Raw genomic sequence first — 60948 nt, forward strand, 5'->3', positions numbered from 1 at the left:
ATGAAAGCCTCCTGGGCTTTGCTGAGCTTGACTCAACAAGTCCTTCAGATGATAAATTTAATTCTGCAGTTCCTGATGAAGATCCTAAAAGATGCCTGCTTGGGGCATCAGCTGAAGGCGATGCTGAGATATTATAGGTAAAAAGTCTCGTTGGGTGGTCAAACTTGCAACTTGGGCCAAATTTGCATATGCCATAACGTGAATAGAAGACACACAAAGGCTCTCCCTGTAAGAAATGGGACAGTGCCTCTGTCAGCTTGTACTAATTCAATCACAACTCACAAGACCAACTTAATCCAATTACCAGAAACATAATTTTTTTATACATTTATGTACATAACCAAAGGAAAAGAAGACCATATACAAGTGTACTCAACAGAATTCACATGTATTTTAAGAAATAAGAAATAATATCAAAGTCACATTCACACATTTCCATATTTTTAAGAATGACATGATTAATTGAGAACTACAGGGAGAAACTCTATCGCAGTAGGTCATAATTTGATCATCTAGATAATATAACAAGGAATAACTTCAAAGTTCAAACTACTCATATTGATCAGGATTTCATATCTCATATCAAGATAATTACCTAAAACAAACCCTTCCAACTTAAGTTCACTTCAAATCATAGTTAAACTTAGAACTACAATTCTTCTAATGTCTACATTCAAGGGTTCAAGCATCAGCATAATACCAAATGCAAATTTTGGTAATAGATGGTGCTACGTGCTATAGTTTAAGCTCCATCTATAAATGGATAAAATTTGAATCTGAAAGTATACAAGTTTTTGAAAGTAAAGGAGCAATATCAACAGAGTACATATTGCTCCTTTGCTTTTACTTTTTTAAATAGTCTTAATATTTATAAATATTAATACATATATCTATTTTGGATTTACTTCAACATTCTTTAGTATTTTTTATTTCAACATAAGAAATAATAAAAAAGAGTAATAATGAAAGGATAGAAATTGAAGTATAGGTAATTTTGATATAGTATTTTTATAAAGCCCTTTGTAGAATGTTATCTGTAGAACTAGGACATGCCACTTCCTAATAGCAAGGCCATTTTAGGAGAGAAAAGGAAGGCATGCAAATTCAAACAAGAGATAATGTAAGAATAATTGAGCAATAAATCATATGAATCATGGGAGAAATTAAAGAGACTAATTCTTGCTCAAATCCTCACAATTATAAATTCAGAAATAATAACATTTAAGCCTATGAAAAATCAACTTGGTATATAGATCGAACTTCATAGCAAGAACTGAACTCACAGGTCGTAAAGGAAGGCCCATGGGACTCAAGACACAATCAGGAGCAGGAATTAGCCTCTCACGTGGGTGGTGAAACCGACAGACAGCACCAAACTTACAATCTCCTGTCTTCATGTAGAATTGGCATTCAGGCTGACCAGGTCTCTCAGGAAATATGTTATCCCTCTGCAATGCATAAAACCCTACAGGAACTGTGGCAGAACGGAATTGAGAATATGCCCCATGTGATCCTGCACTGGCTAGTTCACCTTGGTGAGAAGTTCCATGTGTTTGATTATTTCCCATTGTTTGCTGTGAACTGTCTGACGTAGAGATTGCCCCTATTTGACTCTGCAGAATAAATATTCCATTAGGATGTTGAGATGTATCAGCAATGGCAGGCTCTGGCAAAACAGGAGGGTGCCTATATGCCATGTTGCATTATTACTAAGAGTTAAAAGATTGATCACCAAAGTATTCTGTTGAAAGACAAATACCGTAAAATTTCAAATCAATGCAGGTGAAACTTCAATTTTACAGAGGCAAATTGACTCTAGAGACAGGTATGCGGGATGGGAATACATCTTAGTGGCACTACAATGTTAAGAATCTAGTCTACAGCCAGGATGCAATGAAAAAACTTAACTCCAATTGAGGCATAAATGATGGAAACAAATGGCCTTCTACACATGTTAACGTAATCCTGATATAGTGAGCCTTAGAATTAGCCACAACATAAAATAACACTGTTTTTATTTCTTGTTTGTGACCTCTAAGAAGAATGGGTGAGCAAGCTTACACTGTAGGCACTCCACCCAGGCACTGAAACCACTCCCTGAGGTAGAATTAAGGGTGTATAACTCGAAGGACCTTGCCACCGAGGACTAGGAATATAAGATGCTCTCGACCAATTTGTAATTCCTCCAGTATATGACTGCTGACCTGGTGTAGTTGGGGAATGGACAGTAGGGTAAACAGGAGAACCCCGTAATGAAAGCATCATATTACTTGGTTGAGGATGGTGGAATTTGCAAGTGTTCCCAAACTTGCATTGTCCTGTTCTCAAATAATAAGTGCATTCAGGTTCATTCTGCAGAAGCAGGAAAAAATAAAAATATGAGCATTAATAATTTAATATCAACCAGAAAGCAAACAAAATATCTACAAAAAGGTTCAGGCATTCAACGGTCAGAGAGTACATATCTGCATGCAAGAATGCAAAATTTTGGAAAATATAAATATGACAAACAGGAGCAATAACTGAATTTATGCAGGTCTGACAAGTTAATGGTTACCAAATGAGCAAAGATACAATAATGAGCCGCCAGTTTATAAACTACCATTATAGTCATACTTATAAATGAATGAGAGGGGATCATTAAAAACTAACAAGGCGGAGTGGATAGCCTAAAATATTTAAGGCAGCTCTTCCTGCAACCCCAGCCTGATCTCTAGGATGATGAAATTTGCATGTGACTCCAAATTTGCAAGTTCCTGTCTTCAGATAGTACTGGAAAACAGAAAAAAATATATCTCTTTGTTATGGTAACTATATAAATAAAGAATGCATGTCAAGTAACAAATTAGTGCTTTGCAGTACAAGGTTGATGTTAACACCTATGCTATTACTCATAAAGATCACAAATTACAAATTCAAATAAGAAAATCTGACCAAAACAAGCATTTATAGTTTGACATGAAGTCATTTCCTATTTTATTGTAGCTAGATCCCATGATGCTATCAGTGCTTAAATCAAGAATTATTACAAGCCAGTAAGGGTTGTGTACAATATATATGTGTACACACACACAGAGAGAGAGAGAGAGAGAGAGAGAGAACAATCAGTTCTTAAGACAGATAAGGATAAGATTTTATTTTTAATTCACCTTAACTTTTCAATTGTTTAACAGGTATTTTAGTAACATGAGAACCAAATTGAACTAAGTCTAAATAGACCTAAACCAATTAACTCAAAATTTAGGCAACATAAATTCTTTAAACTTTCCACCCAAAGTATAATATTTTTAAGATAAATATAATATACAACTCCAGAAAAAAGAGGACATAAAACAAATAGCATGCAACACAGCTTGACAGTTTGTCCTTGTCTCTCTACCTCCACTTATCACAACTTCCAAATTTACTGACATTTTAGGCTTGCCTTATTGGCCATGAGAACTCATGATAGTGTTGACTCCAAATCCAACAATTACCCCCACAAAGATTGCTATGATTTGGAATATTTGCTGAACTCCACCTTAAGAAAAGCAGATTCCCATATCATACACATAAATAAGCAATATGCACAACTTAAGAAACTAGTACATGCCTGACATTCTGGTTGCCCTATTCTTTCTGGGAACTCGCCTATCATCCTTGCAGTGGCAATAGCCTGATAATATTCACAATAAAACTTATCAGGTATTTATATTCTCAACATAATGGAGTGAGATCAAAATAAAAATCACCAATATTGCAGCAAGATTCAACATTATGTAGCCCAGCTACATGAAATTTACTCACATAAAAAGAGCATATATGTGTAGATTGAGATGTGAACATGCATAAAAAATGTTCTATACATCTTCAAAGGAAAAAAAAGTGTCCTATACACCCAGAGCTAATTAGGTTGTTGCATCAAGGAAGGAAGAAAAAACAGTGATATTCTCCCTAGTGTCTATGCGCGGCTTTCCTATCTACCAACCATTACAATAAATAGAAATGCATGTGTTTTGAATAGGAATAAAGTGAAAAAGAACGTGTTAAACAGAAAATGTTGACAACAGGCAAATACTTTCAACTTGTGTTGCTTCTATAGCCAGGGCAGATTTTAATATTTATGGTACCAAGAGGAATGATTCAAAATGAATCCATCTGAGAGCAAGAAGAGTTGTGTATCTAATCCAAACACATATATTATAAATATGTACAAATACATCGCAACTTGGTACCAGCTTCCGGTTAGGAGGATGATTAAATCGACAAGTTGCACCAAATCTACAAAGGCCTGTTCTGATATAATATGAACAATCTGGCTCCCCTGGGCGCTCTGGATACGGTCCAGATTCCATTGTTTCACTTGGCCTCAATTTCATCATCCACATTGAACCTGAAATAACATTGATGTAATCTAAACCTACATATGCGTGAGACAGTAACACAAGTGTAATATCATCATCGATGCATACAATGTCCGATACTCTATTTTTAATTTTATTTCCCTAAATGTAATAAAAAATTTGGCTCATGAACCTACAAAATTCTAAACCTACAATCAGCAAAATAACACATGTCCGTGCAAGTTCCGTACGGGAAAGCTTAAATAATGGTAAATAGTAATTATTTTACTTTTAAAAAAATACTGAAACAATAACGGAAAAAGAAAAAGGAGTTTTCAAACAAAATAACGCTTGATCGAAATTGAATTGATTCTCAATTTCTCATAGTAGTTTAAATTAGGAAAGGCAATTGATCTAAATTGAACAAGTAACATATCCTAGTCCAGAGGCACAGCATTGGAAGATGAAGAGAATCATTTAGTTATATATGTTCGTTTATTCATTTCCTATTCATTTCCTCTGAAGATGCTAAATGAATTCCCGGTTAAATCAATTAAAGGCATGTGAAGGAAATAAGAGAAAAGGGGAATAGTAGCAGCAAGCAAGTGATGATCGTGGATTGCGAAAATTAAAATACGAAAAAAGAAAAGATAAAAGGAACCTTGAGGTTGAGTTAGGGGTGGTTGGGATATGGGAATTGCGGCGTGGAATTCCATGAGATTGAGGACTAGGAACGATGAGGTTGAGATTCTCCATTCATAAGCTATCAATCGCCTTCAATTCTCATTTCCCACCTTCTTCTCTTCTCTCCCCATTGCTCAAAAGAGAAGAAGAAAAAACAGAAACTTCTCTTCTCCACAAACCAGACCTCACCACAACCCTCATCTCTTCTTTTTCTCTCTCTCCTCCTTCCCCACGTGCCATCACTCTCCCCTTTCTTTTTTAATCCATTATTATATTATTGTTTATTTTTTTACTTTTCTCCCTCGCGTCATTGCATATTCATAAATAAATTAACCAATATTTATTTTTTTAATTGATAAATTTAAATGCACACGTCTCACTCTCGCACGCGCTGCTTTTTCCCATCGCATTTATCGCTGCCGCCTAACTCAAACCACAGACTCTCTCCCCTTCCCCTGTTTCTCTCTGCCTTTTTAATGTAACATCCCTGCTCTTTCTATTCCCGTATCATACCAATTTTATTCTTTTTCGTTTTTTTATAAAAGAATTTTATTATTAAATTTTTTTACTTACAAAAATTCTTTATTTATTAAATCGTTAATTAATATTTTCAAGATAATAATTAAAAAACTGTTTTTATATAATTTTTTAAATACTAAAAAACGTTGACATATTTTAAAGTAAATTAATGGTGCCCATTTTATATTTTATATTTTTTATATATAAAAAAACTACACAAACTTATTTAGAATCCATAATAAACCATCTAACTCAAATCCTCATCGACGGTTGAAATTAGACTTTGTTGGATCAAAGTGTCGAGTTGGTGCCTCATCTACCATTTTTGTTTCACATTCAGTGAATACTAGAGGCTTGGAAGTAAGATGATATTTGACAAGCTACTGATTATAGGTATCTTTATTTTTTATTAGATAAAATTTTGAGAGACACAGCATTGCTGTTTATTTGCGACATATCCATGGTGACGATGACAATTGTGAAATAGTATAAATGAGAATTGGAAAACGAATTCGATGACGAATGCTGAGCTGAGCAAAGTGGAAACAGCAAAACATTAAAACCATCGTTGACGCTACGTGTTGGTAATCCCAATAAAGTTTCATTTCAATACCGAAACGGATTAACCATAGGCAAAAAAATATATATATATTAATCGGATAAGTTGGATCGGGTCATTTTGGATATAATATTCAGATTTAAGTAGATTAATTTAGTTAAATACGGTTGACATTTTTTAACCAGTTACATTCGATTCAGCTGAAAAAATTACTATAAAAATCTATAAATTTTTTAGAAATAAAATGATAAATGAAAAATATATTAAATAACATGATGTTCAATGTATTGATTTTATCCTAGTATTTTCCCTTTTACAATAACGCTTAAAGCATGATACAATAAGTAATAATCCTTTACATATTAATTCTATCGAAGCAAACAATTAGAACGAAAAAAGTAACAAAGTCACGAATCTATTTTAAGTATTATAAAATAACTTATAACTTTTTTTATTTTTTATATATATATATTAGAATTTTATATCCTTTATTCCTGTTCAATAGTTATTGCTGCTTCAACTCTCATGACTTTGCTCTCAAACTTAATTGCACCGCTCACTCTTTATTTTTTAAGATATTGTCACCAACCCCCTTTGTCCCTTAACCCTCGAAATGCATGGTATTCCATCGACATTATCATCCATGACAAAATACTAATTTAAACCAGCAGTTTCAATTATGACTATCGCAAACTCTAAACCTTCAATCCCTCAACACAATTAATTTGATTGACTTAAACTTCCTCACAACCTCACCAATAGTTGTTGGTACACTTTTGACCATATTCTTCTCGATGACAGAATCATTATCATTGGTGGGTGTTCCTCCTCCACCTATGAGTACATCCCTAAGAGCGACATATTCTTTACTCTTATCCTAACAAAAACTCTCACTAGTAAATTGCTACCTTTCAAATCCACTCGATTACTTGTACAAGTTTTCAAACTAAAAATAGAGTTATTCGATGACTTAATTGTCTGAATGAGCCTAGAAATTAAGATTGTTGATCGGTTCTAAATTTTACTAACCGAAGCCGACCAAACCTGTCCATTGTCCACCTCAACAAACAATATGTTAGCTAATTTCTTTTTTTGATTTTTTCTTATGTACTCAAATGTTAGGAAAATTGCATAATAATAAAAATAATAATTTAATTTAAATATATTAATATGTTATTATTTAATTATGAATTAATGCATAAGTAAAAATTATTAATTTTATAATAATTAATATAAAAATATATGTACAATATTAATAAAATTAATTTTATTGTCAATATATCAAATTAAACTCATAAATTTTTATAAAAATTAGAGTATCTAATGTATTGAGAATTATATATATATAAACAAGTTTCATTTTTAATTTCAAATACTTTCATTTATTTATTTTTCTTCTTTTAAGCAAATAAAAGCTTAAATAATAATCCCCTTTAAAGATTTTATAAAATAACTCTTGCAAATCCTAAAGCCAACACTATTTTGTCTTTTTATTTTTTGGTCAACCACAGTTTTGTCTCGTTAACAGAACATTCCAATGCTTCTCTTAATGAACAAAACTTTATTTTATCTCTAAATTTAATTTTTTTTTGTTTTGTGACCTAACATACTTTTCCGTTCATTCGTCACATTCAATTCATTTTTTTCCATAATTCAACTACTTACTACTTGAAATTATAACTTTAAATATGCACCAGAGGCAATGAATTAAAATAAAAAAGAATGAAAACACACACACACACACACATATATATATATATATATATATATTAATAAATATATTTTTAATCATTAAATTCAGAGCATATCACAAAACATGTACAAAACAATAGTTAAATTAATTAAAAAGCAAAGGGATAATTTGGAAAACAAGTTAAGAAAATCGGAAAGAAAAAATTATGCATGAAAACGTTGACTATAAAATGTGGAAATCGGAAAGCAACATTCTTTTTTTTTTTTTTTTTTTGGAAAAAAATGAAAAGTGGCAAATCTATGCTTTGCTAAATCGGAAAGCAAACAACTGTATACAATGCATCGTTTTCTACAAATTTTTGTGAAATTAAAAAAAGATTCATACCCATTACTTGTCCCGAAAGGTGAAGAACAAAGTTTGAGAGAGGCATGTCAGGATTGGAGTGATATTGTGATATTTATATAATATCTACTATTTCAAAATTAATTTTCTAAGCTTATAAGATCCCTTTTATTTTAACAACTAAAAGAACCCAACTTTCATTAAAATTTATTATCTTTATTTCTCAAAATCAACTTTAAATTAGGATCTTATTGATCAATACAGACATTGGTTAACGAATTGAAAGCAATTTTTTAATTAAAAATTGTATTAAAGATTATAAAAGAATATGTATTTAGTATTTTTTGGACAAAAAAAATTACTTTAAATTTCTTAACCAATGCTTGGAATACTAGTTAAAATTTTTAAAAAATTAATGTCAACAAAATTTAAATTAAGAAAATACCAAGATGATATTATTACAGTAGGAAAATTATGTACTACTTTTATAAATAGGCTTTACAAGACCTAAAAATAAAAATAAAATATTCACTTCATTAAACAATGTTATATTCGTGCTTTTCTAAATTATAAGGAGAGAGACCAATGATAATCGATGATAGTCATAATTATGCGATGATTAGTGCACAAAGCAAAGAGGAAACAAAAGGAGCAAAAACAATGGATGATAAAATTTGGAAGCATTGGTTTTAAACTTTCAAAAAGTGAGAGGCAAAAGTTCATATAATGAGGACGACTTGCTGTTTTTGCGTGGAGTTGAGATTGACACAATACATATAAATAAAACTGTCGGCACTTAAAAATAAAGCAAATGAATTGGATTCCCTTTCTTTCTTTTTTGGGCCCTTTCGCCCGTTGTATTACGGATAATATAATGATGACTTTTTGTAATTGTTTAGATATTAATTAACATGACAATAACAATATTACTAATTCTTATGGACAGTTGATTAAGTTTTGCTAATTAACTTTAAATGAAAAGAATAATACAATCCTAAAATATTTTTTATTATAAAAGGCCGCAATCTCAAAACATTAATTTTTTATTATGTCAACATTTATTATGAAAATTAGAACGGCACGTCAACTATATTTTTATGAAAAATGCTAAATATTATCCTTGGTAAAAATTAAAGAATTTAAAATTCTTTTTACAAAATATTGATGTATTTTTATTATATTTTGAATATATTTTTACTATAATTTTTAATTAATATTCTTAAGAGTGTGATTAATGATACCTTTATTCATAAATTTTAATTTTTGTACATCTTTTAATTTATTTATTATATTCTTCTTTTACTTTTATCACATCTCTTTTTTTTTCTTATAGTTTCTTTCTTTTATCGTTTTAAGTTAGAGTTGATACCATAAGTAATATTATTTTTTGTACTTAATTTTTAAAAAAAATTATATATACATTATAAAAATATTCTCCAAAAAAAAAAAACTAAAATAACATATAACTTTGAACATAAAAAAAAGTATTTTCTATTATTTTTTCTTACCATAAGTTTTTTTTTTCTAATAAATGGGGTTTAAAAGTCCAAAAATAACAATTAGAAAACAGATCTAGGGACCCAAGTCCCTAAAGAATCCAAATTCATAAAATGAACTAAAGACGAAGGAGCCTCATTCATAATTAAAACCCAACTTAGCCAACCAATCAACACTTTGATTGGCTTCCCTCAATATATGGCTAAATCTAATAAACCTAATATCTTGTAATAAACTTATAATCTCACTAATAAGAGGGAAACAAAATGATTACAGTTCTGAGGGTTAACTATTAAGGATATAACTTCTTTTGAGTCACATTATACCCAAATAAATTGAGTTTCTTTAAAAATGACAAGATGAAGGCCTCAATACACCGCCCACAGCTCTGTAGAAATCTGCCGCCAGTCTACCACAATTGTCCCTAATAAAACCTCCATAACTAGCTACTCCAGCTGCAAGAGAAACAATTTCATCCATATTTAGTTTTAGCTGTTGGCTCAGAGGGAGGAGCCATTTGGTGAGGCACCCAGTACCCTGCCAAACAGACCTAAAATTCTGGTTCACTCTACCACAAAAGAGAAGATAACCAAATCAACTTGAACTTTAAACAACAAAGACTCATTAATAAGGGGAGAGTTCTGAAAAATGTCCTTATTTCTATTATCCATAGGTTCCATACAAAACATAGCTATAATGAGGGATCATCTGGATCCAAATCTAGCTAGTAAACTAGTAGTCCCTTAAGACATGAATTACAGTTTCATCAGCATCCTTACACTTAAAACAAGAAGGAGAGTTAGTCATTCCACGATTATATCTTTCAACATTAGTAAAAAAATTTCCATGAGAAATTTTCCATAAGAAAAAATTTAATTTGGGAGGGCCCTCCCATCTCCAAACCAAGTTAAAAAGGTTGCAAGGCAGAGCTTGATCTTGATTAGAACAGGAGATGAGGTTGAAAGCAGATTTAACAGAGAAAATACCATTTCCAGTGAGTCTCTAAAAAAATTGATCCTGCCCCTTGCAAGGGAGGGCAGATCAATTTTACTGATTAAATCACAAATATAGATAGGGATAAGGATCTTAATTCTAGACTAGTTCCATTGATTATTCTGAGAAAACATGGTCACAAGTTCACTACAGTATTAAGAACAAGCTAGAGTGCTAACTGAGAAAGATTATGTTGGGGAAGAAGTCATATATCCTCCAAAAATCTAATAGTCATACCATCATCCAAAATCCAGGCAAGCCCATTATAAAGATTCTTCCAGACCGAGATAATACTTCTCCAAAGATAGGAACAATTCTGGTATGACACAGAACTAGGATTCTTACCAAGAGAGAAATTATACTTGCTGTAAATGACCTAGGCCCATAAATCGTTTGGAGATGTTAAAAGCCTCCAACAAAGTTTCATAATATAAGACCTGATCACTAGATAGGACTCCATAAAGCCCAGACCTCTGTCTTTTTTAGGCTTGCAAATTTTCCCCCAGCCTATTAAATGGCATTTTCTGCCACCCAAAGAACCCTAAATGAACCTTTTGCATATAATATCTATGTCCTTACAAACTGACAAAGAGAGGAGCATAGACTGCATGAAATAAGCCGGAATGCTCATGATAGAAGATTGAGCAAGAGTGACCCTACCAGCCTTAGATAAGGAATTCATTTTTTAGAGGGAGAGTTTCTTCCTAATTTTCTCAACTAGAAAAGCAAAATCTTGTTTACTAGGGTAAAGGTGACTAATAGGAATACCTAAGTATTTATCAAATTTGGGAGAAAAGTTGATCCTTAACCTACTACTGATGTCCCGGGATAAGATTAGATCATAATTTTTATAGAAAATAACATAAGATTTCTCCTTATTGATAGACAGGCCAGAGGCAAAACAAAATTCACTAAGAATAGAGTTAACCACTTCGGTATTATATATATAAGCTTTAGAAATTAAGACAATGTCATCAGCAAAAAATAAATGAGAGATTTTAGGCCCTTTATGAGTAAAAGAGAAAGGAGTCCAGTCCCCATTATTCATTTTGTCTTGAATAAGGTGGGCTAATCTCTCTATGCAAAGAAAAAAAATATAGGGGGAAATGAGATCCCCTATCTAATTCCCCTATTAGGTTTAAATTTTTCAGTTTTACTATTATTCCAAAGGATGGACATGGAGGGGAGGTAAATACATTGATAAATGAGATCATTTAAGGCAAGGGAGAACCTAATATTTTGAATGATGTCTTTGATAAAACTCCATCTGAGTTTGTTATAGGCCTTTGCTAAATCTAACTTAATCATCATATAGCCATTTTTATTCTTTAGTTTATTGAAAAAATGAACTAGCTCCTGAAGGATTAAGGTGTTATCTATGTCTTGTCTTCCAAGGATGAAGCTTGATTGGTTAACAGAAATTAAGTGGCGCAGAGATCCCTTGATTCTGTTAGCTAATATCTTTGTAATGATTTGATACCTAAAATTGCATAATGAAATAGGACGAATATATTTAAGATGATCATGATTATCAATTTTAGGAATAAGGGTTATAACAGTGTCATTTACCTCAACAATCCTAAAGGAGTTATTAAAGATTTTATAACTAACATTGCATAATAAAATAGGATGAAAATATTTAAGATGATCATGATTATCAGTTTTAGAAATAAGGGGTTATGACAGTGTCATTTACCTCAACAATCCTAGAGGAGTTATTAAAGATATTTGTCACAAACTCTAAAATAAAAGGGGCTAAAAACTCCCATTGAATTTTATAAAACAAAGCATGAATGCCATCGAGACTAGGAGATTTAAGGTTTCCTATGCTGAATAAAGAGGATTTTTTTTCTTCCATTGACAGATGAGTATTTAGGATAGCCAGCTCAGAGTCCTTAAGAGGAGGGAAAGAAAAAATAGTAATAACAGGAGGGCTATTAAGGTATGGGTCAGAATAAATGCTTTTAAAAAAGAGTTTGCAAATTTAGGGGGTCAAATTCCTAGTTGTTAAAATCATCTCTAAGGGCTTCAATAACATTTCTTTGTCTGCGAATTAAAACTGCCTTATGGTAGAAACTATTTTTATTTGTAATGGTGGAACCAAATTAATTATTCTTGATCTAAAGTTTTTTTATATTCTACCCACAGATTTTCCATAAGGATACTTAGGAAAGGGTTATCCTTCAAGGCCAACTTATTTGAAATTCCCCTAATTCTATTTAGAACTCGCTTCTTCCTATTAAAAATATTACCAAAAGTATTCAAGTTCCATTTAGATTAGTTTTTCTAGAAACTAGTAATGTTTTCAGACCAAGGTCAAGAAGGAATCTAGGAGTTTTTAGCTTGATTAGGGAAATCTTTATGAGAAATCTAGGGAGCCAAAAACTTAAAAGGTTTATTATAAGGCACAAAAATATTATTATCTCTAACTTTGAGCTAGAGCTCATCATGGTCAGATTTTAGGAGAGGGAGATGTATAACAAAACTGTTAGGGAACAACATTCTCCAAGAGTCATTAACCATAACTCTATCAATTCTTTTCCTACTATTACCTTTATGCCAAGTAAAGGGATTTCCTTTGAAACTCAAATCATGTAACCCACAAGCATTTAGACAATTAGCCAATTGTTGAATGAGGCTTAAACTAGCAGGTCTGCTCCCAGATTTTTCATGCTAATAGAGGACAGAATTGAAGTCCCTAGCTAAGCACCAAGGCTTATTCACATTAGAGCTGAATTTTGACAACAACTGCCAACACTCAGCTCTCTTACTCTCCTGGGGACTAGCATAAATGGAGGATAAGATCCAGTCCCATTGACCATTACTAATATTAAGGTGAATAGTATAACTTTTTTTAGCTATGGTGTTGACTTTAACTTTTTTGGTGTTCCAACAACACCAAATTCCCTAACAAAACCCCTAGCATCAACCTTCACTAACCCATTAAAATTTATTTTTTGAATAAACTCATTAGCCTTATTAGAGCTAATTCTAGGTTCAAATAGAGTAATAAAATCAAGATTATATATTCTAATCAAGTTATTTACTATTCTATGAAAAGTCTTACTTTCTGCCCTTTACAATTCTAAAAAAGACAGTTCATAATCCTACTGGTTAATATTTGTGACATCTTAAAGATGCTGAGACATCTTAAAGTTACTCATATTTAACTCATCTTTTGTTCTAATAGACTATAATTTATTTATTGATTCAAGGGCTATTAATACTGAATCATCAGGGGGTCTATCAGTGGGAACTTGTTTCTAGAAATCATGATTCTTTCATAAGAGATCAGAATTCCAACCTATGAGGTCTTGTATAGAGTTTCTTGATTTTGAATTTTTCTAAATAATATTTGAAAAGTGTTTCGTAAGGAGAAAAGTATCCCTTCTCCCTTGATCTTCAGTAGTCTCATTATATTCCATCATATCACATTGAGGCTCGATTCTTTCTAAGCTTAACATAACATCTTTTTCCTTGCCTGATTTCTCAGGTTTAGAAGGTCTATCCTTAATAGGTTTTTTAAAGGATTCATTTAGTTTAGAGCCTCTTGGAGGATTATGATTCATTTTATTGCTACTCTAGTTCTTAGTTACTGACTTATGATTGACTAGAGAATCCTTATTGCTCAAGTTATCTGAGTCTCCTAGTTGGTTTTGAATCTGGTCAAAGGTCCCAAGGATATCAAATCTTGATCCTAATTGAGGTTCTTTTTTCCTACCAAGGTGCCTAGGAGTACCTGCTATGTGAGGGAAACTGATTCTCTTCTTGAAGGTTTTTTTTATTAGCATCCATAGACCAAATTGATCCTTTTTTAAAACAAAGGTGTGCTCTTGATTAGTTATTAACATATCCTTAACTACCTTAGGGTTTTTAGTCACTACCTTTTCATTCTTAGTAGCTTTATCACTTTTATTTACATTCTGCTCTGTCTCTCCCCTATTAGAATCTAAACCCTCAGCACATTGATCTTGCCTATGCCCATATTTCCTACACCTGAAGCATATAAGATATAGACCTTCATATTCCACTCTAAATTCATGGTCTAGGACTGTAAAGGCTGGCACAAGCTTCCTCCTTAAGTCTATTTCTATACAGATCTTAGCAAATTTTTCTCTAAGTACCCGGAAAGTGTAGGAATTAACTTTTAGTATAGAACCTAGACAATTTCCTACTTGCCATAAAAACTTATTATTATAAAGTTCCAAAGTAGGTCATGTATACGCACCCAAACTGCAATCTTTCTCAGGTTTTGGTCTTTAGGCCTAAAGAGAGGTTGCCATCTTTAAACTAAAAGGTAGTGATCCAGGATTAGTCAGGGTCCTTCAAATAGAGTATGCTTATAGTCTTCTAGGCTTTCAAACTTGACTAGAAAAAAGTCGTTATTGAGATCAAGAATTTTTTAGGCTCCCTTCTTCCCCTAAATATTACCTAGTTTTTGATTTAGATAACTAAAGCTAGCTATTTTACCTAAAAGCCTCACAATCAAAGTTAGCTTCCAGGGAGAGCACCAGTTTTCATAATCATCTAGAGAAATTTTAATATTAGGGCATAACTCCCTAGGACTATCAAGAATATCATTCCTCTCATCAAATTCAGGAGAGATAATAAACTCATCCAATATAGATTTTAGTATTTCCTCATTGTTCAGAGTTAAATCTAGGTCATTTGACTATAAAACTTTATCTTTATAAGTACAGGAATTTAAAAATCTGGAAGTAGAAAACACCTAATTTGCTTTAACATCATCATAGTGCATATCCTCTTGCATATCCAAGATCTCAAACTCAACTGAGTTCTCTATGCCTCTCTTGATCTTTTTCTTGTTATGGTCCAACAGATCTAACTTTTTTGTAGATCGCTTTTTAGTTTTGTATTGGAGCAGTGGAAAAAAAAATTACACACATTTTCTTGCAGACGCTTCAAAGAAGAGATTCACACGCTAAAAACTCCCAATCCTAGCTGGGTGACTAGAGAGAGAAGCCCCAACGGCGCCTTTCTTACTGTCTTGAAAGGAAAAGAACCTAGGGTTCTTGGAGTCTTTTAGAAAACCCGTGATCTTTACTTATTTGTTTACTTACCATTAGTCTTTAAAGTATTGTTGTTAGCAACAATTCATTAGACCTCCAAAAGATGATTGATTTATATTATTTTTTTGAACAACATAAGTAGAGCAATGGTAGTTCTTATTTATTTCAAAGTAAATAATTGACTAACAACTACCTGACTGTGTCATCTAACTTCACTTTTTCTTTGGTTGGCTACATATGAATCTCTATACGTCCTTACATGTCTGATTGGTAGGGGAAATTTGTAGATATAATAGCAAATTTTGCTTTTTGGGTACATATTATAAAGTAATGTATTGGGTAATTATTATTGTGATGTAATTCACATTGTTGGAATTAGTTAGAGTGAGTTAGTTGTTGCAAGTGGGTTATTATATGTGTTTGTTTTGTCTTATAAAATATAATACGATCGTTGGTTGTGTATAATTCATTTGATCATCAGTATTAATTTTTATCAGTCTTATTTCTTTTTATCTTAAGTTTATAGAATCTTGTTGTAACAATGGGTGGCTCGAATGATAAATTTTTAACTAATTTACTTATCTTGGATGGAAAGATGACAATTATATTTGAACTTCTAGAAGTTTTCAAGATTATGAAAGGGATACAAAATTTGAAAGAAACCTCAGCTGAGACTCAAAATTTACCCAATCATAAAAACAAGAACAAGGCTTATAACGAGACTCATAAACTTAAAAAGGCAAGACTTCAAACTTTGCACAAGCAATGAGTTAATACAAATAAATGATCAATAAAGTATAGTTGAATATTTTTATTTGTGTCAACCATCTCTAATCTCATGAATACTTGGTGAGAAGTTAAATTATCAGTTGATCATTGAAATAGTTTTGAGAACCTTGATTTCTCATTTTGATGACATAGTTGTAGCTATCGAGGAATCCAAGGATATAAAGAAAATGAAGCTGAAAGAACTACAAGGCTCACTAAAGACTCAATGAGAGAAATAGTGGGAGGTTTCAAAATAGGTCTTACATGCATAAACTGGTAGAAAGAATGATAACGATGGTAACAAGAATAAGAAAAGTAAAGAGAAATGAAAAAAAAGAAAAAAATTAGAATCATGGATCTAACCAAGAAGGTACTGATACAACGTCAGATGATTCCAATAATTAAAATTTTAGATAAGTTTAATAGTATATAGAGTGGAACTTGAGGTAAAAGTGGAAGGAAAAGATTTGGCAAGAAGAATGTGTGGTGTTACAAGCCTACCAAAGATGGCATTCATTTTGCATTTGAATGCAAACATGGAAAAGGTGTAAAAGAAAATGATGATGAAGTTCACCTAGCTTGTGAGGACGACTCAAATTATGATAATGTTCTTTTGATGGTGACTACTACATTAGAAAGTAGTAGCAGTGAAAATGATTACTAGTACCTTGACACTGGGTGTTCTAAATGGTTGGTAAATCTAAATGATTAGTTGGTAAATCTAAATCTATATTGAAATATTTGGTAGGTAAATCATATGATTAGTAAATCTAAATGAAAATGTGAAGAATAAAGTAAAGTTTGTTGCTAATAACACACTATAAGTAAAAAGAATGGGTAGAGTGATGATCTTAAAAAAGGATGGAAAGTCATCCTTTATATTTGATGTTCTTTATGTCCCAACTTAAAAAAGGAAAAATAATTTACTCAGTCTTAGTGCAATTATTAGAAAATGGGTGCATTTGATGACTATGAATCAACCAAGTGAGAGTATTTGATAGGAAAGCAAGATTAATCTTGCAGACTCTTTTTTTCATAGAACAAAACTTTTAAAATTGCAATGCAAGTTGGAAAGTACAAAAAAATGTTTGCCTCAAGTACACAACTTGATCAAGTAGGTGATGAATGTTACAACAAAGTTAATAGCAACTTTGGAGGGGGAACATTATGTCACTATAAAGTTAATAGTAGTTTTGAAGATGGTATATTCAGATGTATGTGGTCCTTTTGAAGTAAGGTGTAGTTCAGTTATGAGGGAGAGAAAAATAAAAAGGTGATACTATGTTAAAAAGTCACATTAGCAGGCCTTAAAGAACTAGGCAACTGCTATAAAGATTGCATGATTATGAAGTAATTTTTTATAAGGAAATCATTGCTGAAAATGAACCAATAAATCTTAAGCAAGCTGTTAATAATCCAAGGTGGATGGATGCTATTAAAGAAGAGTTAAAGGCTATTGAGAAGAATCAAACATGAGAGCTAATTTCACTTTCTCAATAAAGAAGGCCTATTGATTTGAAATGGATCTATAAAGAAAAAGAGAAACCTAATGGTAAGGTTGTGAAATATAAGGCTAGGCTAGTTGTTAAAAGGTTCTTACAAAAGGGAAAAGTAAACTATACTTATGTTTTTGTCCCACTAGCCAAATTTGAAACTATAAGACTAGTAGTTGCAATGGCAAGTTACAAAAGATAGTTTATACATCAAATAGATATGAAATCAACCATCTTAGTGGCCTTCTTGATGAAGAAACATATATTTGTTAGCCACCAGATTTTGAGATTATTAGGTATAAAGAAAAGGTTTACATATTAAAGAAGGTCTTTTATAGTCTAAAGTTGTCTCCACATGTCTAGAATACAAAGATTGACAATTTTTTTACTCAACAAAATTTTATTGTGTTATAAAACATGACATGTATGTGATATTACTATCTAATCATGATCTATTGATTGTTTGTCTCTATGTTAATGATTTGTTAGTGATTAAATGTAAAGAATTTAAATTAGACGAGTTCAAATGTACAATGATGCTTGAATTTGAAATTTTAGACCTTAGAAAATTATCCTACTTTCTTATATTGGACTTTAGTTATATCAAAAATAGATTTTTTATGCACTAACAAAAATATTTCACTGATATATTAAAGAGATTCAAGATGTTGGATTGTAATTAAATAACGACATCGGTTAAAGTAGGAGCCAAATTTGAAAAGGAATGACATGAGAGAACTATTAATGCCAATATCTATAAGCAAATAATTGAATCTCTTAGATTCCTATGTGGTAGTAGACCAAATATAGCTTTTGGTGTTGGTTTAAACCCTAAACCAAATAAATGATAGGAACAATACAACTAAACATGCTTTCATATTCTATAAAGTTTTAATTTTAGTGTTTCAAAAAGTAAAGTAGTCACTTTTCATCATGTGAAGCAAAATACATTACAACATCTTTAGGAGCTTGCTAGGTCAAGAGAAAAGAAACTAGTAAAGTTACTAATTGACAACAAGTAAGTTGTTTAGGTGTCGTGGGGTTTCATTTCTTAAGAGATCAAGTGAGTTAGAAGAAATTAGAATTATTATATTGTAGAACTAAAAATCAAGTAGCCATATTTAGATAGAAGCTATAAAGAATGACAAGTTAGAGGAGGTTCATGATAATTAAGAAATTATGTCTTTAATTTATTTGAATAAAAAAAAAGTGTTATGATATAATTCAAATTGTTACTATATATTAGTTAGTTGTAAGTGAGTTATCAGATGTGTTCACTTTGTCCTATGAATGTAATACAATTGTTAGTGATGTGTAATTCACTGATGATCAATATTAGTTTTTTAAGTTTTCTTTGACTGTGTTTTACTACAAGTCAATTTTAACCAATATTAATCATGTGTAAGTGAATACACAATAATTTTAATAGGATATAACAAAATAGTTTTTTAGGATAAATATATAATATTATTTAACATTTAAATGTAATATTTTACTTATTTTTTATTTTAAAAACATTGACATATACAATTTAATTTTAAATACGTTAATTTTATATTTTTATCTTTTAATTTATAATTATTAATCTTATATTATGTAAAAATAAATTCACACAGTTCTTCAACAATGAAAATAATCAATAGGAATGAAATAAAAAAAAATATGTTGAAAGAAATTTGCATATGATAAGAACTAAACAAAAGCAATAAAGATCCACAAAAATTTGATTTTTTCCTTATATATATATATATATATTTTTAAAAAGGAAAGAATTTATACAAGATTAACAAACATAAATAGAGCTTTAGATTGCTTTTAAAAACCTCTTATAAACATTATTTTCAATTATAACACACATCTTTCAAAATGACATATGTTTAGTATTAGAAAATACAAAGTATATTTCTTACTTTTCAAAAAATATTTTGTACATATGAAATGAGTCATCTTTTGATGTCATTATCTCCTTTAATTTTGAAATTTTGAAGCACCTAGATGTTAACGAAGTCAAATAATATTTAATTATGAGATAAAATTGGTTTCAACTTTTAAATAGTAAGTATTAAATTTTGTGTTACCATTTTACTTGTTCTTGATTAATGTAAAATGAATTGGATATGACATTTTCGGTTTTGAGTTCGCTTCACAAGTTTACAAATATTTAATTCACAAAATTGGATAGCACAATTAATGTAAGGTGTTTTGTGTATAAGATAAATTATAGTGCAATGTGTTAATAATAACAGGGATGGTCACTAGAACTTTGAAGGGGAGTTGTAAAGAAGGTTTCATTTGCTAGAGGTTTAGTTGAGGTATGTGGTATGCAAACCTCTTGCTTGGAGCCTGGACTTCATAGAGAAAAAGAGTGATTGAGAAGGAGAAATATGAGATTTTAGGTAGACTTGGAGGATGAAAAAAAATACACTACTTCCTTCTAATTTAATAAATTGTTCATAATTTCAAAAGATTAAGAAGCAAATGTACGTGAGGTGGGTGAATTGTTTAAGAAGAGTTAGAGATTGAGGCTATCTTAGAGATGTTTCAATTTGTTTGAATTCACACAAAAGAAAAATTAAGAGAAATTCATTGCAACTAATGACAACTCTTAATGTGTTTTGCAATAAGGAGAAAGAAATAACATCACATTTATTTTGTAAAGTTGACCACCCTAATTGGATTGAATGTAGCAAGTAAATTGAAAAAAAATAATTTATTTTGCAAATCCTATTTCCTACATGAAAAAAAAAATCAAAATAACTTTGAATAGTCATATGGTTTGTAGTTATTATGTCCTTGTGAATACATGGGAATATAATTATCTGTAATAATGCAGCTCTTAATTTTGATATGTTATTTGAAAAATCATAAATTAGGTTAAAGGCTAAAGCTAATTTTGTTAAATTTTTATTTTCTTTTTATGAATGGACCTTAAATTCATTATTTGTTAACATGTCTTCAAGATTGATATTGCTATTTTAAAAGTGGGGATATACATGATATGTTTGAGTATTTGACTTTCATCCTATGTGAGAAAGATCTTAAATGAGCAAGCTCACTTGGTCTCATTGGTTGAAGCCAATACTAAAAACTTGCAAATTACAGACGAATTTTTGAAAGGTTACCAATAAATTTTATAACTTGTTTGTAATTTCATCATTAGTACAACAATACAGACATATTTTTCTATTTGTAACTTACAGACGACTTTTTCTGCCTATAATTTACAGAAAATTTTTTCTATCTGTAACTTATAAACGACATTTTCTATATGTAACTTATATTTTGTGTTTTGTTTTTCTTTTGTTTACTTGTATAATTATTCTTTGCTATTCCTAATTATCATAATAATTTGTAAACATGAAGAAAATATAAAATCAAAATTTATAATTCAAAAATTATATTAAAAATATTAAATTAAAATATAATTATAATTCAAGAAGTAAACATCCAAAGTAATCTTCACAAATACATAATGTGATCATTATCGTGAGCGACATCATCATTAGTAAAGGAAGACGAGGGGATTGATGAATGTCGCATCGACCAAAATACTAGTGGTCCTGGAGCTCGTGGAAGAGGAGGAAGAGGTATGGAGGTACTCACTCTCATAAGCTTAAAGCATGGTGCATTTGCATATGTTGCTATTGCACCTCCCTCTACATCATGATTGCCACCTTTTTCACTATTTTTTTTCTATTTTCTTGACTCACTTCTTCTTTTATGTACTCTACTTGATCTTTCATATTTCCTCATTTTGCTTTTGGTTTTCCATGATCGTAGACACCCCACCCAACCTATTTAGGATTTTAAAGACTTATTGTCATTAGTATCTAAATTTTTTTTTATTCTCCCTTTTTTAACCATCCACTTAATTTATCCATTTTTTCATATCGATTATGGAGCTCTTAATTATAATTTCAAGCCAATAATCTCATCCACCTTTTTCCCTATATTTTTCTTTGCATTCATCACGCTAAGGAAATGTTTATATAAAAGTAATTTTTTTTATTTAATCAAACGTGTTTTAGTGGCCTATAACAAGCTAGTAATGCAGATAGCTTAAATAACAAAGAAGATCAAGTTACAATCTTAAAAATATGTTAATAAATAAATCATAAACATATACATCATAATCCTAAAATCGTTCTAGAGCGTATCTCCTTGTAACTCTACAACATGTTTTTTTTACAATTTTCACAAATATAAATAATCTCACAGCAAATAATACAAACAATTCGGGGAAGAACCTTTATGTCCATTCCTCAGTCATGCAATCTCTAGTCCTACAACTTTATATTATAAATCGTTAGTCTCTATTCTACATCAATAATTAAAAAATAAAATAAAATGATTAAAAGTTAGAGTATCGTATTAGAAACATAATAGTGCAATTTGTTTTCAAAATAGACGCTACAACCAACATTTGTGGGCAAAGAATTAAATATGGTATAAAGAGAGAGAGATGAGAGAAAGACAGAGAAAAATGAAGAAGTGAGAAACAAGAAGGAGGAGACGCGTTTTTTATATGTACCACACGTTACAGACAAATTTTTCCATCTATAACTACTTTAATGAAACGCAACGTTACAAGGCAACAATTACAAACAGAAAAATTTGTCTATAATGTGCTTTATGAAACACAACATTTCATTAAAGTAGTTACAGATGGAAAATTCATCAATAACGAGCTATATGAAAGGGCATACTTATGTTTTAATATTACAGACAAATTTTTCTATTTATAACTCCTGCCTAATATTTCCTACCTTGGTTTCAAATTATAGACAAAAAAATATGTCTGTATATTTTGTTTATAATGTTACAAGTCAAATGGAGAGACATTTGTAGGCAAATTTTACAGACATGTTTTTTTTTTTTTTCTGTCTGTATTATAGGTAGATTTACAAACGAAAAAATATGTCTGTAACAAATGGAAAAATGGGTCTATAATTTCTATATATAATGTTTTGTGCCAAATGGCTGGTCGTTTATAGATGGATTTTATGAACATATTCTCTTTTGTTTGTTTTATAGACAAATTTACATATTGACTTACTCAAGAATTAAAAAAAATTATTTTTTTTATTTACCATCTATAAATCCATCTATAATATAGATAGGAAAAAGCCGTCTATAATTTGCATGTTTCTAGTAGGGAGCGAAGATGAATTTTTAAGGTTGAAAGAGAGAAAAGGTCATTGGAGAGAGAATAACAATCATTGCGAAGAGAAATCTATTTTTATATAATCTTAGAGTAGTCTCGGTAAATCTGCATTTGTAAAGTCATTCACTATTAGATTAGACTAAGAATTTGACAACAGTTTTGCAATGTGTAATTCTTTGTTTTGAATGATTGGATCATTCAAACAAGGTATGTGGTGAGATTGATAGAGCTCTCACATTAGCTCTATTTTTTTTATTTTATGTTTTTCGTATTTTCATCTTGATTCTCATATTGTAAGCTTTGTTGATGGGTTTGATTAGCTGGTTGTAAGCACAATTTGTACACTTATTTGTGACTCTTTTTTTACCCTTGTTTAATTATTTTTTTTGATATAGACAACTCTTGGTTTTTACCTCTTATATTAAAGAGTATTTTGTTGTTATTCCTCATATATTCTTACAAGTTAGAAGATCTGATTCTATTGCGTTATTGGTTACTACATTTGTTTTGTTGTGTTGGTATTCCTTCCATCATAGTGGCACTAAAGCTCTTTGATTTAAGAGTGTTATGCTTGCCTAAATGATGGGGGTAAATGCAAACAAGATGGTTAGTTTGAATAACACTAATAATCACTTATAGAATAAAAAAAATACTTGTTATTTGTGAATAAAATGCATCCTTCTATCTTCACCACTTAGAAGCCAGATTCTATGTTTAATGAACAATAGGACTTTGAGGATTAACAAGTATGTAGTTTTGTTCAACATTTTGTGGATGATAATGTTTATAACCACATTGCAAGTAAGACACATCCCTAAAATTTGTACAAAAAATTGAATCTTTGTATGCCTCTAAGTCTGGAAACAACAAATTATATATATTGAGTTCCATTGTCAATTTAAAGTATAAGGAAGAGACTTTTATTTCAAATCACTTGAATGACTTCTAAGAGTTTATTGATCATATGTTAAGAATGTCCATTAAGTTTGATGATGAGATTTTGGAACTGTTGTTGAATTCTCTACCCTAATCTTAGAGATATTTACGGTCTTTATTACAAACTCAGCCCCAAATGGTAGCAAATGGTAAATGATAATGTTCTTAAGGAGGGGATGAGAAGGAAGACATATAGTTATTCATCTCAATTTGAGTTGTTTGTCACTAAAAATAGGGAAAGTCAGAAAAAAGAATCAAAAGGTAATAAAGATAAGAGTTTAAGTAAGTTCAAGTCCATATACAAGAATATGGACTGACCTATAAAAAATAAGACACATACAAAAGACTTGTTTTAATAGAAAAAGGAGAACAAAGGCAGGACAAAGAAGAAGGATCGTGATGATGATGATTGTGTCACTACTACTACTAGTACATGAGACGATCTTGTTGTCCTTTGTGACTTTGAGTTAGTAATCTTGTATTAGATGAGAGCATGCAAATAATTGATAGTGGTGCTACACTGTATGTTATACCAAAGAAGGAATTCTTCACATCTTACACTTTAGGTGGTCTTAAAGTGTTGAAGATGGGTAATAATGGTGGTTATGATAACCACTTTGGTTTTGGAAAAAAGAAGTTCATCAAAGGTAACTTGTTTATAGCTAGAGTTCTAAATTGTATTGGACAAAAGCTTTGGTTGCTAAGAACAATGTGAACGTCATGGATATAAAAACATATTTGTGGCAACCAAGATTAGGTCACATTAATGTAAAATGGTTTATTTGTTTAGTCAAATGAGATGTACTTTTGAGATTAAAGATTACAAAATTAGAAAAATGTTTTCATTGAATGACTGGTAAATAGACTAAAGTATCCTTTAAAAAGTATCTTTCCTCAAGGAAGTTAGAATTGCTTAAATTTAAGCATTATGATGTTTGTGACCTGTTAAAGGTAAAGTCATTTAGTGGTACACTTAACTTTTTTTTTTATATACCTTTATTAATGATTGTTCCAGGAAGCTTCGTGCTATGCATTGAAAACAAAAAACCAAATGCTTGAGAAGTTTAAGCAGTTTTAGGCTTTGGTTGAGAGACAATTAGACGATAAGTTTAAATCTATCCATGCTAACAATCATAATAAGTACTGTGAACTCTTTGATGTTTGTTTCAATTAGCAAGGTATAAGACATCAAAAGATTCCTTATGAAACTCTTCAACTAAATGATTTAATAGAGAAGATGAATAAGACTTTGATTGAGAGGGTTAGGTATATGTTTTTTAAAAGTAAAGTTTCCTAAGTATTCTAGGTGAAGCACTATACACAGCGGTACATGTTATTAATCTTAGTCCTGCAGTTGCTTTTAAATATTAAGGTATTAGACAAAATTTATTTTGGCAAAAATGTTAAGTACGATCATTTGCGACTCTTAGGTTGCAAGACTTTTATGCATAGCCTAAAGGATGAAAGATCTAAGTTTGATGTGAAAACTAGGCAATGCATTTTCATTGGCTAAGGTCATGATAATATGATTGCAAGTTATATAATCCTCTTGAGAAGAAACTTGTTAAAAGTCATGATGTAGAGTTCATGAAAAGAAAAACCATTGAAGACATTGATTAGATGGAGAAGACTACATCCAAGAAAGTGTGATCCAATTCATATGTCGATACATGATATAAATATTGTTAAGAATAATGTCCATAATGATGAGCAACACAATTATGTTGATGATCAACAACTAGGAGATGATTTAGAAGTTCACATTGATGATATTGAAGAGGAACATGAGATGTCACAAGATGAGAATCTTTGTTATAAGTGGTTTGATGTATGCAATAATGTCTATACTCCTTTTGCAACTCATATGAAGTTGAGTTTCAAATATATTTATTCAAATGAAGTTGAGAAATCATATATAAAGCAGGTTTCTTATGCATCTGTTATAGGTGGTTTAATGTATGCAATGATGTGTATAAAACTAGATACAATACATGTTGTTAGTACATATAATAGATTTATGTCAAATTTAGGTATAGAGTATTAGAAAGCTATAAAATAGATTTTGAGGTATCTTTGTAGTATTATTGGTTTAAGATTTTGTTTTAGAGGTGATAATTCTACCATTGCAGGCTATACTGATTTTGATATGGATGAAGATATTGATTTCAGAAAATCTACTTATTGTTACTTGATCAAGTATATAACAATCTAATTTGCAAAAGTGTTATTGTCCACTATTGAGGCAAAATTTGTCATCATTATAAAAACATACAAGGAGTTGCTTTGGATGAAGATATTCTTGCAAGAACTTGGTTTTGTTTAGGATAAATACTTGTTATTTTGTGATAGTCAAAGTGTTATTCATCTTGGTAAGAAATTAAATTTTCATTCTAGGTCCAAACATATTGATGTGAAGTATTGTTGGATATCTAATGTATTGGATGCTAAGTATTCATGGACAAGTGTAACTATTGAAAAGTAATAAAGGGATTTTCAAATCGAGTTCTTAGAGTATCGTCTCACATATATTATTTTCAATTATCATGAATATTGTGATTTAATTGTTTGAACCTAAATAATACCTAATAAACTAAAATAAAAGTGAGAAAGAGTTAAATAAGAAGATAACTAAAAATTCAACAAAATAACATAATTTTTAACACAAAAATTATTTAAGATGAATCTAGGGCTTTTTGTTTCACCTTCATACCTCTTTATATTCAATTTTAGTTTAATCTTAATTCCAGATTTCCTATTATCGCTAATCACTCATATTAAAACTACTTTCACCCAATGGTAGTATAATATTAGCATACTATAGTACCCTACTCATATCCTACCTATTGTTATCCCTACTCTTTATACAGAATATAGAATCTAAGAAAATATAATAATTTGGCCTCCACAAGATATGCTCTATCTTCAATAAAGATATGACTTATCAATAGAAAATATATAATTTTTTGTTATTAAATTCAAAGTTCAAATTCTTTCTTTGCAGACCTCCTAAAAATCTCTTAATCAATTAGGCAAGAAGCGAAACATGGTCGTACATATCCTCCAGCATGGTTCTACATGGTTACAAAGCACTCACAGGTTGACTGTTAAGTAAAGTCGTGTTTCCTGTTATGTATGACTCTGCTTTCTATCAAATTTATTTCAATCACAAGAAAATGTTTTCGTAGATGATTAATTTGTGATAAATTACAACAATTAATGAATAAATCACTGAAAAATCTTCATCAAATAAGGACCAAACATATAAAAATTTGCCATAAAACACCCTATATAAACTTATCACTAGCTAGGTTGTTAGAATTGGGAAATGTTCAAACTAATGATAATGGTGCTAATATGATGAATAAGGCATTACCAAGATGAAAGTTTCAACACGTGATACAACATGCATCCAGGAGGAGAATGGGCCAAGTGAAGCTAACAATCCAAGTGTTAAAGCGAGACCCAAGAGAAGTATTATGAGGCCCGCAGACTGGGACGATTACGTGCACTGATAAAGTGTTATGGTTGTTTTGTTAGAATATTTCTGTTAGAACTGTTTCGTTGGCGGTTACCGTGATATACGAGTAAACCGTTAGTGCATGCAATAAATATAGGCATTGTAATGAACTATTGAAAATAAGAATCTTATACATTGAATTTCTATTTTCTTCCTGGAGGCCTGGTACCTCGAATACCAGATTTGTTAACTCTAACACCTATTAAAAATCCTCATCAAATAAGGACCAAACATATAAAAATTTTCCATAAAACACCCTATATAAACTTATCACTAGCTAGGTTGTTAGAAATGAAAAAAGTTCAAACTAATGATAATGGTGCTAATATGATGAATAAGGCATTACCAAGATGAAAATTTTAAACTTGTTGTGAGATTATTGAGTTGGTGGTTATCTTTGCATAGTTGTGAGGGGAACATCTAGATATATTAGATATTAAGTTCCCATCCTATGAAGAGAAAGGTCCCAAAATAAGCAAACTCATTTTATCTCACTTGTAGAAGTGGAGATAAGTCTTTGGGGTTGAAAGAGAGAGAGGTCATTAGAGAAAGAAAATAACTACTGTTGTGAAAAAAGAAAAGAGAAAGTCATTTTCACATAACCTTAAAGCAACCTTGGTAATTTGTATTTACAAAATCATTTCTATTGTATCGAGATGAAAATTTGATAACAATTTTATAATATGTGGTTCTTCATTTTAAACAATAGATCATTTAAACAAAGTTTGTGGTGTGATTAATATAGCTCGTACAATAGTTCTATTTTTTTGAGTATTTTTATCTTAGTTTTTATTTAAAAGTTTTGTTGCTAAATTTGATTAAATGATTGTAAGTACAATTTATATACTTATTTGTGACTTATAAATTTATTTGATTATAGTGAAATTATTTTTTATGTTTAGACAATTTATAGTTTTTATCTTTTATATTGAAGAGGTTTTCTATATTAATTAAATAACTTAGTACTTATTTTTATTATTTTTAGTTGTTGTAATATTTGTTATTATTTTTTATAGATTCTTATCAGTTGAAAATTTTGATTTTGTTAAGTTATTTATTATTGTATTTGTATTATTGTGTTGATATTATCCTCTTCGTAATGTGATACATTTAATAAAATTTTTAATTTGATAACTTTGATATAAATATACACGCTTAAAATACAAATTAATTTTTCTCGTGTTAATTTGATGGGAGTTTCAAATTACAAATGTGTGAGAGTATTTTTAAAGGGATATTAATGGGTTGTTTATCGTGATTTTTACAAAATATGTCACCTATAGATACAAATTTTTATTTAGTAGGGCAGCACAGTGAAAAGGTGGATCTTAATATTGAAAACTTTGACAAAAGAAAAAACCTTCATATACCATAGATAAAGTTAGCCTTGAAGTATATGTGGAGAGACTCATAAGTGATGGATTGTAAGAAAAATTGATTGTGATCCCAAAATAGAGTTTGAGTTCAAACTTTTGAAATTATGTCTTTAAAAAGAGTTTTATTTAACTCACTTCAATTAGAAGATTAATCATAATCATATAAAAAAATTGTGTAAATAACGTTATGTTTTTAAAAAAATTGTTTCCATTCACGCAATATTTCAGATTAACGTAAAGAGTAAAATCATCATCATTTTGTTAAGTGTATAAATAACGTTATAGTTCTCGTACCTTTAAATAATTATATAATAGTATACTGAATATCAATTTGTGTAAATTATAAAATTAGAATAAAAGTATCAATTTTAGCCTATTAACTTCCCAAACCTTCAGCTCATTAACACGCCTATCACATATATAACGAGTAACGTGCTTGAAGGTTGTCTTGAGCGAACCCATTTAGAGATTTTCTATCTACAAATGTTGGCTTGTTAATTTATAGCTACTTTGAATTCAAGAAACATTGGTTTTCGTCCTCATCGTCACAAGGTGGACCAGAAAGTTCGCTTATGGTGTACTATACTTCTAGTTAGAGTCCAAAACAAGTAAACAGAAAGGTACATACATAATAATAAGGGTTATTTTTGTTTTACATAAAAGACAAGTATAAATATAAGCCAGCAAAAAGACAGATATATATACGGATAAAAATAGAAAGAAAGAAAAAATGTTGATGACTTTTTGTACAAGAGAGGTCGGTAAGTGAAGGAAACGACACTTATGGCACCAAAACTAAGAATAGATATGATTGTGATCCTGGTCCAGCTAGCCCATTGAGTTTGGTACTTAGGTTTGTCTGTGGTCACTCACTACTCAACTAACTTGTATAAGGTGATCTTCATTAGGGATACCTATAAATGTGGAGAATCGATTTCATAATGTATACATCCAAGCATACACTTCCGATACAGTATATGTTTTTAATGTTTATCTCTCAACAAATTCAACTATGTTTTTCATAACTACTCAGCTATAACCCATAGAATATCCTACAACTATATATTGTATTTGTTAAATTTAAATTCAAGAATTTGTATTTGCTCGTTTAATTCCAATTGCAATAGATCTTAATTCCGCGCAATCGATACCAAAGAAATGAGAGACAGAATGGAAAGGCTTGTCATTCTTCCTTTCTCTTTTGGTTGTGTCTCTGAGGCCACCGTTGCAGTGGGCACTACGCAACCAAGAAGATCAAGACCAGACACTAATTCACAAGCTGCTACAACAAGTCAGTCTCTTAATTTGATACCATCTTCTTTTTAATTAATTTCTTCTGTTTTATATATGATATTTATGTGTACGTGTGAGGGTCAAGGCTTGATTGATTTAGTTAATAGTTACTTCATCTCAATCAGATCTGTTATTAATTATATAATAAATTTAGAAGGCCCTAAGGATATTTCGGAAAGCATGTCTGGTGAAAGCATGAGGAACTTGCTGAAGTTTCATGAGGATGTCCCAAAATCCAACACACACCCCAGCTTCAATAGGTTGTTAAAGGGTTTCAAGAACCTTCCTCAATTGTTTGGTGAGTACAAATACATAACATGTTTAATTTGATTAACCCATTCACCCACTGTGCGTAACAGTGTGTGATTTGCAATACTTTGTAGTGGATAAAGAAAAAGTGGAAATGGAGATGGAAATAGGGTGCCCAACAAATGTGCAGCACGTGACACATATTGGTTGGGATGGCACAGGAACAGGAACAGGAACTGCAACATCCTCCGAGTCCATTATGGGATGGAAGGATGCTGTACCTCCTCCGCCTCACCTTTTACAACAGTTCAACTTGGAACCAAAACCTGGAACATTATCATCATCATCTCCCATGAAGCAGACTCCTAATTAAAGTTTTATACATACATATATGTAACTTAGAATACGCATTAAGCAGGATTTCGTTGTAGAGGATATACAAATATATATATATATATGTTTGAGTCGCCACTGAATTTGTGATATGGGTAACCATTTTGGTTTGAAGTTAATCATAATAGTACATCCATGCTGAGGCTAGCATTCACATATTTGTATGTATATATTCATTGATTTTGACTGAATAAAAAATAAGTGAATAAATAAATAATATTATTTTATTTGTTCATTTTTATGACCACAAAATAAGGTTAATAGAACAGTAGTTTTAAATTCTCTCTTTTACAATACTCCTTTATACATATACGCATGTCCACACACCTTCGCGTGTAGATAAAGTTTTTATTTTTAACCCAAAATATAATTAAATGTTAGTTTTATAAATATAATAAATTTATTAATTGTTGAAACAGGATCATATATGAAATAAAATATTTAATCGGTTGATAAGTAGAATTATAGAAGTAGAAAATATTCTTCTTACAAAATAATCTTTATTTCAAAATTCACTTTAAGTCAACATATATCAAGTGCGCCTTGTTTAATTTTGTTAAAAAAAATTATTTGTATTTATTTGTTTATGTTTAAAAAATTAATATATTGAGTATACTTTTTAATATAAGTGTAGTCTTTCAAAGTAAATTAATAAATATAAAACTAATAATAAATAAAATATTTAGTTTAAGTATATAATATAAAAGACAAAATTCAGGTATAAATCTTTAATTGCAGTTGATGTTGTTTATTATTTAAAATTAGAATATTATTTTAATAATATATAACAATATTAAATGTAAACATTTTAATAAAATAAAACTTTATTTTGATTAATAAATTACGCTAACATCAACTTAAAAAAACGTATATATAAAATTTATCTTTTTTAAGCTAATAATATAAAAAAATTAATTCTTTTTATTATGATACTAGTAGATTTGAGAGGACATTGGTTGTAATTTTTGTAATATATAATTAAAGAATATTTATATTTTTTAAATAAATTACTAACTCTATTATCTCTTATTATAAAATTAACAATTATAATTATTTTAAATGTGAGAAGACATATTTAACTAGAAATTACCGAAAAAAAGTGTAGAAGTCCAAGTAAAACAGGTCTTCAATTGTAACGTATTCAGGTAGACAAATATATTTCAACAGACTTTGTCTACGTAAATTCCATAGACTAAATCAACTATCGGTTGATACTTCTGACGTTTTGATTACTTATCATAAGGCGATATGCATATCTTAAATAATTATTAATAATATTAATTATGATAAAACAATTTATTTAATGAAATTATTTTGTTAAAAATGTTAAAGTATGGTTATAAATTAAGTAAAAAAATTATTTAAAATGAATAATTTCCTAATTTTTTAAAATGATAAACATTTTTAAATGGATATAGCATATTATGCTTTTATTTATTTTTATAATTATTATTTAAAAGACATTATTAATTAAGAATTCATTAAATCAACAAAAAAAATTAACACATTTTTACTGTAGTTTTAACAATAATTTTTACTATTAATTTTTAAAATAAAAATTAAGAAATATTAGTACATAATTATTCATTTATTTTTAATCATTACTTTTTAAGACAATAGTTAAGAAAATCGTTATTTTACTACAAATAAAGGTGTTTTGAGGATAAATTTTCGTTTGCGCACGAATTGAGGTACCGATACTATAGAAGTGAATGCTATCTTTCCTTTTCTCTCTTTTCTTTCTCATTTCAATGCCTCACTTTTTATGTTTATAATTCTTTTATTATTAAATAAATTTAAATTTTCTTAAATTGTTGAATAATATATACTTATATTAATATACATATATATATATATATATATATATATATAATTGTTATCAACTTTAGTTAATAAAATTTGTAACCAATTAAGATAAAATATTGTTTGATAAAAAAAAACATCTTTTTCATATTAATCTATGCACTATAATTGAGAATTTACTATTAGAGAAGTGAAATATACTTCATGAATATTTCGTCATGTTTTTATTTTAGAAATAAAATTAACGAATTATAATATGTGAATTATATTATTTTTTTATTAAATAATTTTAATTTTATTCACATTTTTTTAATTAATTTTTTATAAATTTTAGAGGTTAAAATTTTTATTTACTTTTTTCTTATTATTTTATATATATTTTTATATTTTTAATACCTATTTTAATATTTTAAAATTATGTTTATTTTTTTCAGATTTATAATTTACTTTAAAAAGTTTATTTAAATTTATGGATTTTAATATATATTAATTATTGGTATTTAATTAAAAATATACTATATGATAAAATTATTATTTAAAATATTTAACTTTATTATAACTTTATTACTTTAATTCATAATATATATAGTTATAAAATTAGGTAAAAATAATTTATAAAGAAATTTATCTTTTAAAATAATTTTATTATATAATTATTTATCAAAATTTATATTATAAGTAAGAGTTTATTATTTTAAAAAAATAGAGTATTCGTGAAACTATTTTTCTTCACATCTCACCACGTTATATTTGAAGAGTATAATTGATTAAAAATAATATGTAAATTATAATTTTTTTTATATTTTTAGTAATTTTGTCATAAATTTTAAAAATTAAAGTTATTACTTACTTTTATTATAATCTTTTATATATATATATATATATATATATATATATTACTAATTTAATATTTTAGATTTTTAAATTTATAATTTACTTGAAATATTCCTATCTCTTAAATTTACGATTATTAGTTAAAAATTGATATAATAAAAATATGGTTTAAAATTTATTTAATTTATTAAAAATTTCTTATTTTAATGTTAGTTATAGAATTAGTTAAAATTCTTTCGTAAAAAATTTATCTTTTAAAATAATATAATTATTTATTTAACTTTTATATTATAAATGAGTGTTTACTATTTGAAAATTGAAACATTCATAAAATTTATTTTCTTTACAGTTCACATATATATTTTAAAATTAAATTTAACTAAAAATAATATATAAATTAAACTTTCTTTAGTTATAATGATTTTACTTTATTTTTTTTATTTTATAATAAATTTTAAAAATTAAAGTTATTAATATTTTTTTATAACTATATATATACACGTGTAAATACCTATTTTAATATTTTTAAAATAATATTAAATTTTCTATTTTTTTAAATTTATTGTTTACTTTAAAAATTCTTATTTCTTAATTGTATAATTATTAATATATTAATTATTTATATTTATTTTAAAATACTTTTATGGTATACAATAAAAGTATTATTTTAAAATTATTTAATTTTATTAAATTTTTATTATTTTAGTGTATAATATTTGTAGTTATATAATTAAGTTAAGATATCATAGATCAACTTTCAGGGAATTGTTTTAATCTAACATGTTAAATTTGAATTATAGTAAATATGGTTGTATTAAATAGTTAAAAAATTTGAATTCAGTTAAAATAATTGAAATAAAGTTATCATTTTAAAATAGTTTTATTATATAATTTTTATATTAAAATATAAGATTTTATTTTGAAATTATTAAATTATTTGTATATTACTAATAATATATATATATATATATATATATTATTTCTTTATCTTCTATTATTTAATATTCTTCCCTATATGATTGCGAGGCCGTTGTTCTTTTTCTTTTTTTGGTTCAACTAATTGCTCAATACCACTCCTACCACTCTTCACTCTTCTCACCTTAAACCCACATGAGAAGAGACTGAGAGCTTGTTAGAATTTTTCTTATTCCATTATGTAATTTTCATTTGATATGACTATTATGAAATTATCATTTCCATTCGATCTTGAATTACATTATTCCCATAACACAATACATGATTTTCATACAATTAAAGGTTTAAAGAGCACTAACCTGAATCTATTGTTACTCAATATTACCTCTCTCTATGATGTCGTTAAGCCCTTTGTAATTTTCTCTAACTCTTCCTTCTTTTTTTAGCTCCTCTCGAATGGTTAAGAGAAAGTTTTTTTCTTGCGTTTACCGTGAACACTTTTAAAAACTATGAAAATAATGCTCTCAATAATGAAAGCTGTAACTTCTCTTTTGTTAACCGTTCTTTTATTTTTTTTGAAGGGAGAAGGGGATTTCCTTATAATTGTATTTATAATTATACCCTCAATAATTCTATATTTTATATTTAACCACCATCACATTAAATCATTAATTAGAGTCATACTATAAGTTACATAGGTCACTATAATAAGATTATTAAAATAATCTAACAATCTACTACTTGCCCTATGTGACGACATGAAGATTCAATGAAATGTAAGTGCGCATATTATTGATAATATCAAGTCATCATCTTTTAATGATTTGAATTGATCTGATCATGGCAGTCACAAGTCATTTAGCGACATGATTCCTTCCAACTATCACTGAGCCAACTCAAATTAAGATAGTTTTAATCATTCATACTACATACTGCAACTTTGATGTGTTTTTAATACTCAACCTGTTATCAAACTCAAACTATAGATGTACATTAATACAATTCAGATAACAAGTAAACAAGCAAAAACCATACTTTTATTAAATTCCTAAAATGTCTACAATAATATAAGCAAAACAATTTATAAACATATATATGAATCATACAATCATGCTAACAATGACTTATCTATAATGCCATTCTTTCAACATGGACAGAAAACGTTTTAAGGGGTAATCCTTTAGTTAGCGAATCCGCTATCATTAAATCAGTACCAATATGCTCAATAGACACTTTCTGTTTTCACACTTCTTTTTTCACTGATAAGTATTTTAAGTCCATATGTTTTGCTCCCTTGGAATACTTATCACGGTACATTCTTAGAGGCTTTTCTATACTATCAACAATACCAAGTCCTAAGACAAAGTTCTCCAGCCAAAAAGCATGAATAGTGGCCTCAAAGCATGCCACAAATTCTACTTCCATGGTAGACGTAGTAATAATGGACTCCTTTCCACTCTTCCATGAAATCGCACCTCCAGCCAATAAGAAGATGTAGCCAAAGATTGATTTTCTTGAGTCTACACATCCAGCATATTCTGAATCCGAGTAGCCAACCACTTCCAGGTGACTAGATTTCCTATAAGTAAGCATCTAATCCTTGGTTCCTTGGAAATACCTAAGGACTTTCTTTACAGCTTTCTAATGGTTCATTTCGGGATTACTTTGATATCAGCCTAACATTCCAACAGCAAAACTGATATCAGGCCAAGTGCATGTCTAAGCATACATTAAACTCCTGACCACTGATGCATAGGGAATATATTCCTTTGTTTTTTGTTCCAACTCATTATTGGGACATTGCATTTTACTAAACTTGTCTCCCTTTTGAATTGGAACCAACTCTGATAAGCACTTTTCCATTTTGAATCTCTCTAAGACTTTATTAATGTTGCCTTTCTGAGACAATCTCAGTAACCCTTATGATCTATTACGGAATATTTCTATTCCAATCACATAAGAGGCCTCACCCATATTTTTCATCTCAAAGTTCTTAGAGAGAAACTCATTTACATCATGCAACAACCCAACATCATTAGTAGCAAGAAGAATGTCATTAACATACAAGACTAAAATGATGAACTTGCTCCCACTGACCTTCATGTAGATGCACCGGTCAATGATGTTCTCTACAAAATCATATGACGTGATGATATCATTGAACTTAAGATACCATTGTCTGGAAGCCTGTGTTATCCCATACATTGATTTCTTTAACTTACACACCAAACTTTCTTTGCCTGTGGTCAAGAAGCCATCTGATCGATCCATATAAACTTCCTCTTCCAAGTCACCATTCAGAAAAACAATCTTTACATCTATTTGATGAAGCTCTAAGTCATAATGAACCACCAAAGCTATAACAATTCTTAAAGAGTCCTTCTTTGAAATTAGAAAAAATGTCTCTTTATAGTCTATGTCATCCTTTTGAGTATATCCTTTAGCAACAAGTCTAGCCTTATATCTCTCAACGTTGCCTTTTGAGTCACTTTTGGTCTTAAAGACCCATTTGCAATCGACTAGTTTTGAACCTTCAGGCAACTCGACTAGATCCTATACCTTGTTGTCACTCATTGATTTTAACTCTTATTTCATTGCATTCAACCACTTTTCAGAATTGTTACATTCTATGGCTTGCTTAAATGAGACTGAATCTTCATCAATACTCAAGTCACATTTATGCTTAAGTGAGTAAACCACATAATTATTTGAAATAGTAGGTCTTTTTTGCCTTACAGACCTCCTTAATGTTATCTTTTGTGGTTCACCTTCCTCTTACTCGTTTGTGACTTTCGCATTGTCAGCTGGTTCATCATCTATATGTTGTTCTTGTGGGTTTGGAACATTAACTTGTTGTCTTTTTATGTTGTGTGACCGTGATACAACAAAAGGAATAATAACTTGAAAAAAGACACCAACTGCCAGAGTTTTCGCATGTGTCTCTTTAATTTTCACCTTTCGTATTTCACCACTCCCACTAAACTAACCATTTTCAATGAACCTTGCATTTCCAGACTCAACTATTCTTATACTATGATTAGGACAGTAGAATCTGTACCCCTTTAATTTCTTAGGAGCCAATGAAATAACCATTAATAGTTCTAGCATCAAGCTTTTTTTCTTGTGGATTGTACACTTTTACTTCTGCTAGACAATCCCAGACATGAAGATATCTTAAACTAGGTTTCTTTCCTGTCCACAGTTCATAAAGAGTCTTTGGAATTACCTTACTAGGAACTCTATTAAGCAGATACGCAATGGTCTTTAATGCGTACATTCACAGAGACATAGGTACAGAACTGTAACTCAACATACTCCTAACCATTTCAATGATAATACAATTCTGCCTTTCAGTCACACTATTTTGTTGTGGTGTACCAGACACAGTATACTATGCAGGCACAATATACTATGCACATATACCTCGACTTTCTAGAAGTTTCGCAAATGGACCTCGACATTGTCCACTTTCATCAAATTTTCTATAATATTCATTACCTCTATCTGACCTCACAACCTTTACCTTTCTATCTAATTGTCTTTTACCTCATCAATGAACACCTGTAAGATATCTACTGATTGAGATTTTTCATGCAACACATACAGATAGCAATAACGTGAGTAGTCATCAATAAAGGTAATGAAATATCTTTCACCACCATAAGATGGGATGTCAAATGGACCACAAATATTAGTGTGTATCAATTCTAAGAGTTGGCTGCTTCTTGTGGCTGGATTTTTTTATGTGTATTTAGTTTGTTTTACTTTAATACAATCCACACATACATCATAGTTAGCAAAATCTAACTGAGGTAAAATTTCACTTTTCATTAACCTCATCATCCTTTCTTTGGATATGTGACCTAACCTTGGATGCCATAAGAAAGCAGAGCATTCATTACGCACATTCAAATTACTACTAACAGTATTATCAACATAAAATAGAGATTCAACAAATTTAACATTAAGATTAAAATGATATAAATCATCAATTAATGTACCAGATTTAAAATGGTATGAGTGTTTATACAAAGAAAAAGTACAATTTCCAATCTTAAAATTAAAACTAAATTCGTCTAACTTTGCAACAGAAACCAAATTTCTAGCACATTCAAGAACATAAAGACACTTTTTTAGATCTATGCAGCAACCAGTATGCAAGACCAATCTGTAAGTCTCTCTTCCTTCTATCTGTGCCTTCATTATGTTCTCCATGTATAAGAACTTTTCAGTTTCGCTTATGGAGAAATCCTTGCATTACATGTGACACATGAGTAGTTGCACCAGAATCTAACCACCAGGTGTTTTTAAGTACCTTAATAGGATTTGATTCAAAGCATACTGAAACATAATATATACCTTTCCTTTTGAACTAAATATTTCTCTTCGGACAATCTTTCTTGAAGTGGCCAGTCTTCTTACAGAAGAAGCATCTCTGGCCCTTTTGGATTCGGCCTTCACAAACATTTAATAAGGCCTTATCCTTTTTGTCCTTCTTGTCATTTTTACCTGATTTAGCCTTATTACTACTAGCCCCTTCATGAAATGTGAGATGGACGAAGTGTTTATTCACCTTCTTCAGCCTCCCTTCCTCCTGAACTAGCATAGCTTTAATTTCTTGTATGTTCCATTTATCCTTAATAGTGTTGTAATTCACCTGGAACTGACCAAACTCCGGAGGGAGTGAGTTCAAAATGAACTGTACTAGAAAGAATTCCTTCACCTCCATGCCCATTGATTTCAACTTTGTTGCTTGATTGATCATGTTAGTCACATGGTTATGAATAGGTCGTGACCAATCAAACTTCTCAGTAGTCAACTCAGTCAACAGGATACCTGAAACGGACTTGTCAGTAATGTCCGATTGTGCATACTCTTTTATCTTTGTCATAAATTTCTTAACATTTTCAGTCTTTGGCATTGATGGCTTCACATTTTCAGCCATAGTCATCTTCAGCAAGCTCAAGTTCAGCCTGTTCGACCTTTCCCAAGCTTCACAAATAGTCTTTTCCTCTTCAGTACTAGTCTCTATGATGGCTGCAGGCTCTTGTTTCATAATGATTGCTAGGTCCAACTCCATAACACCTAGCTGGAATCAAACTTGTTCAGCCCAATCATCATAATTGAGCCCATTGAACTTGACTACGCCATTGCTCATGCCATATTACTCATAGGAACTGAAATATTTAACACATGCTTAAACATTTATGCTTTGAATAAACTTGATGAATTTAGACAACTAACTAACATTAATTATGTATCTAAGTTTACCTTTGGGTAATGCCTAAATACACAATTTATCTATAATGATGCTAAAAAAGTAACTTTAATTGACAACCAGTCACTCAAACTAATATACAAGTCATATTTGGATATATAAACATATTATGAAGTATTTTCATGTTTTCTTAGTGTCATTAATTATATGTAATGGGTGATCTCCTAGCGTTATAATTAATGAACTAAATTTTTCACCATTTATGTTACCATACAACATCAAACAATTTTGAACAATTTACAACACACAATTAAATGCTTAAACAAACTTTTAAAGTTAGACCACTTTGGCGACTAACAAGCTACCCTTAAAATTAAGTACTAAATTGTGAGGTTTCCATTATGATCATACAATTTAGAATTAATTAACTTGAGAATTTAATTACTTTGTTGAGTAAAATCCACTTTGATATAATTCTAAAGTGATCTATAACTTTTATGAATTATGTTCCTTATTCTGCTGTGAAATGATACTAACTGTTAGAATTTTCATTTGATATGACTATTATGAAATTATCATTTCCATTCGATTTTGAATTACGTTGTTCCTACAACACAATACATAATTCTCACACAATTAAGAGTTTAGAGAGCACTAACCTGAATCCATTGTTACTCGATATTACCTCTTTCTTTGATGTCATTGAGACCTTTGTAATTTTTTCCAACTCTTCCTTCCTCTAGTTCCTCTTGGATAGTTGAGAGAAAGTTTATTTTTTACGTTTATCATGAGTACTCTTAAAAACAGTGAAAATGATACTCTCAATAATGAAAGCTATAACTTCTCTTTTGGTAACCGCTCTTTTATTTTTTGAAGGAAAAATGACAGATTTTCTTATAATTATATTTATAATTACATTTTTAATAACTTTATATTTTATATTTAACTATGATTATATTAAATTATTAATTAGAGTTATGCTATAAGTTACATATATTACTATAATAATATTATTAAAATAATCTAACAGAGCCGCCCCAAAAGTAGCAGTGGACTCAATTCTTACTAGAGAAGCCTCCATGCAAACCCCCCATTTCCATGTCACTTGGATTTCAACTTTTCAAGGTTCCAATTAGTGGATCACCTCTTTACCTGTTTTTACTCAATCACTATATGCGTTGACTCATACCCCACAGTCCGTCCAATATTGGTTTCTTAATTTCTCTTTTTCTTTTTTCTGATAAATGGATGACACGTTACATTTATTAAAAAGTATCTTAATAGTTAATGTTATGAATACGTGATCTATGAACCGTAATCTGTGACTTAATTAAAATTTTAAATGCATCGATGTAGACCGAAAGATATAACAATTGCACAGATTATATCAACCATTACCAAGGACGGTGCTTTTCTTTGGAAAAATATAGGATAATAATAATAATACAATCCTTAAAGCACATATTGACCACAGTCAAAATCGATCGGTGATGACAGAGGTCATCTAAGACTTGATCCACTGATTTGCTAGCTAAAACTGTTCTTTTTCTAGATTTGACACGTTTTGAATTTAGAATAATTTGCACGTGTTTACCGCATGATCTTGACCGTATCCATATGCAATGGAACTCATGAGTTTTGACTACGTTGTTCTTGGTTGAAAAGAAAACGAGTATACAACTATTGGCACATATTTATATAATTAAAAATATCATTATAGGAAACATCCAAGTTGTAAGAAAAAGATCGATGGAGAAAGGAGGCTCTCGAGTGGTCGACAAGTCCAAATTCAACTCTTTTTATTTTTTTAAATATTGAAGGAGGCTATTTTAATAATGAATATTGGACTCTTTCAACAGTTTATATTTATAGAAAAAGACTACATAAGCAATAGTAAACAAGCCACGTCAACGATTCATATAATAAAAACTATAAATGTAATTCTGCATAATTTTAGAAATAACAATAACCAAAAAGCTGAAAATTTTTGTAAGCCGCATGTAGACATCGTTTTCAAAATTTCCAACTTGATTTGGTCTACAATGACAATCCAAAAACGTGTAACCATTTATCAATATATAAGGAGAAGCCTTAGAGCTTGGCAGTTAAAATTATTCAAAAGTTTCAACAAAAGGTTTGGTGACGATGGTTGGAGTGGTGATATCGATGGAAGAGGAAGAGGAAGTTCTGGTTGCTCCAAACAACTTTTCAATGGTTGATGAGGGCATTTATCGCTCAAGCTTGCCACAACCTTCCAATTTCGCTTTCCTCAAAACTCTCAATCTTCGATCGATCATGTAAGTTACGCTTTCTCTTTTTGAGTTCTCTCATCATTCTGTTATCAGTACATGAACACTCACGAGGTTCCATATTGGTGAGTGCAGATACTTGTGCCCCGAACCCTATTCACCACAAAATTTAGAGTTCCTTCGATCACACAATATTCAGCTCTTTCACTTTGGTATTGAAGGCAAGACGGTAATTAACATCTATCTCATATATTACATCTATTTTTATTCATTTATTAAAAAAATTTACAAAGACCAAAGTGTTTAATTATTTTTTAAAAATTAATAATTAAATTTATTATTTATTAATATTTTTAAAATTTTGAACTATTCAAATAATATAAATATTTTATATGAACAATGAATATTAGTAAAATAATAATAATATTTAGAGCTTATTTATAAGATTTTTTTAAAATTGTTTCTTGCTATAATTTACTAAAATAAGTTATTTTTAATTTATTTAAAAAATATATATATACTAAAATTTATGAAGCAGGTCACTACTTAAGAAGACCAACTTATTTAACAATTAATTAATTAATTGATTATGTATCTAAATGCACGCTTAATATTATTTTGAATTTTTATTAGAAGAAATAAATAGAACATTTCTTCTGTATAGATAAATAAAAACAAAAATAATATTAATTGATTGTTCGTTTTTGGATTAAAAAAAATTAAGAGAAGAAAATAGTGCCTTAATTTAAGATAGAAAAAAGTCCAGGTATTTAGAACTTCCAATATTTATGTTATCTAGAAAATTGAGTGAAAATTTAAAGTTGTGATATGTTGGATGTAAATTCTGTCATCAATTCACTTAACTAATCCTAAGCGATTAATTTAATTGTTTGCTTGCAGAATAGACTTTTCTCAGTATTATATGATATATTTTTTATGAAATCGTTCTATTCTATTATTGTACACTAGATTTCATTATAAAGTTAAAAGACATTGACTTGATGTTAATGACTAATTAGTCTTTTTGTATTTGCAGGATCTTTCTGTCTCAGCCGTCAAGGATACTATCTTGGAGGCTCTCAAAGTTTTAATTGGTACTTATTTATTATATCACTCTTATTCAAGTGTTAGTTGTCTCTTGTTTGTCATATATCTTTTTAACTTGCATCATTTTTTGCGGTTTCAGATGTGAGAAATCACCCAGTTTTGATCCACTGCAATCGGGGAAAGGTATATATGCATGTGTTTGTGTGTACATATAAACACACGCATTTATGTCCCAAATTATTTCTTATTGGTTTTATTTTCTTATAAATTAATTCTGACATCTGATTTTTTTTTTCTCTATGCAGCATCGAACTGGTTGCGTTGTTGGTTGCTTGAGAAAATTGCAGAATTGGTGTTTATCTTCTGTGTTCGAGGAGTATGAGCGATTTGCTGGTGCTAAATCAAGGGTCACAGATTTAAGGTTCATAGAAACGTTTAACATCTTAAGCCTAAGGCAGTGTCTTAACAGCATCATATACCGGTACCTAGGTCGTGCTTCAAAGAAGCCGCGGTTGCTTTATAAAGATGAGAATTTACGCAAACCCCAATTGACATTAGTTTAGCTTTTCGGTGCAGTTGTTCGTACATGGTCTGTCCTTGATTTTAGTTATGCTAATCAGCATTAGGTCTATTGTTATTCATACCCATTTTTTACAATATTGTTTTTTTTCTCTCTTTATTATTCGTTATCAAGTTGTCTATTCTCAATGTACATTACCATAAACTTAATAATATCCAATATTGTGTCCTTGCTTTCTTTCCATGCGTTTTTTCAAGTAGGATATGTTTGGATTAACAGAATCAAAATTACAGTTTAAAATTTTAAGTTCCATTTTAATTTTATCATAGTTGGAATTGATTTAGAATTGTAAATTTTATACTCGAGTTATCCCAAGAATTAAAGTGTGAAAATAGAATTTTAAATTTACTTTTAATTTTATTATTTAGGTGTAAATTTCAAATTTTGAAAGTAATATTGATTATAAATGTCACATTAAAAATTCCTTTAATATATTAATATTTAGATACCTAATGTATTAATAACATTATTATTATGACATAATACTTTCTTTTTGTATTAAAAATTAATTAGATATATAATAGTAACATTATTACTGTGACAGTACTTTTCGTTTTTGTATTTTAATTGCAATCTAGTATTTTGATTTTAACAATAGTGACCTTCTCGTTCATCTATCCATACTATATTAGTCATTCTCACGAATTCACGTCAATGACTTATGTCCCGTGCCTATGAAATAAAAATAAAGGATGAGGAATAATGCTTTGCTTCGTTAGAACTGGGTTCCAGACGGTTCGTACTTGAGATGATAAATTGGGTGGATCCATAGTGCTTTGCTCCGTAACCAAGGGTATGTTTGGTAAAGGGTTTTTAGAAGGGAATGGAAAGAAAGGTTTATTTTTATATTTTAAATAAACATATTTAAAATTAATAATTTTTAAAAATAAAATATATAAATTAATATAATAATAAAAATTTAATATATTAATAATATATTTACCATTTAAATAATTATAATTTTTTAATATAAAATTAAAAAATAAGTCTTCCTTTTCTTTTTTTTCCCAAAAACTCTCTTCAAAACATACCTAAAGTAAGAATGGGATGTGGGTATAATATGAATCTTCTTTTTCTTTAAAAATTGGATATAATATTTAGGAGTGTCCATGATCTAGTTTGGTTTAAATTTGGGAGAAAAACAAATACACAAATTTAAAATAAGTTTTAATTTAAGATAAAAAAAATTCAAAAAAGTTCACTGCATGTGAAGGTGTATTTAAAAAAAAAAAATTAACGCAAGTCAATAGATTAATCAAGTATATCATCAAGTCTACAGGTTGGCACAATGTCAATCTATTATCCAAATCAAACTGCATTGGATTTGATGGATTTATATCATATCAGACCCGCTAAGTGTTAATTTTGATTATTTTTCAGTTTGAATCAATTTGGATTATCGATTTCATTAGTTTATCCGATCTGATGGACATTCTTAATAATATTTGTATTTTTTAAAAATTAAATATATTAATAAGTTTAAAATATAGTTTATATTGTAATAATTTTAATGATTGAATAAGAAAATAAATTAAAAAAATAGAAAAAATGAAGACAATTTAAACTTGTTTTTTTTTTAAATACCATATAGTACACAAGTGTAGTATAACTGTTAAAAAATTGTGCTTATGATCATAAGCATGACGCCATGTCAATAATCTCTTTGTTTGTGTATAGAGTGTTAAATGGATAAGATCAACTTGCTTGTTCGAGTGTTAAAGATCTTATTCAGGGTTTTAAAATTAATCTTTTTATTAATTGAAAAATTTATTTTATGCTTGTTTTACATTAAATTTTGAAAATAAATATATTTTCTAAAAATATTGACAAAAAAATTATCATTTCTCAAAAATAAGTTAAATTAAATGCATAAAATTAAAGTATAATGAAAATTAATGTTTATATTAAATTTTCAAGATATAAAAATTCAATAATGTAAAATTATATTAATATGAATGAAATAGTAAGTAATGTTTTATAAATAGTAATGATTAATGATTATATATTCCATATATGTTTAAATTTAATGTAGCTCATAAGAATATATTTAAAATAATATAATTTAAAATTAGGAAACAAAGCATTATATAAATATAATATAAATTTTTAAAATATGTTTATAGAATTAAATTTATTCTAAATAATAATAAAAATAAACCTTTTTTATTATATATGTTTAAATATTAAATTTATAATAATTACCTTTCTGTTTAGGAATAAGGTTTTAATAATTTATGTAATATAAAAAAGCATACATCTAATAAATATATTGTAATTAATGAATATTATATTTAAAAATATTGTTTAAGTTAAATACATATTATATTTAATAAGCATAACATTTAATAATAAAGTGCAGTAAATTTTTCATGTATTCGATAGATCAATAGATAGATAGACGTGGGCTGATAGGTTAACATTTGTAATCTAACTTGCAAAAAATGACAGATTAAAAAATTGACTGAGCAAGTGAACCCCATTTTACTATCTTGTGTGAGCATTATTGTTTGATATCTTATCCACGAGAAAGTTTATTGGCTATAAATTTACATTAGTTGATGAATCTAGACTAAATTATAAGACCTTTTAGGTCGAAGTTGGGGAGCCGTAAATTGGTGTAGATTAATAATAAGAGCATTACAATCAATAAACTAGCTGCGGCATGCATGTTAGAACAATTCACACTTAAAACCTGCGTTTTAGTCTCACTAGGGAGATTATTGCTCAATATTCACAAAATCAGTTTCAACAAACATCTAATATATAAATCAAATTATAAATAATTTTTCATACAAAACTTAAAACATACAAATTTTATATAAAAAAAAATTAAAACCACGTCAAATATACAAACCAGACCTTTAATTTAGTAAACATATTATATAGCATGCATGCAGTTTGTATAAGCCTGCTTCTTCATACCATGGTTCTACTCATCTCAGAAAAACTAAAACAACAACGACGGAACAAAATACTCTTATTTAAATTAATACTAAATGAAAGCCAACAGAATTTGTTCATGTGCTGAAACCGATATTTAAAGAAAAGGTAAATTCAACGATATTTTTTGCATAGTACGAACTGACAATGACGCTGAGGGTGTAAAGAAGCATTTGCATGACGAATCGAGGATCAACCTAGCGGGTATGCATATGCATGCACATACCCTAAATCAACATCATCATTCTCTTTGCTCCAGTTTAAGCCTCAGGAACCCAGTACCAGTCTCTTTCATCTGTTGTTGCCCTGAAAGGAAACCCTGGATTAGACCCATTAAAATTAAGTCTAGGCTGAGAAGAAGAAGAAGAAGGAACATCAAGTAGTGATGACATTGGACGTTCAGGAAACAGTGAGGGAATAGATTCAGCATGAGGGGTAGCAAAAGGGTTAAGACTAAGTCCATAGGAGCTATAAGGAATGATGTTACTATTATTCAAGGAAGAAGAGGACATTTGGTGGGTGGAGGAAGACCCAATATTCATGTCATTGTTGAAGCTTTCAAAACCGGTCCTCAGAAACTCATTGTTAAATCCAGGGTTTGTGTGAAAACTAGGTGCCCCAGTTTGCCCTTGAGCTTTAGGTTTCGAGACACCGATATTTCCAGGTAATGCAATAGTCACCAGAGCATTACCGCCAACACCACCACCATCATTATTATCAACTTGCTGATTTTTGTTTTTAGGAGGTGGCAATCCATGATTGTGTCTTCCCTCATAAGTAGTAGTTACATATTTCAAATTGCGTGAATCCCTTTCCACGTGCTTCCTTACGGAGCATCCAGCAGTTGTGCATTTGTAGTAGCTCCTAGAAAAGAAACCACGCAAACTCGTTATATGCAAAACAGCATGATTGTTATAAATGTGGAAACCAATGTCAATAAACAATATAGAGAAAGAGGATGCGTTTGATGCATGCATGTTCAATGCTAGTGGAACAATTTAGAGAGAGAAGGAGAAGAAAACGTGGAGGAGAATTGTTGAGGGAAGGATTTGGGAAAGAGGGGAATTGAGAGTAGAAAGAAACGATTAAATATTTTTTTACGTCCGGGATAAAATTTGACTTCCTATTTTTTAATTTTCAGTTAATAAGTTTCCTCTGGTAATTCATTTTTAAACTAAATTTGGAACAATTAATACATAGAATGAAGGTTTTGTTAAATGCAAGGGATATTATAAAGTAAAACAACACTATACAGATAACTGAGTTATAATATTAATTTTATTATCCTTTATTTGGTGGTCGTTGCTACACAAACAATTTTGAGTGAGAGAAGAAGAGGGGGGAAAAAGGGAGAAGGGTTAAGAGAGAAGTACTTTAAGAAGAGAGTTTTTAATAAAGGAAAGAATACGTTGGGTATATTTTATTGTAAGGACAAAAAATTGTTTTCTAACTTATTAATTAACAAATTTTAAAAACAAAATAAATATTTTATACTTTTCAATTTTTTAACAGAAACACATTTTATTTGAATAATTAAAAATTGACACAGTATATAGTTACTTTTTTACATACAAACATTACAAAATACACCCAAAAGGTTATTTATGAAGTCAAGAGACTTTATTATTAAAACATACACAAAATATTAGGTCAAATTGAGATAACATGAAGTATAATTTAAATTTATCCTCAAAATACACTACATACAATTTTTAAAATTTAAAACCGTTAAAATAGGTTAGTAAAACAAGATAAATCATGAAAACCCAAAATAAGCTGTAAAAGAAAGTGATAAATGGATGCAAATAGTGAAATAACCATGAGTAAAATCAAACTGTGCAAGAAGCATTGCTACGAGCAACTAGACAAAAATAACACACTTCATCACGTTACATTGGAGGTAGAAATATATCATCCATGAGCACTGTAAGAAAAGAGATATCACAATACCTAGGGTTTGGATTTCCCTTGATAACCTTCTGTCCATACTTGCGCCAGCGATAACCATCAGCCAGTACGGTCGCTTCGCTCTCAATTTGCACTACAACTCTTGGCTCACGGATTCCCCTAGAAGTATTTTCCTCCGTTCTCTTTCTCTTCCTGAAATGCAAAATCAATACTGAAAGTAATTAACAAAATATAAATTATCTTAATTTGTTATCAAATTATGAGATTAAAAGCACTACAAAACCTTCTTCCAGACTCAGCTCCATCATCAACAGCATCCTCTTGAGGTGACAAGTTTTCTTGAGTGGCTTCCTCTTCGTTACCAATATTGTTTGAGACTGTATGAGGAAGATCTGGATTCACCTCCAAGTCAAACGAATGTGTTTCCTCAGAACAACAAATTGGCGCTTCAGCATCACCCATTTTAGCATTAAGATCAATATTAAGCTTGACCCTTTTCGCATCATTGGACGAATGCACTTGTTCACTATCTTTCCTAGCATGCCCTTCGGATTGGTCTTCAAATTCTCCCATCTGCATGCCACAAGCAGATTGGTCTTCAAATTCTCCCATCTGCATGCCACAAGCATCAGCAAAAACCAGATCGATTCATATATACTAAATTACACGTGCATTTTTATGAGAAATATTGGTTTGTTCGGAAGGTTTCACATGTTTACTAATATGAGAAAAATAATAAATAATATTAGACTGAAGCCTGATCGGGTATTTGTTTAAATTTTCAGCAAATCGCATTTTAAATTTTTCAAGTTGCAAGTTGAAATGCTGAAACGATAAGAAAAAATTTCCTATTCAGACCACCCACTACTGAAATAGTGACATAAAGTAGAGACAAAAATAATCTTGTATAGTAGAAAAAAAATAGCAACAATATTTCTTTATTAGACACAGAATTTAATAAATAAAAGAAAAAAATTATTTTATGTATTAGAACCAAAAATTCTTTTTGCAATATTAAAACTCTTTAGTCAATTGACTTGGAACTTACCATTGACATTGCTTATTATAAAATTTGAGAGGCTTTTTAGCAAAAGTTTGAGAGACTTGTGTTATATAACAACGCATTACACTCATACAAATTCTTTTTAATGATTTCAGTACTCTCTGACCCTTAATCATTATTGAAAATGATAAACTGTTTAAATTTAACAGTAATTATGAATGATAAGTTTTAAATATGTAAGTATAAAATTAAAAAACAATTATCGACTATACGCATAAATAGAGATACAATGAAACTGAAAAATTTAGAGATGAGTTTTTCACTTAGTTCAAAGACAACAATTGAGACGAAATATTTGTTCAGAGAGAAGACGTTGAATCAGAAATGTCATTAAATTTAGAGGCAAAATTATAAATTTGTCTTTAGAGATAAAATTTATGTAGAAGAGAGACAAAAAAAATTTATCCGTTGGAGACAAAATTAAGCCCAGACAAAAACTAATAAATAGAAATGAAAATTTATATATCTAATCTATAATCTATATATCTATGTAAAATTGACTGTACCTAATCATTACTGAGTGTATTAAATTTTGAAACATAAAAAGTTATTTTTATATATGTAACTTCATCTGCTTATTACTCTATAAATTAAAATTCAGAATATATAAAGTCATTTGCAATAATTACACTTACTTATTACTTTGTACATTAAAAATCAAAATGTATAACTTACGAATTAAAATTATATTTTATTCACACTTATTATTTTTAAATTATATTTAAAGAATGTTTATTAATATTAACGGTTATATTATATTACAAATGACAACATAAAAATTTATATTATAAATTAGCTTAAATTATTGTTATTAAAATTAATTATAATATTTTTATAATTTATGAATTAAAATTATTACTGTATTTTAATATAATTTATATTTTATTATATACTTCAAACACTAAAATATATTTTAAATTAAAAAAATTAAACTAATTAGTTTATATTATATGTTGTTAAATTAAATTTATAATAAAAGATAAAATTACATATTTAAATTATTTTATTAATTAGTTTAACATAATCTATATTTTAATATGTACTTAAAATATTAAAATATAATTTAAATAAAAAACATTTATAAAATTATTTATTTATATTATATATTGTTAAATTAAATTTCTAATCAAAATATAATTTTACATATTTAAATTATTTTATTAAATATTTTAATATAATCTATTTTTTAATATTTATTAACAATAATAAATTGTAATTTGAATTAAAAATACTACATTTATCAAATTATTAGTTTATAATATATATTGTTAAATTAAATTTCTAATGAAAAGACAAGTTTACAAATTTAAATTATTTTATTAATTGTGTTAATATAATATATAGTTTAATATATATTTCAAAAATTAAAACTTACTTTAAAAAAAAAATTATACTTACATAATTATTAGTTTATATTATATATTGTTAAGATCAAATAAGATAATTTAAAGTTACTTTCATAATTTAAAAATTATAATCATAATTAATTTATACTTATTATTTTTAAATTGTATTTAAGAAAAATTTATTAGAATTGATAATAATATAATGTTAAAAATAATAATAACAAAACTACTATAAATAATATTTAATAAAAAATTATTATAAATTATTATAAATAATTTAAACAAATTTTAAAATTTTCTAAGTTAAATGTTAAAAATAGAAAAAAGAATATTAATTAAATTATACAAAAATATTTTTGAAAAAATTTAATAAAACTCTCGAGTTATCTTTTAATTATAAATAAAAATATATCTTTGTTTTTAACTTTTATTGAATATTTGAATGTTAATTATTCTTTTATATTATATATTATTAAATTAAATTTCTAATGAAAAAACAAGTAAACTATAATACAAATAAAAAGAGAACTTTTATTATATTCATTTTTTATTATCTGAATTTTCATATATTAATAAGTAGAATTTTATCTCTACTTATATAAGTCATACAACTTTTGAAAACTGCTCACGGTTCTTTCTATTATCATCTTTTTTTTTTATATTTTGCAATCATGTTAGCTGTTAAAATTTATCTACCCACGTAAGTATATGTATTTTTGAGTTTGATATTTTTAGTTTATTTCACTAAATTGTGTTATATATTTCAATTTAATTTTTTGAGCAAGCATAAAGCTGTATTTTTTTAAATTATATTATGTATTGAATTTTATTTTTAACAGATTAATTTGTATCAAATCTATCATTATTATTTATGTTTTTGCAGGAGAACAACAAGTTGCAATAAAAATAAATAAACTTTTCTTAACGATCTGAATTCAATAACAGATGATTGTATCAAACTTATATCTCCAACTGTGGAAACACCAAACCAAAAAGAAGGAGAAAATTAATGTATAAATTATAAATTTGTAATGTATTGTTTAAATTTCTTAGATCATATAGTAATTTATATTTGATATTTTCTTTTAAGTCGTAACTTGATGAAGATGAAGCAGAAAATGGTGAATAAAAGGTAACAATGGAAGATTTAGAAGATTAAATCATTTTTATTGTAATATTGTATAAATATTTTTAACATTATGCAGACTTTAAAAGTAAAATATCATCAAACATTTAAGTTTTTTATAAAATAATTTTGTTATCTTATTATATATATATATATATATATATATATATATATATTAATATTATGTATTAACTTTGTTCTTAATATAAAATTTGTTTAAATTTTATATGTGACTCATAAATTTTATATTATATCAACATATGTAATTTTAATTGATATAAAGATTAATTTGTATATTAAATAAAATTATTATTTTCTTTTAATTTCTACCTAAATCTTAAATAAAAAAATTTTAACTACTATTTTTTCTCCACTTCTATTATTTTATTTTTTTAAAATAATTTAATAGAAATTGACTTATCATAATTATGTATAACCTATTAATGTAGATAATATTTTATTTATTATTTATATTATAATAATTACAATAACAAATTTAATTTTTTTAAATTAAAAAATTAACAATATTTTTACTTAATAATTTTGTTGCAATTTTTTTTTATAAAATGTTATAATGATGATGATATTATATTGTAATTTTTTTAATGTTATAATATATAGATAACAATACTTTCTAATAAAAAAATTCTATGAGTTTATGGACTTAAATTTAGTTCTCAGGATATAAATCAAAATATGAGTATTATACATAAAAATATTAATTCAATACAAATATATTTATTAATATAATTATTTATTATGTTATATTTTTAAAATTATATATTTTTATTTAAAAAAAAATTTAAATTATGTTCACTAAATATTTTATATATATATATAAAACTATGTGATATATCAAATATTAGATTACAAAGATAGACATATAGATATCACAAAAAAAATTATAGCTAAAAACAATCATCAAATCTCAAATATACCATATTTATATATAAAATATATAAAAAATATTATATATGAAAAAGTATTTCATAATCTTCTTTAAGGTAATTATATTTAATATAATAAAATTTTTACTATATTTATATATTTATATTTAAATTATATATTTTATATTTTAAAATAAATAAATTTAATAAAAATAAAATAAACCTGTGCAACGCACAAGCATATTTACTAGTTAAAGATAAAATTAAATTCTCATCATTAATTTATAATAAGTAATATAACGACAAATAATTTTTTGTCTCTAACAGTATTTTTGAATATGTTTATGATACAAATTTGATAAATTAGAGACGGAATTCGTCTATCTCTATTTATAATTTTGAGTGAGAAACATTATTATTTTTATTATTATTAATCAACTATTATATTTTTATATTCACAATTATATATATATATATTATCTTTTTATTGGTTTTTTTTCTATCACATCATCTATAAAAAAAAATTCTCTTTTCTCCACAACTTTCACAATCATTTGAAACCTTCAAATGATAATTTTCTTTTGTCAATCCACTGTTGAAAGGTAAATACCAAAGCTGACATTTATTCATAGTATATAGCATAAACAGCAAATTTGCGTTATGAATTACGAGTAAGCAAAAAGGAACATTTTTTAAATGTTAGCGAACACATTTTTAACATATTTTTAGATATATTTCCTGTGATTATTACAGTTTTTAAAAAGCTAAAATACTTATTTAATAAATTATATATTTTCAAAATAATATGTATTTTAACTTTTAAAAATCTGATCTACTATAGAAGTGTAAAAAATATATTAAAAAATGCACCGTGTACCTCAGAGTCTGGAACCATATTGATATCAATACGAGGAGGAGAAGCCTCAAGTCTTGTATCCATTAAGGGTTCATTTAAATCGAAACCCTTTTCTTCCTTAGTCTTCCTTTGGGGAGAGAAACCATGAAAGACTCCTTCAGAATTTGATACCATAATTTCACTGTTGTTGTTGTCTTTGTTCTTGTTTTCCATCGCAGTGGATACAGGTTTGTTAAGAAATGGAAACTAAGATTATTTGACTAATGGACTCTGATCCTATGCTATATAAAACAGTGGAGAATTTTGCTCTAGGTAGATTTGGTACACATGCACAGTGTTATAGGAAATGAAAATGGATCTTTAAATGTAAATGAAGGAAATACAACACCACTAATTCTTCTATTACGGCTACCGCAGAGAGTGATGATAAAAGGAAAGTGATTATTATTTGTATGTAAAGCTGGCACATATTGTACAAGGAGCCGGTAGAAGGATTGTAGTTTAAGTGCATGTGAAATTAATTATTATTAAATAAAAATTACATTAATGTAAGATTATATATATATATATATATATATGCATATATAATTATTTATAATAAAAAAAATAGAATAGTGTTATTGTAAATTGTTCGCTATTATCATTAAATTTTCCTAAAAAAAAAATCATTATCATTAATTTTAATTTATTTTTCCATATATACGTCAACCCCCATTGCCCTTATTCCATAAATATAATGGCCTATATTCTGTTTCTTCTCCACCTCAGTTAAGGGCTAAATACGAAAGTTTCCTTCATAAGGTTCGTATTTGTTTCTTTTAAGGATATCTTGAGAAATATGGTATATAAAAGTAATTAAATAATAAAAAATATTTAAATATAAAAATATATGTAATGGTGTGTAGGTAACTAAAGTCATCAAAATACTAATTTATGATTCATTAATTCAATTATAATTAAATTACAATTCAATTAATAATAATTTAATACATATTTTAATATTATATATTGTATTAATTAATAAATTATTAAAAATTAAATTAGATAAAATTTTAAATGAATATACAATGACTATATATATAATGTGTCAAGTAGGATAAAAATTAATAATAATATATATTAAATAATAACAATTAATAAGTAGAATAATAACAGAGTATATTTAATTGCAGATAATTTTATATTTTTTCATGAAAAATGGTCCCAAAAAATAATAAACATAAATAATTATTTTAAAAATAAACTAAATTTAACACACATTAATTTGATCATTTTAGTTTATGTTTGAATGACGATAGCTTAATTCATGCTTATTTTAAAATTATTAGTTATAAGTTTTGTATTAATTTTTTATATAAAAAATTTAAATATAATTTTTTTTAAGATTTAAAATTAAAATTTTTCACTAAAATTTCTAAATTTTTAAATTAAATATTTAAATAATAAATTTTACTCTATAAAATTATAAATTATTTTAAAAAATAAATTACTTACTTAAAATATCTCATCCAAATGCACTGTTGATTTATATATGGCAACATTTTTTTTTCTATATACAGTATGACACTTCTTACAATAAATGACATGGCAAAAATCCCTATCTACGTATAGTAAATTTATTTTTGTTTTGGTAAATTACACGTATAAAGCTAGTTTAAATAAAAATTTCAGCAAATATTTATAAAAATAAAAAAATAGAATGAAATAATTTTTTTATAATTTAAAATTAATTCATACACATCAATTTATGAAATTGTTAGATGAAGAATTTTTTTTAAAAAAGTTAAAATATATAAATCAATTTATTTTCTTCGCTTATAAATGTTTAGTGAAAAAATCAAATTATCATAATTCATTCTAACTTCTCTTGTATTTGGTCAAGCATATCCCTCATTAATTTTCAGATATTCTCCAAGTCTTATAATGCATCTCAAGCGGGTGATATTTTCATTTTTCCCTAATTATTTACCTCATCACCTTTTCTCTCGTCTACGTAAAATCAGTTTCCAATAACAAATAGAAAGGTTTTTATTCCATTATTTGACATTTTAAAAAAATGTTTCTTATAAATATATATATATATATATATATATATATATATAAGAAAAATAAACAAGGAAAACAATTTAAATAAAGCTTATTTGTAACAAAAAAAAAATGGCATTAATTCTGTCCTTAGCAATTGATTAAGAAATTAAATTAAAGCATTCAATATAAATATTTTACGAAAAGTATTAGAAAGATATTTTTACAATAAATAAATTATTAAAGCCGTTTTTTGGGTGCAATTAAATTCAAAACTTTTAGTCAGTTCTTATTAATAGTTATAATCCAATAAAAAATTACATCATATGATTAAATTTTTATTAAAGAAATTACAATTTTTATATAAAATATAACTAATAAAGCTACAATTTTCAAGTTGATTAAATTAATATTAGAAGATACATTTTTTTTTAGTTTTAATTGATTCATGCATGTAATATTTTAAATAATAAAAATTTAAAAATCCAAATTATTTAATACAGGAATAGATGATTTTATTTAATGCAGGAAAATATTATTTTATTAATTACATGAAGTTATAAAAGAATAATTAATATTTGTAATTAACTCAAAAGTCTGAACATATGATAAAATATTAACAAATTCTTACCATAATATGGTTGTAATAAATTAACATAAAAAATTGAATTATGAAAAAAGTATTAATGAAATTTTTCCATAAATAAAATATTGAGAAACGAATTTGGAATTGTTTGTAATAAGATATAAATAATTAAAATTTTAAATTGTTTTGTATTAACTTACAGGCACTTGACACATATTCATTAAAATTTAGTCTCAAACTAGTATATATACTGTTTAATAATTTCTTATATATATAAAATTAATAAGGTATCTTATCATATTATTTTATTTTAACAATTATTATATTTGTAAAATATAAATAATTATCAAATTTTAAATACATACTTACTCTAAGTTATATAAAACACATATATAATTATAAATATAATATAAAATAATTTAATTATTAAATTAGTTAAGTTTAACTTCTATAAAAAATTATTAAAATATATAAATATATAAATTTGACATTTAATGTTAATAGAGCATAACTCACATACATACATATACAATTTCATGTGCTATATAAATTTATTCTATTTTATAACCTTTTATAAATAAAAAAATATTTAATTAAATTATTAAATATTATAATATTATTTTATAATATATATATATATATATATATAATTTTAAAAAATTTGAATGTTGATATGAATATAATTTTAGAACTAGTATTTATTTATATTTTATAAAATATATCATATATTAATAGCAAAAAAATATTATATATTAAAATAAAATCATTCAATAAATTATCAAATTAAATTTTACAAAACTTTATAAACTTAATTTATTTTTAAAAAATTATATATATATATATATATATGCACGCATATAATTTAAAATTTAAAAATAAAATTAAGGATTATATGTCTCTTTCTTTAAAAAAAGTTGTTTATAAAATATTAAATCACGTTAAAAATATTTTTAACTGAACATGTAAGGATTAATATTTGATGAGTTACACATGCTATATGAAAAATCTCGGTTACATTATACTTTTATATTAAAAATATTTTTTATGAATATATTATAAATGTAAAAACATTTTTTTAAGATCTATTAACATCTTTTTATTTAATTTTATTTTAAATTTATCATATGAACATGATTTAAATTTATAAACATATAGATAGGATTTGAAATAGAAAAAGTATTAGTATGTTTTTAAAAATAGTCTACTTACTCTAAAAGTAAATATTGAATACTTCAGAATTTTAATTGGTATGTTTTAAATTTACCATTAAATTTTGGTATGTTTTAGAGAAATCTTACATCGATATGCCCCGGTACAAAGTTTAATTGTGTGTTAGTGTATGTATATTAATTACTCGTTACGTCTAATGGTATATGTTATTTATAATATTAATATACTTATTTTAAGAAAAGAATTAATTTTATAAATTATCATAGTAAAATAAATTAAATTTATCAGAATATTCCTATCATTAATTCTGAAATTATTACATTAGAATAAGTAATGGAATTATTATATTAGTTACAAAAAGAATTCTTAATAAATAAGATTATTTTTGAAAAATATTAAATATTTTTTAATATTTTAATATAAAGAATAATTTAAGATAAATAAAAAATAACTAATTAATATATGATATAAAATAAAGAATTTATATTAAAACTATTTGTAAGAATGGCTATTATAATAAATCTATTGGTTCAAAGAAGTTTCATCAGATAAAAGGGCAAGCGATTTAATATTGTTTAAATAATGTTTTGAATTTAAATTTTTATTTATGTAAAAAAATCTTAATAATTTATTGATTCATCACATTTAAATGTGTGATTTGAGTCGAATTTAGATTAAATAATTTGAAAAACAAAAAAAAAATTGTAATATAAAAAAAAAGAAAAAAATTCTAATAATAATAAAAAGTAGATAAAAGCTATAAAATACAAATTATGACTCTCTTTTTTTTGTTTTTGTCTTTCTCCTTCAAAGTCCTCTAAATCAAATAAAAGCTATAAAATACAAATTATGACTTTTTTTTTTTGTTTTTTTCCTTTCTCCTTCAAACTCCTCTAAATCAAATAATAGATTCAACTAAAATTGATTTAATAGGTTTGATTCTTCTTAATCAAGATTTCAATTTTGGAAGAGTTAGTCCACATAAATATTTTTTGCAAAAATGTTTACAAAATTGCAGTTCAAACTAAAAATTAAATCATAAATTTATTTTAAATACTCCTCCCTTTCCATTCTAAAGCTATTATCTCTGAAAAGGTTCATGTATATAGATTAAGATTTCATTAACAAATGTTATTATACCTTGATTAAAACACTCTTATTTAATTTTTTTTTTATTTACAAAGTTAAGATGATTTTGAAATAATTATTTATATTATTATTAAATGAATGATTAAAGAAACAAAGGTAAGATTAAAAATTTAAAATAAAAGACAAAAAATATAATTTGAATTGGAGAGAAATTTTTTAATACTTCTATTTGAAAGGGAATAAGAATTTTATTTTTTTATGGTAACACTTGTTTTAGAAATTTTTAAACATGAAATAATTTTTTTTATAAATTTTCCAAATTTTATCATAAACTGATATTTTAAAATTTTCTCAAATTAAAAATAAATTGTTAACTCTCATTATTTGATTTTTTTTTCCTTTATCTTTCAAATTCTTGTTTTTCTTTTTCTCCAAACTTTTAAATAAAATCTTGGAGAACATCTATATGCAATTATGCATAAAAATAAAAACTAGCTAAATCTTCAATGCAGCAGTTAAATGGTAACAACTTGTCGATGTTTACTCGATAGTTTTACACATGCACTGCATAAAACTAAATAAAACAAAAAATGCACTGTACATGATTCAATGCGAAAATAATTAGAAGTTAACTAAAATTTAGGGAAATTTGAAATTTTAATATTAACTGAAAGTTAAAGTTAAAAGTTGATAAGTTAATTAATTACATTTAAAACATTTAATAAAATCAATTGTTAAAATATTTAATAAATATAAAATAATAGATACAAATGTAATTGGTTATTAGATCAACACTTGAAATTTTAAGTAGCAAAAAAAAAATTATAATTATAACTAACTAATTTTTTTTTATAATTATATATATTGTTATAATTATAAGATTTACAGTCTGTATATTTAAAATTATTTATTATCTTAAAAATTAGGATAATATTTTTTATTTTTATTAAATAAGGAGATAATATAATTAAATTTATATTTTTTATTTTGATGCTTTTATATTTTAAAGAAAACGGATTTGATATCTTAAAATTGTGACATTTATTTGCTTTTTCTTCATTTGTTACATGTTTTTCATTTCGTTTTTCATAAAATATACATTAAAATCGAAATAAATAAAATTTTATTTCTACAAATTAAAAATATTTATATTTTTAGTCTAAATTAAATTGTAACGAACATTTCTATGAAAAATGTATTTTCTTTTATAGATTTATTTGTTTTTTTGTGAGTGATGGTGCTTTGAGTATTGAATGTAATATTAAAAAAAATGTTAAGTTTTTAAAATTAAATAGGTAGAAAATGAATTATTAGAAATATTACAAATAAAAATAAGAAAATTATTTTCAACTAATTGAAGTAATGTTTTAAATAATAGTAGTAACTAACCATTTTGCTTATTTTACCAAATAATATTTTGGATAAACAAACTTGTTTAGCTAACTGGAAAAATCAATTAAACACACTCTTAATGTAAGCATTAAATAATTGAAAGTTGATTAAGAAAAATAGAGTGATAAAAACGAGAGTAAAAAAACAAGGAGTCATTTGGCGTTCATAAACGTTCTTAGTTTATAGAAATCATATTTATTAGGAATGTTAAAAAAACATTTATACAATATTTCACTAAATTGTTTCTATTTTCTATTTAATTTTAAAATTAATTCTTTAAAACATTAACGCTTCTTCTAAAAATATCATTTTTAAAATATTCTTTATAATAATTAATAAATTATATTTATACTAGTAATTAAATTTATGTTCATTTAAAAATTTTAAAAATTAAATTTAACTTTAAAATTAAAAATAAAATAATACAAGATATTATAATCGAAATTAACATATACAATTGAAAGTGAAGAGATCCAAATTTTCAATCATAATAGCTTTTTTATTAATATTTCGTTATAATAATAAGTCAACAAGATTTGAATGGATAATAATAAGAATTAAAAATATTTAAAAGTAATTTTAAGTTTGAAAATATTAGAGAATGTAATTATATTTTTATATCATAAAAAATTATTTTATAAGATTTTTTAATTTTCAATCTGAAAATATTTTACTTAAAAACTTAAATAAAAAATATATGTCAAAATATTAGGTTATACTTGATAAAACGAACTAAAAATTGTGAATTGATAATTTTCAACTATAAAACTAGTTAAAAACTTTAGATTTTAATTAAAAATTTATAGTTATATAAGTATTTTATGAAATTAAATTATTTAAAAATTTAGTTATTTATATTAAATGATTTAATAGAAAATATAATATTAAAATTACATATAACTTATTATAATATGTCTTATTAATAAAATAATATTATTGGTCTAAATAATAATTTAAATTTATTTTTAAATTTATTAATTTTAATATGTTATATCAACAAAGATTATATAAATTGATTTAAATAATTTATTTTTAGTTTTTAAAATATAATTTATCTATTGAATTTATTTTTGTCTAGTAAAATAT

At 27.1% G+C, this 60948-nt stretch overlaps 4 protein-coding genes across 5 annotated transcripts in view; 2 read left to right on the plus strand and 2 right to left on the minus strand.

Moving 5' to 3' along the window:
• The window catches only part of LOC113871153 (zinc finger CCCH domain-containing protein ZFN-like), a 5778-nt gene extending 526 nt beyond the window's left edge, over nucleotides 1-5252 (minus strand). The window contains exons 1-8 of one of the 2 annotated variants that reach the window (XM_027508000.1): nucleotides 4984-5236; nucleotides 4215-4372; nucleotides 3593-3655; nucleotides 2653-2772; nucleotides 2247-2352; nucleotides 2062-2204; nucleotides 1284-1613; nucleotides 1-226 (exon numbers count right to left, since the gene is read on the minus strand). The exon at nucleotides 1-226 is cut by the window's left edge and continues 495 nt beyond it. In XM_027508000.1, coding sequence (XP_027363801.1) covers nucleotides 1-226; nucleotides 1284-1613; nucleotides 2062-2204; nucleotides 2247-2352; nucleotides 2653-2772; nucleotides 3593-3655; nucleotides 4215-4372; nucleotides 4984-5038 — 1201 coding nt within the window. In that variant the 5' untranslated portion in view covers nucleotides 5039-5236. Of the gene's footprint in view, nucleotides 227-1283; nucleotides 1614-2061; nucleotides 2353-2652; nucleotides 2773-3592; nucleotides 3656-4214; nucleotides 4373-4983 lie in introns of both variants that reach the window. The other variant, XM_027507999.1, reaches the window with a different exon arrangement.
• Nucleotides 5253-29978: 24726 nt separating this feature from the next.
• LOC113871672 (CRIB domain-containing protein RIC4-like) lies at nucleotides 29979-30808 on the plus strand. Its single transcript, XM_027508771.1, has 3 exons — nucleotides 29979-30184; nucleotides 30341-30484; nucleotides 30570-30808. The coding sequence occupies exons 1-3, from the start codon at nucleotides 30052-30054 to the stop codon at nucleotides 30806-30808; spliced, it is 516 nt and encodes a 171-aa protein (XP_027364572.1). The 5' UTR covers nucleotides 29979-30051.
• A 10935-nt stretch (nucleotides 30809-41743) lies between these two features.
• On the plus strand, nucleotides 41744-43457 carry LOC113873311 (tyrosine-protein phosphatase DSP3-like). Its single transcript, XM_027511374.1, has 5 exons — nucleotides 41744-41895; nucleotides 41983-42076; nucleotides 42884-42941; nucleotides 43034-43077; nucleotides 43200-43457. Exons 1-5 carry the CDS (start codon nucleotides 41744-41746, stop codon nucleotides 43455-43457), a joined length of 606 nt encoding a protein of 201 aa, XP_027367175.1.
• Nucleotides 43458-46674: 3217 nt separating this feature from the next.
• Nucleotides 46675-53813, minus strand: LOC113871673 (WRKY transcription factor 71-like). The gene is made up of 4 exons (XM_027508772.1): nucleotides 53622-53813; nucleotides 48606-48934; nucleotides 48365-48514; nucleotides 46675-47278 (listed from the first exon to the last, which is right to left on the minus strand). The coding sequence occupies exons 1-4, from the start codon at nucleotides 53811-53813 to the stop codon at nucleotides 46675-46677; spliced, it is 1275 nt and encodes a 424-aa protein (XP_027364573.1).
• Between the last annotated feature and the right edge of the window lie 7135 nt (nucleotides 53814-60948).

The sequence above is a fragment of the Abrus precatorius genome, unplaced genomic scaffold (genome assembly GCF_003935025.1).
Source record: "Abrus precatorius isolate BTA unplaced genomic scaffold, Abrus_2018 Scaffold7, whole genome shotgun sequence".
Classification (NCBI taxonomy): domain Eukaryota; kingdom Viridiplantae; phylum Streptophyta; class Magnoliopsida; order Fabales; family Fabaceae; genus Abrus; species Abrus precatorius.

Bases quoted from the DNA above. Each gene is read 5' to 3' on its own strand.
- LOC113871672 (XM_027508771.1), top strand. From the start codon at position 30,052: ATGAGAGACAGAATGGAAAGGCTTGTCATTCTTCCTTTCTCTTTTGGT. The intron at 30,185-30,340 runs GTCAGTCTCTTA...TAATAAATTTAG, and splicing joins TTCACAAGCTGCTACAACAA to AAGGCCCTAAGGATATTTCG. The intron at 30,485-30,569 runs GTGAGTACAAAT...AATACTTTGTAG, and splicing joins GAACCTTCCTCAATTGTTTG to TGGATAAAGAAAAAGTGGAA.
- LOC113873311 (XM_027511374.1), top strand. From the start codon at position 41,744: ATGGTTGGAGTGGTGATATCGATGGAAGAGGAAGAGGAAGTTCTGGTT. The intron at 42,942-43,033 runs GTACTTATTTAT...TTGCGGTTTCAG, and splicing joins GGCTCTCAAAGTTTTAATTG to ATGTGAGAAATCACCCAGTT. The intron at 43,078-43,199 runs GTATATATGCAT...TTCTCTATGCAG, and splicing joins TCCACTGCAATCGGGGAAAG to CATCGAACTGGTTGCGTTGT.
- LOC113871673 (XM_027508772.1), bottom strand. From the start codon at position 53,813: ATGGAAAACAAGAACAAAGACAACAACAACAGTGAAATTATGGTATCA. The intron at 48,515-48,605 runs GTTTTGTAGTGC...TTTGCATTTCAG, and splicing joins GGAGCTGAGTCTGGAAGAAG to GAAGAGAAAGAGAACGGAGG. The intron at 47,279-48,364 runs GTATTGTGATAT...TTTCTTTTCTAG, and splicing joins AAGGGAAATCCAAACCCTAG to GAGCTACTACAAATGCACAA.